The sequence below is a fragment of the Lactuca virosa genome, chromosome 1, assembly GCF_052849685.1.
Source record: "Lactuca virosa cultivar CGN04683 chromosome 1, Lactuca_virosa_CGN04683_v6, whole genome shotgun sequence".
Lineage (NCBI taxonomy): Eukaryota > Viridiplantae > Streptophyta > Magnoliopsida > Asterales > Asteraceae > Lactuca > Lactuca virosa.
The window spans coordinates 287,809,964-287,877,289 of NC_136426.1; the positions used below are offsets into that span (position 1 = coordinate 287,809,964).

General features: G+C 35.6%; 3 protein-coding genes, 1 long non-coding RNA gene and 3 pseudogenes across 10 annotated transcripts in view; 5 read left to right on the forward strand and 2 right to left on the reverse strand.

Moving 5' to 3' along the window:
* LOC145166939 (10-epi-juneol synthase-like) overlaps window positions 1-10,818 on the forward strand; it is a 16,910-nt gene extending 6,092 nt beyond the window's left edge. Inside the window, exons 4-7 of the mRNA XM_079085996.1 lie at window positions 9,265-9,483; window positions 9,587-9,692; window positions 9,788-10,036; window positions 10,279-10,818. Coding sequence (XP_078942122.1) covers window positions 9,265-9,483; window positions 9,587-9,692; window positions 9,788-10,036; window positions 10,279-10,581 — 877 coding nt within the window. The 3' untranslated portion in view covers window positions 10,582-10,818. The remainder of the gene's footprint in view (window positions 1-9,264; window positions 9,484-9,586; window positions 9,693-9,787; window positions 10,037-10,278) is intronic.
* An 18,742-nt stretch (window positions 10,819-29,560) lies between these two features.
* On the forward strand, window positions 29,561-31,030 carry LOC145130339 (10-epi-juneol synthase pseudogene; annotated as a pseudogene).
* Window positions 31,031-34,896: 3,866 nt separating this feature from the next.
* Window positions 34,897-37,933, forward strand: LOC145130348 (mitochondrial-processing peptidase subunit alpha-like; annotated as a pseudogene).
* A 2,819-nt stretch (window positions 37,934-40,752) lies between these two features.
* On the forward strand, window positions 40,753-41,539 carry LOC145166996 (uncharacterized). Its single transcript, XR_013740843.1, has 2 exons — window positions 40,753-40,906; window positions 41,019-41,539. It is a non-coding gene; the product is annotated as an uncharacterized LOC145166996 (long non-coding RNA).
* A 188-nt stretch (window positions 41,540-41,727) lies between these two features.
* Window positions 41,728-45,315, reverse strand: LOC145166969 (uncharacterized). Of its 6 annotated transcripts, none has more exons than XR_013740836.1 (9): window positions 45,000-45,315; window positions 44,545-44,803; window positions 44,138-44,252; window positions 43,915-44,059; window positions 43,641-43,815; window positions 43,338-43,453; window positions 42,906-43,226; window positions 42,404-42,822; window positions 41,728-42,328 (listed from the first exon to the last, which is right to left on the reverse strand). XR_013740836.1 is itself a non-coding variant. In XM_079086039.1 (9 exons), exons 4-8 carry the CDS (start codon window positions 43,673-43,675, stop codon window positions 42,727-42,729), a joined length of 420 nt encoding a protein of 139 aa, XP_078942165.1. In that variant the 5' UTR covers window positions 43,676-44,059; window positions 44,138-44,252; window positions 44,545-44,803; window positions 45,000-45,315; the 3' UTR covers window positions 41,728-42,328; window positions 42,404-42,726. The 6 variants fall into 6 exon arrangements, 2 of the variants coding, with proteins under 2 accessions (XP_078942165.1, XP_078942156.1); XR_013740829.1 differs by having other exon boundaries at window positions 43,641-43,834; XR_013740824.1 differs by having other exon boundaries at window positions 42,906-42,994; window positions 43,070-43,226; window positions 43,641-44,059.
* Window positions 45,316-46,438: 1,123 nt separating this feature from the next.
* LOC145166987 (10-epi-juneol synthase-like) lies at window positions 46,439-55,480 on the forward strand. The gene is made up of 5 exons (XM_079086059.1): window positions 46,439-46,796; window positions 54,030-54,248; window positions 54,455-54,593; window positions 54,695-54,943; window positions 55,182-55,480. Exons 1-5 carry the CDS (start codon window positions 46,492-46,494, stop codon window positions 55,476-55,478), a joined length of 1,209 nt encoding a protein of 402 aa, XP_078942185.1. The 5' UTR covers window positions 46,439-46,491; the 3' UTR covers window positions 55,479-55,480.
* On the reverse strand, window positions 49,460-53,201 carry LOC145166963 (cyclin-D3-2-like; annotated as a pseudogene). The gene is made up of 9 exons (XR_013740814.1): window positions 52,849-53,201; window positions 52,213-52,748; window positions 51,869-52,073; window positions 51,672-51,758; window positions 51,369-51,510; window positions 50,752-51,271; window positions 50,070-50,164; window positions 49,620-49,824; window positions 49,460-49,537 (listed from the first exon to the last, which is right to left on the reverse strand). The product of XR_013740814.1 is annotated as a cyclin-D3-2-like (transcript).
* Window positions 55,481-67,326: the final 11,846 nt, after the last annotated feature.

The window sequence follows — 67,326 nt, forward strand, 5'->3', positions numbered from 1 at the left end:
ATGTATCTTTTATAGATGATTATACTCGATATACATGGGTTTATCTTATGAAACGCAGATCTGATTTCTTTGGTATTTACAGCAATTTTAGAGCTCTTGTTAAAACTCAACATTCGGCTATGATTAAGTGCTTCAGGTGTGACTTAGGGGGTGAATATACCTCTAATGATTTCACTCAGTTACTTTCTTCTGATGGTACCATACACCAATCTTCGTGTACTGACACACCTCAGCAAAACGGTGTGGCAGAACAAAAACATCGTCATATTGTTGAGACTGCCCGCTCATTGCTCCTGTCTGCGCATGTCCCTAGTGCCTTTTGGGGAGAAGCAGTCCTAACTGATGTGTATGTGATTAATCGTATCCCTACTTCATTGAATTCAGGAATATCTCCTTTTGAGAAGTTATATGGTCATCCACCAGACTACTCTTCCTTACGAGTTTTTGGATGTACTTGTTTTGTTCTTCGTCCTCATGTTGAAAGGAACAAGTTGGGGCCGAAATCTGCTATTTGTGTATTTTTGGGTATGGGATTGGTCAGAAAGGATACCGTTGCTATGATCCTGTGAGTCAGAAGTTATATGTTTCTCGACACGTTACTTTTTTGGAACATATTCCTTTCTACTCGATTCCTGCTACAGCCCACAATGTAACAAAGTCTGATCTTCTGCGTATTGATCCTTTTAATGAAGATATAGAGGCTCAAGACTCATCTATGCCACATGATCCCGCAGCACATGACACACCCACTTCTTCAGAGGGTGCCTCGACTCCACCTGTTCCTGAGCCTGATCCTCCGATTATTGAAGTTGAGGATCCTCCTCCACCACCACCCCTCAGGAGATCTTCTCGTCATGTCAAGTCCACCAAGCTACCAGATTTTTCTTACTCTACATATTCAGGACCGTTTGCTTCATTTATAGCAAGCATCCATCATCTGTCTGAACCTGAATCATATAGAGAAGTTGTTTCAAATCCTCTTTGGCAGAATGCTATGGCTGAAGAACTCACTGCTCTTCATCAGACTCATACATGGGATTTGGTTTCTCTTCCTCCTGGGAAACATACGATAGGTTGTCGTTGGGTGTACAAGATAAAAACAAAATATGATGGCTCTGTTGAACAATATAAGGCTAGACTTGTAGCAAAAGGGTATTCCCAACAGTATGGTTTTGACTACGAGGAGACATTTGCCCTAGTTGCAAAGATGACGACAGTTCGTACTATGATTGCAGTTGCATCCGTTCGACAGTGGAAGATCTTTCAAATGGATGTCAAGAATTCCTTTTTGAATGGTGACCTTCATGAAGAGGTTTATATGACCCCTCCTCCAGGAATTCAGCACCGACCGGGCGAGTTTTGTTGGCTTCGCAAAGCTTTGTATGGGCTCAAGCGAGCCCCTCATGCTTGGTTTGAGAAATTCTCCATAGTGATTACCTCTCTTGGATTTGTCCAGAGTAATCACGATTCTACTCTGTTTGTTAGATGCTCGAGTGCATGACGGATTCTTCTGTCCTTATATGTGGATGACATGATTATTACAGGTGATGACCATGGTGGTATTGAGTCTTTGAAGCATGATCTAGCTCGTTGATTTGCTATGAAGGATTTGGGCTTGCTGCGTTATTTCTTGGGTATTGAGGTCGCTCAGTCTAAGAAAGGGTACCTTCTTTCCCAGACTAAATATATATCTGACTTGTTTACACGGGCGGGACTTTCTGACAATCGGACTGTTGATACCCCTCTTGAAACCAATGCTCGATACTCTCCTACTGATGGTGTTCCTTTGTCTGATCCGAATCTTTATCGTACTGTGGTGGGAAGTTTGGTTTATCTCACAGTCACTCGTCCAGATATTGCTCATGTTGTTCATATTGTCAGTCAGTTTGTTACTGCACCTACCTCTGTTCATTGGGGAGCTGTTCTTCGTATTCTGAGATATCTTCGTGGCACTCAGTTTCAGACTCTCTTGTTTCCCTCGACGTCTTCTCTTGAATTACGTGCCTATAGTGATGCTGATTGGGATGGTGATCGTCATGATCGTAAGTCTACCACTGGATTTTGTGTATTTCTTGGAGAGTCTCTTATTTCATGGAAGAGCAAGAAACAGGATGTTGTCTCTAGATCTTCCACGGAGGCTGAATATCGTGCTATGGCTGTAACTACATGCGAGATTATCTGGTTACGGTGGCTGCTTGCGGATATGGGAGTTTACATTTCTTCACCTACTCCCTTGAATTGTGATAATAAAAGTGCGATACAAATTGCGAATAATTCTGTTTTTCATGAGCGGACGAAGCACATTGAGATTGATTGTCATTTTACTCGTCATCATCTGCAGCTTGGGACCATTTCGCTTCCATTTGTTTCATCAACTTTGCAGCTTGCGGATATTTTTACGAAGGCTTTATCGACTTCTCGGTTTCGGTTCTTATGTGATAAACTCTCAATGCTTATTGCTGCGGCATTGTGAGTTTGAGGGGGGATGTTAGTCTATATTATTAGCCCGCTTGTTTATGGGCCCTTTTTGTCTTTAGCCCATTAGGGTTTCTGTCTAGCTAGTATTTATATCCGCTTTATTCCTTGTAGTCTTTATGCTTTTCTCTGAGAACCCTTGTAATTTCTCTTTGATATAATCATATGACAATGTTATCATATACAACCTGGTCACCAAATTTCTCTCACTCTCACTTACCTGTCACTTGAACTCCCAAACCTAAATTTATACCTTAATAGAAAAACTGTCTATGATCATGCCTATACTATAATACTATCTCTCTTATAACACTCATAGTTTATTCTACACATAAAAAAGAACCCTATGATAGCTCCCTAACCCTATACAATATCACCACATGATTATTAAAACCCTCTCACTGTTGTACCCTCATATCTAATACCATATACAACTATTACATTTTTTCTTTTTAGTCTCTCGGTCTTCCTCCATATAATGACGATCCTTTTTGTTTTTTGTCACTCAGTTTTCCTTTGGCTGATAAATAAAGTCTCTCAATCTTCCCACATTCAACCAATAAGTGTTCATTTTAGTCTATTGGTCTTTGCACATATAATGTAACATCCCAAAAACCATGGTTAATTTTTTTTAAAGTAAATAAAACATCTATTTTAACAAAATTACATCCATAGCAACACATTCGTTCACAATCCATTATTCAGAAATTAAAGTTAATAGGAAGACAATACGAAATCTTAAATCACAAATCTGTTGATGTATGTGTATAGGCTCGCATTTGCAGTCTGATAACTACATACAAAATATTTAATCCACAACTGTAAGCACAAAGCTTAGCGAGTTCCCAAAAATACCACGTACAACATATCATAATAATCATCTAAGGTTATCAGCAAACTCTGGAGACTATTAGCGGTCCCAATGGGCTAACAGTACGCTATGTTTATTAATAACATACCTCACGGGTTATCAGCAGCCCTGGGGACTATCAGCAGTCCCATACACTTACAACAGTCCAGAAGTTATCAACAACTCAGTTAACATATAACATAAATCAACAAATAAGACCCAACTGGGCGACATGCATATACTACCACACATGCAACTATATTGAGAAGACTCACGTCGTAGGTAGCGGCTAAAACACAACAGTTCTCACACAGTGAAGATTTGTACTACAAAACACCTAAATAGTAATAAAGAAGTGCCCACTCAGTCTACACCCTAAAACCTCTAAATTGACCAAAAGTCAACCTTGGTCAAAATTTAATGGTTAAAGTCAACAGTCAGCTCTCCCATTGACCGATCCTTACATCGTGACCGGTCCTTGGTCATTTCGTGAGAAAGCGAGTCCATCCCTATCACTAACTCAGTCCCACTTCAACTTGATCATCCTCAAATCAACAGTCATGTCGTGATAGAGCTTCTGTCACGTCGTGAGAATCCTCAAGCAAAACAGTCGGGACGCCCAGCCTACACTCACGTCGTGAATGCCAACCCTTCACATCGTGAGAATTGATCTGGCTTCCTTATTGCATTAAGTCCTTAATCGTTCCAGCCATTGATTCATACTTTACCAGTGGCTTTCCTACTCCAAATACAACCTAAAAATCGGTGCTTTATGGACATGTATGTCCAATTCATGTCCCTTTCACTCTTGGCCATAATCATGGAAGAAATAGACCCAAACTTGCACTAGAGATCCAAAATCATCAAAATGACATAGATCTAGAACATATAACCTAAAAGGGACCCCAAAGGATCCATAAAGTTACCAACTTTATGGAACGTTGTCACTCAAAACTTCACAAACATGGAGAAAAGGGCAAAGGAGCCTAGATCTAGAAACTTATAAGCATAAATGTGGAAACTTGAATCATACCTAAGTTCCAAAAGATATTTGGAAGCTGAGATCTTCTTATGCAGGGCTCCAAAACTCCATCTTGAAAGAGCTTCATTCCAAAATCCACCAAGAACTCCAAAAATGGATGAAAAGGGTGAGGGGGACTCAAAGTGGTGATAGGGAGGCTAGGGTTTCTCTCAAAAAAATATCCCAAAAACATGGAACCACCCTTTAAAAACATAGAAAACCCTAAAATTCGTGGGCTTGGGTTGCCCAATTCTCACCTCGTGATAGCCTACTTGTCACGTTGTGAGAATATGATCCTCACGTAGTGAGAATATGCTTCTCACCTCGTGACAACGAGTTTTCATCCAATTCCATTCCAACTTTAAATAGTCATAACTTCTTTGTTTCAACTCCGTTTTTGGCGATATTTATATGCACAAGAAGGTATTGACGAGCCCACAACCCTATCTAATTGCTTTCGACTTAATACATGTCGAACTAAAACCATAATCCATGTAATTAGTCCGTAAAATTACTTTTCCCTTTTACCCTTTTTCTTCAAAGCACAAATCGAAGGATTTAATCACTTAAATAACATTATCAACATCTGATAGGGTCTAAACTCTATTCTCTTGAAGCCCAACACGTTTGCTTTATCCATTTACGGTTCGCTATTCCGAAATTGATAAACATTTCGAAACCAGGTGTTACATATAACCATCATATTTTTCTTTTAAGTATCTCGGTCTTCCTACATATAACAACTTTTTTTTAGAACGACAAATCTACACTACTTCTAAACTACTCCTAATACCACCTATGTCTCCAATGAGACTTGAACCCTCAACGTGTAGGAGGGAGGACAATACCGGTACCATTGGGCTAGAAGCCCTTTGGTCCTACATATAACAATTATCCTTTTCTTTTTAGTCTCTCGGTCTTCCTTTGGGGAATAATGGAAGTCTCTTTGTCTTCTCGTATGTAACCATGACCAACATATAACCATTACCCTTTTCATTTTTGTCTCTTAGTATTTTAAGTTTCACAGCTTCCCATATATAACTATTAATGTTTAATATTAAGTCTCTTAATCTTCCTGCATATAAATTCTCTCTTTTCATTTTATTCTATTGGTCTTACTACTATAGTTCCCTAACCCTATACAATACAACCATCCCATTATTAAAATCATACCATTATCACCTCTTCATATAATCTTACATACAACCATTATCCTTTTTTTTTAAAGCTTGTCGATCTTCCTATGTATAACTATTATATTTTGTTTGGGAAGAACCATGCCAACAGAGTTGACGATAAATGGGACTGCTATCGTCGACGATTAAAACCTCAAACACCTCACCTCTTGTGAACTTTATATTCATATTTTGTTAAAAAAAATCATTTGCTTATATCCATGACTTTTACCATCTCAAAGTTGATGCATCATCACTTACAAACTTACCAAACATCCTACAAACTATTTTCGATATAATATATAGCCATATTACAATTCCATGTTAAAAAAAGCTCATTGGACCCATTTGTCATTCGGAAAAGTTTGATTAGTTGTAGTTATTTACGAAACACTTAAGTTTGTTTTTGTGATTTAAACCAATTTATTTTTCCAAAAAGTACCTACATTTTTTTTTAAAAAAAATTTACGTTTTTGCCTATTTACTGAAAGTTAACATGCACATCGGATGATAAGAACAATGAAAAAAATTAAAAATTTTATCAGTTTGAATCGGAAAAAAAAAATAATACTTTTGTTTTAAACCGCAAAATATGAATATTTAAGATATATTATTAAATTAATCCTATTTTTAATAAATTAAGTTAATATATCATACTTAATAAATGAAAATAATTTTGCCACATGTCACTCTCTCATTAACTTGGACACATGTCATTTTTTGGTATTTTTAAATAAATGTTTTTTCATTTGTCATTTTCTCATTTTTTTTTATCTTTTTTTAATTAACACATAATATTTACATCTCAATTAATAATTGCTTTAATTGAAAATTACCAATAAATTACAATATTACAACTCATATAGTATTTAATATGTTTCCTTTTAAATTGAGATGTAAATAATTTTGCCACATGTCACTCTCTCATTAACTTGGACACATGTCATTTTTTGGTATTTTTAAATAAATGTTTTTTCCATTTGTCATTTTCTCATTTTTTTTTTATCATTTTTTAATTAACACATAATATTTACATCTCAATTAATAATTGCTTTAATTGAAAATTACCAATAAATTACAATATTACAAGTTATATAGTATTTAATATGTTTCCTTTTAAATTCAAATTTTAAATTTTAAATTTCAAATCTAAAATTTTAAATTTAAATAAATTTTTGTTTAAACCTTCATATTTAATTTTTAGTTTTATCCAACCCGTATAACATACGGGTCTCACAACTAGTTTACATAATAGAGTAAGAAATTATAATTTAAAAAATAAGATGCGGTTAAATACTACTAGGCCAGTGACGACCTAACGAATGTGGCTCGTGCCAAACATACCTTCAGCCTTACAATAATAAAATTCATATACATGCATTTTTTTTCTTCCAAACTAGACTCGGGTAATTTAAACGATAATTTTTATATTCAATCAAAGAGAACATATATTTTTAAATAGGGTTAGAGGTAAAATCATTATAAATAATATTAATATCGATATTATTTAAATAGATCAATAAAATCTTTTTATTTGTTTATAATAAATAAATTTATTTTCGAAAACACTCAACATATTCAAATGATTAGGTCATAACGTTTTTATAAAAAATAAGAAGTGCAATTACAAACTTCTATTTTTAGAAAAATGAAAAGAAAAAACTTAATAAAATATAGAAATTTTTTATTGAACTTAAAGACACGGTTGGATATCTTTTTGGACCTGCGGATAAGCCACATAATCTATTAATCATATTAAATTTTGGGCTGGTTGATAAATTTTTGGAAATTGAAATAGACCTCTTGAGTGATAATGGGCTCTCTTAATAAATTAAAATTTTTGAAATTGAAATATACATCCTATTTTTTAAGGGTAAACGTGCTCGTAGCCCAATCAATTTTCGGATTTTGTTTTAAAAGGTCTCTTACATATTTTTTTGGTACTATAGGTCCTTAAACTTAGAATTGAATTATTAAAAAAGGTATTAAATTTCATTTTTCCCGGTTTCACCGTTAAATTTGGATTAAATGACATTTTTACTTTTTGAGTAATAAAAAAAGGGAATTCAAACTCACATGTCTTTCTCTATAAATATTACATATACTATTTCTTAATCATCGGCTTAAAAACCCTATCTACAAAATCTGTGATCAAATTTTCTTATTCAAGTGATCTATCGTCAGTTTGGCGTGGGTATTTGAAGTAGGCGTCTCCAAGTCGTACATAAAGATGAAACTTTGAAGCGATCATTACTGATTTTGAATCGGAATCTGTCGTCAATTTAGTGTGGGTATTCGTAGTGGGCGTCTCCAATTCATACATAAAGCTGAAACTTTGAAGCGATCATTACCGATTTTGAACATCCGATTCTCAGATTTTTTGGGTTTCTAATTTGACTAAGTTTAATGGATCGATGATGATGAATTCTTGAAGTGAAAAGGTCTCGTAGAATCATGAGAAATAGAAACCGTTGGTGCATCCAATTGAGGTTGAAGTTTATCATATGAGAGAAGAAGCTTCTGTTAATAATGGGGATCCACATGACGATACATTGATAATGAAGGAAAGTACATCGACTGATGCATCGGGTTCCATCAGAGAGTCGTCAGAATGGTTGGAATCCCCGGAATGGAAGGACTCGTTGATCTCGCTTGGGAGTCAGTACCCATTTCATTGAATCAATGTAAAAGGTTAAGAAGTTGAGTTTGATCCCCAAGGACCCCATCTCCATAGCCACCACCGAAATTTGTTTTTCAGAGATCCGATCGGACCCTGAACAATCACCGAACAATCACTTGTAATGGCAGAGTCGATGAGATGGATTGCCGACAAAACCCAAAAAATCAAAACTTATAGCCATATAGAGCACCTGTAGTTTCGATGTAGTCCCGATGAGGTTCCAATCTTAAGTTGTTTAAGGCACAGGGGTGGTTGGATTTTGTGAATGGGGAGCAACAAAAACGCTTTGTGGAAGAAGAAGAAGATGGATGAGTATGTGAGCTGAATTTTAGTTTAATTTCTTTTTTATAGTGAAAAAATCATCGTCATCAAGGAAACCTGAAATTACGATGTTGATGAATGTAGAGGTGGCATAAGCAACCGGTTTTCAACAGTGAAAGGGACCATTTAAACCGGTCAACATACACTTTGTGACCCTAGAAAACAAAAAATTAAGTTTAGGGATTATTTAAATCCAAACTAATAAGTTGGTTGGGCTACAGTGACATTTATCCATTATTTAAAATTTACCAAATTACCTTAAAAAAACATTTTATGAACCATCTAAAACATCCGAAGTTATAGTCAAGATTTCTTAAAAAACTAAAATTTTGGATTTTTTTACAAAAAAAAAAACTAAATACATCTAGATTACGAATTTACCATATTCAACTAACCTTCTCTAAGACTTTCAGAAACATACTTCTCTTGTTCCCATTTACGCTATGTTTGGCGTACTAGCATGTTGTACAACTCTTTTAACCTTGTTATAATAAATGGATAAAATTGTTGGTTGAAATCATTTATCTAGATTTAAGCGTGTTACAATAATAATAAAAGGGAAATTCTTGATGAAATATGTGCATTACTCATTTTTTATTCGAGCATAACTTACACGTAAATGGACTCCACAAAAGTTAATACTATTGTAAAATCCAAATTGAAATAATTATTAGAATTTAAAAGCATATTAGTCTTCAGGCTCCTGACATAAGATAGATTGTACGGTATTCTTTTCTTTCAGGTGGATCAAGGACATGGAGTTCAAAACTATAACTCCTTATGCAAGAGATAGAACTCCAGAGCTTTACTTATGGGCAATCGCTATATTTTCGGAGCCTCATTATTCTCATTCTAGAATCATACTAGCAAAAATGGCACAACTAATTTTGGTGTTAGATGACATATATGATGCATATGGTACTATTGAGGAGCTTCGACTTCTAACTGGTGCCATAAACAGGTATCGTTGTTGAATATGCTTAAATGGTGGTTTATTCCATATCTTTAGTAGCATAAATTATTCATTAATGATTATTTGATTATAAATATGATTTCATTTTTAGTTGGGAAATTAATGTTATGGAACAACTTCCGGAATATATTAAACCACTTTACAACATTCTCTTGAACGAGAGAAGAGAAAACAGGGTTTATGCTACAAAACAAGCAGTATGGTACCATTTCCCCTTGTGTTATGTAGATTCCAATTATTTGTGTCTATTTATATATTTTACTCTTTTGTTATTTATGTCATGATAAGCTAGTTTCAAAAGCTAGCTCGAGGTTACCTACAAGAGGCTGAGTGGAGATATCATAGACAAGTGTCCTCATTCCAAGAGTATTTGAAGAATGGATTAATTACTTCTACATATGATGTTTTTACAAAATCTTCTTTAATGGTTATGGGAGATATCGTCTGCGAAGAGGTTTTGGCTTGGTATGAAAGCCGTCCAAATATTGGTGAATCTACAAAGTTACTTGGAAGACTTTATAATGATGTTACAACTTTCCAGGTTTGTGATTCATAATTCTATATTTAATTATAGAAACAAGTAATTTTATAAAATAAAAAATATATTCCTTCCTAGCCACGTAAAGATGTTTATAATAGCCATTATTATTGGTATTTTTTCCTAAAATTTGAAGTAAATAAATCAAATCTATAGCTATCCAACAACAACCAACAAACTAAACTTAGAGTTTGTCTTAAAATAAAAAATTAATTTGTTTGACGAGGTGAAATATTTATATGAAGTTTGAGGGAGAAAGAGCACAACAAGTCGAATCAGTACATACATATATGAAGACTTTCGGGGTGCCAGAAAATGTAGCTGTTCATGAACTTAAGAAAATGATTGAAAACGAGTGGAAAGATATCAATGAGGGATGTCTTAAGCCAACCGAAGTTTCAATGGAGCTTCTTGCACCAATTCTTAATCTTGCTAGAATGACAGATATGGTATATAGGTACAACGACAAGTTCACTTTTCCTGAAAAGACGACTATGGAGTACGTTAATTTATTATTCATAGATTCTGTTCCTAATCCAAACTATTAATGATCTAGTCATTGTCGTTTCTTTAATTTAGTCCTTGCAACATTGTTCTTAATGATAGATAATAATATCTTATATCTACTTCAAGTAGATGTGGATTGGGTTCATGTTATTTAGTTCCCGTAATTGTTATTATGATGAATGATAAATTTTTTTAATGTAAGAGCATCCACTAGCGTAATTTGAGAGTTGAATGAGGTGACATGTCTAAACGACCTTTAATGGATTAAAATCTATCATTATGTGATTTCATATTGGCATTCAATGGATATAATTTTTGATGCTACGTGATTTCCCGGATAGCCTATTGAATAGAAGTACGATTTCTCCAAATAAAAAGATGTGGCAACCGAGAGGATTCCGTCACTGACCACCACTAGAAAAGAGTAGGAAAATAGATATAATATCTTAATATTGTAATATTTAATTTATGAGATAATAAAAATCAAATATGTCATTACATTTATTGTTAAATCAACTGCTAGACTCGAAAATAAGCGTCCAAAATGTTGTACCGTCTTCAAAGCTGGTTAATGTATTTGGAAAATACTCGTTAATGTGATCCCAAGGATATAAGATTCGTAGAAATCCGACTCCGTATGACAGAGTTATAGATTTTATAAAATTAAAAATAAACCACATAATTAAAGTTAATCATTTCAAAACTGTACTTAAAGATTGGTTGAGTTTTGACTAAAAGTTCAAAAAGCAAATTTGTCGTACTCCTTGAGATATAAACTTTAGGACAAAGAATGCCGAAAACGGGATCCATATGAGAGATATATGCTTTTTGTAAAATCATTTATTTTTACCCCCGTTAAGCACAAAAATGAAAGTCAAAACTAGCTAAAACAACCTAAAGGAGAGTTGTAGTACTCCTTGAGATCATTACATAGATATAAAGAGGTCTTAGATCGGAGCTCACATGAAAGAGTTGTGATTTTTACAAAATCATTTCGTGCGTGCGAGGTGCGCGCATATGCCTGTCACACACCTGACATCAGATTTGAGTAGATTGTGAGTAACGTGGCGAATTGGGTGTTGGGTGACAACAAAACAAGTTAAGCACTTCAGACAAATATCAAAATAAACTTCGGTGAACTTGCATAAATAAAACTTCTGAAAATGTAAATCAAGTTAACATAATATTTAACGTGGTTCGGTCAATGTGACTTACATCCACAGACGAACGAGAGAGAGAGAGAGAGAGAGAGAGGATTTTATTAACTTCCACGAACAATTACAATCACACAAAGGTTACACCTCGCTTGAGCTCTCAAAACAAGAGAATCTCTCTTGCTTACTAACTGCTCCAAAGGAGTGCGCTCAACCTCACAATGATTACTCTCTTGAAATTTCTGCACACTCATAATGATGGAGATATGAGTCTATTTATACTTGAGGGATCAAGATTGAAACCCTAAGGGGCCAAGCCGATTGACCCATAGGCCCATGAATGGTAACAACCAATCATATCCCGCCATGCAACATCTTCTGGAACATTCATCCATGTCATACAACCCATGAGCATCAGCATCACACATGATGGACCACCTTGACCATAATGGAGTATCATGATGCACAAGTGGCCCATCATGAACACTAATGGCCCAACATCCATTATGGTGGCACAGCATGGTGTAATCCTTGATCAATACCAACTTCTGAGGATCCTTGAACGGTCTTGAGCATCATAGAGGACGTCATAGCATACTTGGCTCATCAGGGATACAATGGCTTATCAAGGAACCAAAATGGCCCATCTTGCACATGATGGCACAACATGTCCAAGGATGGCGCAACAGGCTTCATGAAACATCCCAAAATAAGGTCCCAAAAATTTCATTTTTAAAATAGATAAAATAGTATTTTCAAATATCATCCATACATCTCAACAAAACCAATGTATCAAATGTCATAAAAATCAGAGTAATATCATATACGGAATTCCAATGGTGTGTGCGATGTAGTCAACCCGAGCTCTTCCCATTGGAACTAGAAGTACCCGAAACATAAACTTAAAACCATAAGCACAAAACTTAGTGAGTTTCATAGAGGACCACATACCAATGGTGTGTGCGATGTAGCCCCTCCCGACATCGGACCCCGTCTGGCATCGGTCCCCGCCCGGCATCGAGCCCCGCTCGGTAATAGTTCGGGCCCTGCCCAGCATACATATATCATATAATAAGTAATCACACACATGTAATAATCACAAAGATACATGACATACAGATGGTCATTGGGCCCCGCCCGACAAGCATATAAACACATAACACATGCAACAGTCACGAAGACAACTAGCATACTAACATAATATAACATAGGCCGGAATTGGTGCCTTCGACCCGCCAAACACAATGAGGAAGACTCACCTCGAATGCTGAATGATATATGAATAGGTCCCGACTCCGAATATCAGCTCTACTTATCCCCTAAAATGAAACAATTCCTTAGACACAACTCAAAATGCCCCAATACCCCTTATAGGTTAAACTTGGTCAAAGACAAAAGTCAAAAGTCAAGGTCAACGACCCAAGTTAACCCAACACGTTGTTTCGTCCTTCAACACATTGTGTTTCTCCGTCAGCTGCAAAGTCGGGAAAAACCAAGGCAACACGTCGTGTCTACCAATAAACACGCCGTGTTCGCATGAAATCCAACAACTTAATACATTAAGTTGTCTTCATCGAGTCTAAGAGCTCCAAAGCTCAGATCTCAACCAAAATGATATCTAGAAGGGTAAAGTTTCCAACTTTACCCATAGGAACCACCAAAATGGGTCAAAAACCCAAACCCTAGGCTCATTAGAGTGAGGGCTTAATCCATTAAGCACTTAATCTTCAAAGACATAGCCCTAAAATGCAGATCTTACACCCAAGACTTAGAAAACCATGTAAAATTGCCAACTTTACGTTCATGCATGCCAAAAAGAAGCTCTAAAGCTCAAGAAGGGCATAATAAAGGACTTAATGCATGAATGAGACCTAGAACCTTATAAATCTTGCAAATTTAAGCCAAATGAGTCCACAAACTGGCCAGATCTAATAGGACAATGCTTGAAACACCTAACTCCTAAGACAATCCATCAATGAGCCCAAAAATCATAAAAAACCCCATAAGAGAAGATCTAAACAACAACAAAGCAAGATATGAACTTGATACCTCAAAGAGACTGCAACAAGTGGTGAGATTCTGGATCTATGGCCTTCCCTCCAAGCTAGGCACCTTCAAACTCCAAAGCTCCTTCAAATGAGCACAAAATCCACTCAAAACTTCAAGTTCACCACCAAGGAAAGCTGAAAACTCGATTTAGGGTTTTAGATAACAAATGAGGCTGGTAAGGAGGCCGGTCAAGGGGACTTATGGCCTTTAAATAGGGTGCAACACCCTAAAAATTAGGGATTCCTTCCCAGCTGCCAACACACCGTGTTGGTTCATTAAACTTCGTGGCCAAGGACATCTCGACACGCCATGTTGAGGTTCCAACACTCCGTGTCCCAAATAGAAAACATAAAAACTTGGAAATAAAATCATACCGGGAAACCAGATGTTACAAATCTCACCCACTTGAATCAGACTTCGTCCTCGAAGTCCACCGACTCAAACAAATCCGGGTAGTGCTCCCTCATCTCATCCTCCGACTCCCAAGTCCACTATGACCCCTTGCGGTGCAGCCACTGCACCTTTACTAGCTCCACAACCTTTTTCCTCAAGGTTTTTGTCTTCATATCTAAAATTGCCACTGGTCTCTCAACATAATTCAAGCGTTCATCCACTTGAATATCCTCCAAAGGTACAACTGCGGAGTCATATGCTAAACACTTCCGCAGCTGAGAGACATGAAATGTGCTATGAATCTGACTGAGCTAGGCTGGAAGATCAAGACGATAAGCTACTTATCCCACCCAAGCCAAAAACCTAAAAGGACCAATATACCTGGGACCCAACTTGCCCCGTTTTTGGAACCTGATGACACCTTTCCAAGGTGACACCTTCAGGAGAACCATATTTCCCACCTGGAACTCCAAATATGATCGAAACTTATCAACATAACTCTTCTGCCAACTCTGAGTTGTCTGGAGCCTGCTCCGAACCTGCTGAATCAACTCAATGATCTTGAGTACCACCTCGGTACTCCCCCTGACTCGCTGACCGACCTCACCCCAACAAATCGGGCTCCTGCACTTCCTCCCGCAGAGCATCTCAAAAGAAGGTCGATCAATGCTAGCGTGATAACTGTTTTTATACAAAAATTCCGCTAACAGAAGATACATATCCCAACTCCCACCAAAATCCAACACGCATTCACGCATCATATCCTCAAGAGTCTGGATAGTCTGCTCACTCTAACCATCGGTATGCGGATGAAAAGCTATACTGAAATGGAGACGAGTGCCCATCTCGTCATGGAACTGCTTCCAAAATCTGGAAGTGAAATGAACATCCCCGTCTGAAACCATTGATACCTACATCCTTTGGCGTGCCACCACCTCACGGACATAAATCTCGGCCAATTTCTCTGCAGAAATACTCTCCTGGATCGGAATGAAATACGCGCTCTCGGTCAATCGATCCACGATGACCCAGATAGAATCCACTCTGTGCGTAGTCTTGGGAAGCATCGTGATAAAATCCATACTGATGTTTTCCCATTTCCATATGGGAATCTCCAACGGTTTCATCTTGTCGTGAGGTCACTGATGCTCGGCCTTGACTTTCCAGCAAGTTAAGCACTGCTCCACGTACAATGCTACATCCCGCTTCATGCAGGGCCACCAATAATCAGGACAAATATCCCTACACATCTTCGTCGCCCTGGGATGAATGGGGAATCTCGACTTGTGAGCCTCCTCCATCAGAACTTGGCGCACACCGCCCCAATACGGAACCAAGACTCTCCGATGCAGAGGCAACAAACCGTGGCTATCATAATCGAAGGAAGCCACTTGACCCATAATACGCTCGCTCTTCTGGTGCTCTTCCTTCATAACCTCAATCTGTGGCTCACGAATCCGATCCAACAATGGAGTAATAATGGTCATCCTCAAACATAGGTATCTGATCAGAGCTTCGACCACCTTGTGGCTGAGAGCATCGGCCGCCACATTGGCCTTCCCAAGTGGTACATGATCTCACAATCATAATCCTTAACCATATCCAACCATCGACACTACCTCATATTCAGATTTGGCTGATCCATCAAGTACCTCATGCTCTTGTGATCAGTGTAGATGGTATATCGGACCCCATAGAGGTAATGCCGCCAAATCTTGAGAGTGAAAACCATAGCCCCCAACTCCAAATCATGTGTCAGATAATTCGCCTCATGAGGCTTCAGCTGCCTTGAAGCATAAGCGATCACGCAACCCTGCTGCATCAACATTGCCCTGAAACCTGTGATCAATGCATCACAGTAAACCATAAAGTCATCAACACCCTCCGACAGGGTTAAAATCGGCGCCTCACACAACCGCTGCCTGCTGCTCAGCCCCCAGGAAAAGTCACCGACTTCTTGGTCAGTTGGGTCAAGGGAACAACGATCTTGGAGAAATCCTGAATGAATCTCCGATAATACCCAGCCAAACCAAAAAAGTTTCAAATCTCCGATGGAGACCTCGGAACCTCCCACTGCATCATGGCCTCGACCTTGGCTGGATCGACCATAATACCCTTTTGGTTGACAAGGTGCCCCAGAAACTGCACCCCGCGTAACCAGAACTCGCACTTGGAGAACTTTGCGAAAAGTCTCTCCCTCCTCAAGGTCTCCAGCACCTCCCTCAAGTGCTCCTCATGTTGTTCCTGACTCTTGGAATAAACCAAGATTTCATCAATGAATACTATCACATACCGATCCAACATCGTGTTGGATTAGGTGTCTAAGACCATAATTATAATTGGTATGTACTTGACCTGAGAGTAGCATGGTCCATTTGGGTTGCCTTCACCAGAGCAATTTGATAGGATGGACTTTTGAGAAAAGGTTATTTATGATTTATTAATATATTATAAGTTCTAATATATTAATATGAAATCATGTTATTTAATTAGTATTGATCAAGAATTAATTTGGAATTAATTTAGTGATCAAAAGAGACTAATTAAATTAACGGGGACTGATTATGTAAATCAATGATACATATAGTGTTTGGGCTATTGATCCATGTTGGGCTAAGTTTTATGTAAGTATCCATGAAGAGTTAGCCCACATGAGATATGGATCATAACCCAAGTGTATGGATTAGGGTTTACCCATGAATCTTGGATTCCTACACTATATATATGACACCCATTTGGCCTAAAATAGGTTGAACATGTATTCTTGGAGAAGCATAGCCGAATTTTAGTGCTCCATATTCTCTCTCAAAATTCCTCCATTTGTTCATGGTGTTTGTGAACCATTTGAGGCATCATATTTGAGGTACTAAGTTCTTAAAGGCCAAAACTACAAGCTACAACAAAGAGGTAATTCTATAACTCAATTCTATGTTGTTTATGTCAATTGTATGCTAATTGTAGGCTTCATGCTTTGGAAACAATATTGCATGTATAATTAGAGAAAACATAGATCCAAAACAATTAAGGTTGTATGTACACCATAGGATGTTGTAGTATACAAAACCCAACAGTGGTATCAGAGCCTAGGATTGTTTCTGTTATACTTGATGCTTGTTAATTTTTAAAGTTGAAAAAATCGATTTTCTGGCTTCTGACTAATGAACTCGCCGAGTCCACTCAGTAAAAGGCCAACTCGACGAGTCGGGTTCATGCACTCGTCAAGTTGGTGCTTCTGGTTGCAGAATTTCAAGTTTTTGGCCAGAATTGAACTAGGATCATTACCACAAACTGTTTTGTAATCATAAAAATTGTATTTTATGATTTGGTAATGATGATCCTCATCCAATTAAAAGGACAATTGTCAAATTTTAAGATAATAAGATAATTATTTGTATTATTTGATATGAATTGCCTTGCTATATGAGTTAATTGAAATCATAAAAAACTATATGATAATTTTGCTTGGTAAAATTGATCTTAAATGTTTTTTAAAGTCCTCCATAACTTGTTCTCAAGTTATGGAACATGAAAAGATTTTCCATAAAAACCACATTAACTCATAAGTTATGGAAAACCAAAAGGTTTTAAAGAGTTACAAAACTTGTCCTCAAGTTTTGGTATTTGAAAAGTCTTAAATTATGAAAATATTAAGTCTTGTAATTGAAAGGTTGCAAAAGATGCAACTCTAGGGTTCATAACTTAAAAATTAATTAAATAGTTTTAATTTTGAATTTTTTTAATAACCTAGATGTTTTGAATAGTTCAATTACACCTTATGGACTTTATTAAATTAATTAAAGTGTTTAATTAAAAGAGAAGTTTAATAAATCCATTATAACATGGTTTAAGATTAATTAAATTAAGAGTATAATTGATTAATATATTAAACCACCTAGTATTTTAAAAGTGTAAAATACACCCTTATACTATATAAAATTATAAGTTTAATAATTATATATATATATATATATATATATATATATATATATATGTATGTATGTATAAGACAAGTCAGTCTTACCGTTAGTAGGCCTCATTCACGAAGCCGGTCTATAAGGGGGGTATAAGGTTACTTCCTATAAAATGGTGGTTTAATGGGTGTGCACTCTCACCCACCGCTTCCTTGACTGGTGGAGGGTCGTTAGCCGAACAGGTAGGATAGGACACTAAACCCTCATTAAAAGTATAATGAATTATAAAGTAACTAAATATTTTATGAATTCTCAATCTTAGCTACTTTAGGAAAAATGTGAATTTGATGCTAACCCATGAAATTGCACTTTGCACCTTGCCAAGTCGTTAATGGAGTCTGTGTGGTTAACCACCACACTAACTTGGACTAGTAAGGGTGGCAAAGGGTAGCTCGACGTTTGTCATAGATCAATGGAGTGTGTGTGGTTAACTGACACATTGATTAGGTGATAAATGATTTCGAGAGTACTAAGCTAATTTGCATGGTTATTCATACCTTGTTTGTGATCCTCAGTATCCCAGTCACAAACTTGAAGGGCATAATCGAGATTAAACATGCCATTGAAAGTTCAATGAATCTCAAAAGAATCTAGGAATTTCAATTCTTTTAAAACTTAATAATTAATTTCGTTTTTCATGGTGGAAATTGGTAAATCGTCATTTACCTACCTTCAAATATTTTGCAATTGAAATCTCGCAATCCCTCTCCCGAATTGTAGAATACTGTGTTGGGTCCTAGCCTTAATATTTCATTTGGGTGTTATATTAAGGACATAAATCAACTAAACTTGAATTTCTCAGTTTGTACACATTTCGAAATATGGGGCAATTTTCGACAGCTTGGAAGAAATAAGGCAGAATTTTCGAAATTAATACTTGCACTTTCGAAAGTTTGACAATTTTTACCGACATTCGAAATTTGGAGTAATTTCGACAGTTTGGAAAAATGGAAACAAAATTTTTGAAATGAGTCCCTGGAGTTTCGAAAAGTTGGCAGCAAATACCCAACTTCGAAATTGGGCTAATTTTCTGAGAAATTGAAGAATGTTCATTTCTGGTCCCTGCACTTTGTGCGAATTTACGCTTTATGCCCAGTTTCGCAAATGGGATAGAGTTTCACATATTTGGCTATTTTAGGCGCAACGGGTCCCTACATAATCTGTTATTGATGGTTTTTACCCGGATTTTGGAAAACCTTGCAACTTTCACCCAAAAAGTCAAAAATTTTCATAAATTGGAAATTTTTTGAGGCTTTTTCGTGATTGTTTTTCCGTGCAAGTTTTTCGGGAGTTTCATTTGTGGTACACATCAAGGGGGAGTATTGTATCGTTCATTCCTCGGGCGCTTCTCACCCTTAATGGGTTTTATAATCATTTTTTGATTATAAAAAGGGGGAGAATGATGGGTATTCGAAGCGGGTTTTTCGGGTATTCATTGCGAATTTTGAAGACCAGTGATAATCCGAGGGGGAGTTTGGTCTTGATCACGCGAGCTCGTTGGATATTGAAGCTGGGCATCCAATCCTAACTTTGGGGGGGAGAATGTTAGGGTGCAAAGTCACGCTTGGATGTTTTTGTGCTTTACCCTTATTGATGTGTAAATGAGTTGTCTTTATTATAAATAGGAAGTGAGTGACACTCATATTTAGAATGATCATTTTGGAGTGTTAGACTAGAGAGAGAAAATTTGTACAAACCCATTTGTATATCCTTGCTAGATCTAATATGAGCTTACACAGATTTATTTACTCCTTATGTTCTTGAGTTTACGTGATGATTCACAAGATCTTTTCTAATTCCACACATGCCATCATAATCAACACCACTACAGTTAGCCCCAAGCATTTTTATGATATATATTCCGGATTACGATCCGATGTCGGGCAAGGCTCGAGGAATGTTAGTATGCTAGAGGTCTTTGTGATTCTTGCATGTGTCGGTAGTTATAGGTTCCGGACCAATGTCCGATGTCGGGGCAAGCCCGAGGTATGGTTATATGTTAGTATGTTTCCAGACTAAGGTCCGATGCCGGGGAAAGCTGAGGAATGTTTGCATGTTAGATTACACTCGTTGTCTTTGTGATACTTGTATGTGCCTGGTATGGAGGTGAGTGTGGGCGAGGTCCCATATCTCATCACTAGTTGAGTATGGACGGGGTTCCATATCTCATTATTTAGCAGAGTAGGGGCGAGGCCCGTGATAGGAGAAAAGTGAGTGTGGGCGGGGGCCCGTATCTCACTATCAGCAGGAGTGTGGACGGGGTTCCACGACTCATCAGCAGTAGACCAGGAGCGGGGCCCAAGTTAGGCGAGGCCTTAGAACAGGAATACAGTTAGAGTATGTTTTATTTATGTACTAGTATGTTTATGTAGTTGTATGTGTATAGCGGGGGAGGCATAGAGACAGGCGGGGCCTAAGAGAAACACATATGTATATCGAGCGGGGCTCGATGCCAGGCGGGGCCTGATGCCCGACAGGGACCGATGCCGGGCAAGTCCCGATGTAGCGGGCGGGGGCCCAATATATGTGCTTATGTGTATGGTATGAGGTAGTTCGGGGAACTCACTAAGCTTCGTGCTTATGGTTTTCAATTTTGATTTCAGGTACTTCCGGTAGCGGAGGGAAGAGCTCGGAATGACTGCATCGCACACACCAAGAAGTTTTAGTCTGGGATGCTTCACTCTGATAAAATAAGCATGTTTTGAAATGATACTATGATTTGATATAACGACTTATGTTTATGAAAGAAATGATTTGATAGTTATGTTTTAATTAATGATTTAAAATGAAATTTTTGCACCGGATTTTTGGGATGTTTCAAGTTGGTATCAGAGCCTTGGTTTGAGGGATTCGGGCGCACTCTCGGGTGTGTCTGGACTCAAACTAAGGACTTGGTATGAAATATCAAAAGAAATCATTTTTATAAAAAGAATTTTGAAAAAGAACTTTGAAAAGAAATAAAGGTGTGGTGCATGCAATCAGCCGAGCTCAAGTAAGTTCTCCCCAAATTACCCATACAAGTTTATGTTATGATATGATTGTGTGATCAGCATGCTAGATTAGGGCTAATGATCTAGGATGGATGCCTTATATGTCTGCTATATGCTTATTGAGCTGCATGCTAGTATTGATTAGACAGTGGTAGGATGAGCTGTTTAGGTTATGCCTGGTTGTATGAGCTTAGAATCGCATGCTAGTACAAATCCTGATATGTGTATATGTTCTGGTTAGATTTTGCATTCGTTTGAATGCTGCTTGCTTTGTGTTTTGTGGGAATCTGAGTGATGGGAGTTAGCTACTAGGTGAATACATCAAGTCACATGTGATCGGGGTTGAATAGTCTTAGAGTGCTGGACTTGACCCTATTGCGCATCTCTTGTCTGAGTCCTAACCATTGTAGGGATGACTCCTTTACTCGAAGGATTATCCGAGCCTCGTTACATGTGATGGTATTCATGTAGTGGCTAATTGGCATTAGGAGGAGTCTTTCAGCAGCTGAGGACTGGGTTGGGTCAGAGATTACCCTAGGGCAAGCCTAGGACGAGTGTAGTGCTGGGAGAAATAGAAGTAGTGAAAGGGACTTGGTGGAGTCGAGGCAATTCTTGAGGAAAGTACGGATAGATGTGGAAGGTAGTATGGGCCCGTACTACTGAAAGTAGAGGACCCATACTCGAATCAAGGAGGGCTGAGATAAAGCCGGGGAACTTGTAGTGTGTGTGTGATCCCTTGATAGTGATGAGTATTCTGATGGTTGTTATGATATGCTGCAGAATGGTGATGCTACGAGAGAGGCCAGTTGGCAGTTCTGGTGCTGGAGAGGGATCATGCTCGGGTTCAGGAGCCAGGCAGCTCGAGGAGCATATGAGAGAGTTTATATCAGCTAAGATTACACGCAGTATTCTGGACCCGACTCCTTTGATCTTCGGTTCGGTCAAGGAGGGAATATTGGAGAGCTTGGATGAGAGAATGGGAGCCTTCCGTACCGAGATGGTGGCCATGATGGGGGCGCGTACACTGACATTCCAAGAGCTCAGAGCTTGCGGAGCTCCAGATTACCATGGGGCTAAGGACCCCATCGCTAGCAGCAGGTGGTTGGCGGATGTTGCCAACGCCTTCCATATGAGCTGATGTCCCGAGGGGGACAAGGTCCGACTTGCCTCTTGTCTTCTGAAGGACAGAGAACGGGATTGATGGGAGGAGGTTGGACATACTATTGGGGATGATGCCGTGTTGGACGCGATGTCATGGAGTGATTTCTCAGCCAGGTTCAAGGCCGAGTTTTCACCAGTGATTGAGTTGCAACAGTTAGCACGCGAGTTCCAGGACCTCCGGCAGACTACAGACACCGTGGCGGAGATCACCGCCAAGTTCAGGGAGAGGGCTCTTCTTGTTCCGCAATATGTGGCGACGAGGAGATGAAGAAGGCCCGATATCACGAGATGCTGAGGAGCGACATTAGACAGTTTGTGAGTCGGTCCAGCTAACTTGGACTAGTAAGGGTGGCAAAGGGTAGCTCGACGTTTGTCATAGATCAATGGAGTGTGTGTGGTTAACTGACACATTGATTAGGTGATAAATGATTTCGAGAGTACTAAGCTAATTTGCATGGTTATTCACACCTTGTTTGTGATCCTCAGTATCCCAGTCACAAACTTGAAGGGCATAATCGAGATTAAACATGCCATTGAAAGTTCAATGAATCTCAAAAGAATCTAGGAATTTCAATTCTTTTAAAACTTAATAATTAATTTCGTTTTTCATGGTGGAAATTGGCAAATCGTCATTTACCTACCTTCAAATATTTTGCAATTGAAATCTCGCAATCCCTCTCCCAAATTATAGAATACTGTGTTGGGTCCTAGCCTTAATATTTCATTTGGGTGTTATATTAAGGACATAAATCAACTAAACTTGAATTTCTCCATTGTAGATGTCTAGTTCTGACAACTACGGTCTTCTCGAATCCTTTCTTTATAAAGATGATATTCCACAAGACGATCAAGGTGAAAGATTAATCCCTTCTTCGTGCTGTGGTGGTACTTCACTTCCCCCACCTCCTCCAATAGTTCTCCCTGACCCACAAGTTCAAAGACTTGAAAAGTTCAAGGTCACTCAAGCCCTATTGGCTAGCAAACACCAAGATGGAAGGTCTGTTGACCGGATTATTATTTCACCCGAAAACGACTAAGTCAAACCTTAATTAATCATACCCTTAAGTGATTAAGTCCTAAATGGGTTAAGTGTTCCTACTTAACCATAATAGTCATTTAATGTGAAACCCTAATCGTCATTTCATGTGAGGTGGTCACTGTTGCAAGTGACTATGACCTATGATCGGGTATTGACTCAAGTATCTTCCTATAGGTGTTTGGAGGTGAGTTGAAGCTGGTAGAGCCCTTCATTGCTACAATGGTTTATGCGCACACATCGAGGTGAGTTTCGCCTCACTGTACCCGTGGGTCGAAGGCACCAATGTCAGCCCACTAGTATTGATTATCTGCTAGTAGAGGGATGTCCTAGGGACTGTATATAGTCATGTAGGATAGACTGAGGACTCTTGATCTAAGCTCTGTTACCTGTTCATTGTTTGGTTGTGTTTTTAGAGTAAGATCACCTATCCGGGTGACTATCTCACCTCTGAGTATATACGGTTATGCATTCCTTGGATTGTTGATATTTAGTATGCTATTATGCTGTAGTGATCCATTAGTACTGTGTTCTGGTATTGAGTATGTCGTTATGCTGTAGTGATCTACTAGATCTATGTTCTGGTATTGAGTATGCTGATTTGATGTAGTTAGATATGTATCCTGGTATTAAGTATATTACTTTATGGTAATAACTTGTAGAACTGTATATTATCTGTGCTTGTTGGTTATCATCTATGGAGTGCCCTTAAGGACTGTCGGTGGTTATGTAGGATATCCTGAGAACTCTTGGTCTAGGCTCTCTTGCCTGTTCCTTGTTTGGTTGTGGCTCTAGAGTAGGACTATCTGTTCGGGTGGCTATCTCACCTCTGGTTACTTATGGTTATGCATTCTATGGGGGTTAGCTGGTAGCAGGACTGTATGTTGCGAGCGGATTAGTAGGCAGTAGTGAGATGTATGATTTTTTTTGCCTGTATTATGTGCCTACTTGATCATGATGGTTTATATGTCGACATATTGTGTTGTTTGGGTTGAGGCGGTCCTGCTTTGTGCGGTAGGCCAAGATACCCGGTGCGGACCGGATGTAAGCCGTAGGCACGGATGCTCGGGAGGAGCGGTAGGGTTGAGGCGGTAGGCCAATAAACCTTAGGTATTCCAACCTGATGGTTGATTGGACCCGACATATTGGTATTCCAGCCCGAGGCTGATTGGGCCAATATGCTTATGATACGAGGGTATTCCATCCCGAGTATGACTGGACCCATTGTGGACATGCCTGGTATTCCATCCCGAGGTTGATTGGGCCAGGCGTGAGTGTTTGAGTTTATGTTTTGTTTTGTGTGGTGGTACTCTGTAGGAAACTCACTAAGTTTTATGCTTACAGTTTTGTTTATGGTTTTAGGTGTTTCAGATTATCGGAGTGGCAAGGTGAAGGTGTGACCGTACACATCCTTGATTTTACAACAGATTGGATCTTGGGAAACTCTGATTTTCAAATAATGGTTGAGAACACTATTTTTGTAAACATTTTATTACTAAAAGGATCGTTTTTAAAAGTTTAAATTCTGTTGAAATTTTTGGGACGTTACAACAGAGAAGAGGAGGCCGCGCTGGGCTACTAAAAGTGACTGGAATGGAGGGTGGCTGTCTTCCTCTCCTCATTTGTCATTTCGGTGAATCAAGTGAGAACAGAGGGAGAGATCAGAGAGGTCGAGTGTGAAATCGATTTTTTTTTTTTTTGGATCTCATCTGATCTCCCCATATTTGAATTGATCTTTTATGATTTTGTTTATACAATAAAAATCTTAGAAGATATCATATCTTGCTTTGCACGGTATACATACACTCATATTTGGAGTTGAATTTTGGTAATTTAAAAGGTATTAAGAGGATACACAAATACATGCAACTTACTTTCAATATTTAGGTGAGGAAACCGTCACCCGTTTTATAGATTCTTATGTTAATAGGTCTTGACATGTAAAAAAATCATTTTATATGTGCTTACTAAGTGTGAGACCCATGTATTACATGAGTTTATTAAAAAAAATTAAATACAAAATTTCTAAACATTTGAAAAATATGAATTTATAAGAAAAGTGAGAAAATATTGTATTATAAAAATTAAAGTGTTTTTTTTTAATTTAAACAAATAATTTAGATAAATAAATAAAGAAAAGTAATGAATCTTTAATTTGGTAATTTTGAAATTAGAAGGAAAGTTCATTAATGAAATAGATAGACATTTATTATTGAATGTAAATATTATCTACAATTTAATAAAATGAAAAAATCATAAAATGACATGTGAAATAAAAATTAATTTAAAATAACCACAAAATTACATGTGGCAAAATAAATGAGAATGTGACATGTGACAAAAAGATCTTTATTTATTAGGGAGAATTTATTGTTTCGGTCGTGAAAATTCCAGAAACATATATGGAATTCAATTCCGATATACCAAAATCCGTGAATTAATGTTTAAAGTTTCGCGATTAATAGGATCAAATTTGAGAGATTTTACGAATCTGATTTTAGTCGAGGTTAAAAATATTATAAAAATATAATAAAATAATTCCGATATACCGTAGTGCGAATTCAAAAACGTGCTCAAAAGTGATTTTCGAGGTTCGTAGCTATTCCAAACGAAGCAGTGCACAGTTTATTTCAAGAAAATCAGATAAATACTGATTTTGTAACTTTAAAGAGGCGTAACTTTCACATACGAAATCCATTTTGGGCGTTCTTTATATCTATGAAATCAGGAGAACCTAATCTATTCATTTTTCTTATTCATAACTTTCAAATATAATTAATGCAAAATTTTATTTTTAACGTCACAAATAGAATTTAAAATTTTAGTGATTTTCGATTCAATCTTCAACGATAGACAGTTTGAGCAGTTTAGGATGTTCTGAAAATAATTATGAATAAAATATCTTTAACAAACATTATAAACATAGAATTACACACAATTGGTCCTTAACACATAGCGGTTCGCGGTCGTTTGACCGCCGAACTCTGATCAATTTTTACCAATTGTTGCATAAACTTACTTGAGTATGGTCTTTCTTCCAATGTGAGACTCATTCCCACACCCACCTCTCTTGCTAACTTCTATTCTCAAATACCTATCTTTGAGTATCGATATATCATTCACACATACTCCATTTTGGACATATGATATATTATTTCGAAGCTCTCACGGAGAAGAACACAAACCCACTTAGAGTTAATTATATATACAACATATATATTTTATCCCCATATTAGATTAACATATATATATATATATATATATATATATATATATATATATATATATATATCACGGAGAAAAACACAAACCACTTACAGTTAATTATATATGTCAAAAGTTAGTAAAAATATAAATATTTATACAAAAAAAATCTAACAATACTTCCTACCTATATTTTATCCCCATATTAGATTAACGTTTTTCTAGTAGTATGGAGGGTTAAGTAACATTGACAACTTGAAACTACCGATTACAACTAGTGTATTTTGTAGGAACTGTTGTCTACGATTCAAGAAATTTTGATTATGTCTATTTCAAGAATTTTAGTCAAGTTTATAAGGTTAATCAACTGCAGGTTAATCATTCATCTATAGGTATAAGGCAAGAAATGGACGCGGTGATGAAGGTTAATCAACTGCAGGTTAATCGTTCATCTATAGGTATAAGGCAAGAAATGGACGCGGTGATGAAGGTTTCCGATGAAAAGGGAGATGAAGGAGGAAAAATGGATGAGTGGTGGCGGTGGGAGATGAGAGCGGTCGAGGAACATGTTGTCTTTGGGTATATGAGAAGAACAAGAATAAGGGGATTTCCATCTTATTATTTTTTAATAAATTAATAAATATAAAAAATAATAATAAAGGAAAATTATCTTTTTACATTGGTTAGGTACTAAAATCGAAACAATAAGGACGATCCGAGTTATAATAAAAAAGAGTTAAGAAGTGAATACAAAGATTACTATGGTTGTGACCGATTCCTAATTGCGTATAAGAAGATGATAAAGTCTTGGAAGGTTGGACCCCCTCAAGTCTTTTAGGTACACAGTAAGTCATGTTTTTCCTATCGAGGTCACACTTTACCTTGTTTTACATGAAAATCTCAGCCACTTGCACAAAAAATGACAAATTGATGAGTTTAGTATCGTGTTGATTCAACAACTTCTTCTTGGCAGTGAAAACATCATTTGCATTCCTTGTTTTCATTAGTATTGAAAAATAACCCAGAGTGAGACAATAAAGTTGAAAGAAATGCTTTGATTGGAAATCCAATCATGTGAGCTTAAGAGTTACTTGAATCATAGCAATCTCATTCTGTTCTAATTCAAACAATTGAGGTAACTCCAAATTGCGAAAAGAAAAGTAAGTCGAAAAATTAAGGCTTATATACTTGGTTGAGGTGTTCCATCGCCGTCGAAGGTGATGAAGCCCTATCCATCGCTGCAAATCCCGTTCGAAGGTATGTAATGGAAAGAGGGCAGCAGGTAAAAAAATTTCAGATAGAAAACTAATACAGATAGTGAAGTCTAAAATCAGGGCTTAGATTGGTCATGATTTTCGCCAAAAATTAGGACTCGGATTTGGTTATGGTTAGGAATTCAAAGAAAGCGAAGAAGATAGAAAAAAGCCAAGCAGCGACGTCGCAAAAGGAGACGTTATCAGTCTGTTCGACCAAGATCAAAGCAAAGCATATTCGCTCTGTTGGTTTTCCACAAAGGCAACCGCCGCCACCGATATTACTTCTCCGTCCTTCAGCGACTCGAACGTGGTGTCTGGTTGGATTCTTCTCCACTAATGAGTCACAAATAGTAAATTCTTTGTTGATGCTTGAAGAAAGCAGACGAATAACGTAGAATGAGAATCAATTCACAATCTGAAGCAAGAGGCAGGGGAAATACAAACGAAGAAGAAAATAGAGAAGGGGTATCGACTGATATCCCTTCTCTATGGTTGGATGCAGAAGAAACAGAGCTTTAGAAGGAGAATGGATTTAATCATGGGAGAAAGATAAGGAATGGTGGTGGTAACTGATTGGATGCGAGAGGCGGTGGCGGTAGCAACACATTATTGGATGGGAGAGGCGGTGGGTGAGTGACGAAGCCTCAATCTTTGAAAGAATATGTTAAGGAACGTAAGTGTAAAGGTCCAAAATTAGTGTGACAATCGTCTTAAACCGATATAAATTTGTGGAAGCCGATGAGAAAAGAAATGGGTGATTTGTTGTAAAGAATGAAGAAGGAGATGTAATGTGGAGCATGCAAGTGTTACGTATGTGGATAAAAGCCATTGGAGGTCAGAGGCGGTGGAAGATACGTGTATATGAGACGCATAAACCGATACACCCACTTCCAAATAACCAAAATCGGCAACATTGAAATTGGAGAACCAAAACACGTGGAAAGCAAACGATTATGAAAGAAAAAAAAAATTCAACCAATAAGAATCAACAACAGTTCATAAGGGGGCATTTCTTTATATATATATATATATATATATATATATATATATATATATATATATATATATATATATATATATATATATTAAATTAGTGTATCAAATCAGTCACATAGGCGTGATATTTATACTACCCAATGTAACTGATGTAATTAAAACGAAATCGTAACTGTCACAATTAAATAAGACAATTAATCAAGAAATTAAAACCGAAATCTATGATGAATAGCTCTTAATTCGTTTGTGTAACTGTTAACCAAAAGGAAATAATTGCAAAAAGGCTCTTGAACTTTTCTGGTCGACCGATAGTGCATTCGTGCCTACAGGACGTGCGCTCGAACACAAGTTCAATGGCCCAAAACCAAATTTTGCTCGCATTTGCACCCCCCTGCGTGCGCGTGCAAGATAGAGCCTTGGTTCTAATAAGCCTTACAAAGGTAGCTAGTCTTTGTACTTATAAACTAATTTCCTTTTCATTCTCCCACCAATGTGGGATGAGTTAAAAACGCACTTAACTCCTTTATTTTCTCTTCCAATTGCCCTTCTTTGACAAGTAATTTCTTATTCATTTTTAATCCGTTTTGGACGTGTGATATATCGAAATGAAGATATCACGGAGGAGAACAAGAATATATAATCAATAGTTCGTTTTGATTATATTTAGAGTCCATATTTATGCTCAAAAATGGAGAAAATTCATTTTTGAAAATTAATAAAATTAATTTTCCAGCAATAAATACCCATAGGATTATTATTACAGTCATCATCCATACAACTTCAACCAAACTACATCAACACCTTCAAGAAATGGCCTCAAATGAATCTAACACTATTCTGAAAGAAAACAGCAAAACTAGCACATATCCGGTGTGTCCTGTTGCCAACTTCCCTCCTCCTATGTGGGATGATCGTTTATTGTCATTAACTATTGACTATTCGGTAAGAATACTTCCCATTAATTACGGACTCAAACCAAGCATGCCCTCATGTAAGAAGGGATGTTATTCTATCTTTTCACAATGTTTTAAAAATAGGTTTGAACTGTCCGGTCGAACCGGTTGGATCGGGATTCAGAGAAAGGAGCGGTTCATATATCATCCGTTTTATGCTAATTTCTTAACCGGAACGAACGACTGATTTTTATAAAAATCCGGTTGAACCGGTTAAAATAAACCTGTTAAACTAATTAAATTGAATAAAAAAAATGAAAAAAAAAACATTTTGCATATTAAACTTTGGTAGTATTTTCACATCTACTTAGATTTCTCTAAATAAAAACGTATGATTTTTTTGATGCGTTTGTATTCATCTAAAACTATATTTTGTTTTTGTATTAATTATATTTTATTTTCTTTTTTATGTATATGAATTGATATAAAAATTATGGTTATTCGTTATTTTAATGTATTTGGATTGATCTAACTTGTTTTTATATGTATTTTTAATGTTTGAACTTGTGGACGTCAAATTTTTTATTTATATATGTATATATGTATTATACTGGTTCAACTAAAAAACACGGTTTTAAAACATTGTCTTTTCGTTAAAATCGATTACGTTGACGTTTCCTTTTCTAGGAGTTCGAAGCATATGCAAAAGCCATTGACGAGCCAAATGAAGAGCTGAGAAGATTGATAATTAGTCTAAACATGGATTCAAATGCGAAATTATGTTTGATCAATTATGTGTACCCTCTTGGCCTTAGATATATGTTTCGGGAAGTGATTGAATGTCAACTTGACAAACTTTTCAAGGAGCTGAACATGGAAGATTATGATCAAGCTTTTACACAACTTCGATCAACATCTAAGTTTTCTGACAAGATGGTTATAAATTGTCTTGTGGTATACCACTTCTAGTGACGTGTTCAGCATGATTTAAAACAAAGTTTGATGTCTTCTTGTTAAAATTGTTTGCTATATGTTATTGCACTGATGTGTTTAACAAGTTCAAAGATAGCTCAGGTAAATTCAAGGAATATATTACAGCTGATCTGAGGGGCATGTTAAGTTTTTCTGAATCTACACAACTGAGAATAAGAGGAGAATCTATTTTAGATGAAGCCTTCATCTTCATAGAAACTCAGCTTGTAGATGTAGTAGACACTCTAGAAAGTAATCTTGCACGGCAGGTGAGACATGCGTTGAGCAGTCCTTCTCATTGAGGTATGCATATGGTAGAAACAAGGTTATATTCTCCAACTATGAAGAAGAATATTCTACATATGACTCATTATTAAAGCTTGCAAGTGCTCACTTCAACTACCTTACCAATTAACTGCACAAGGAAGAACCGTGCATTTTCACAAAGTACGTTTATTGATTTATCTTTTTCAAATAATAAACTAAAAAATCACTAATGCTTTAAAAAAGGTCTATAATTAAACATGTGCTTGGAATACATAAACTCATCGTCACACTCCATTAACAAATTAATATATAGGTTTATATCACTAATGCTTTAAAAAAGGTCTATAATTAAACATGTGTTTGGAATACATAAACTCATCGTCACACTCCATTAACAAATTAATATATAGGTTTATATATGAGTGTCAATTTATTTATTTTCACACTTCATTAACAAATATAAAAGTTTATACATGAGTGCCACTTTACGTATGTACATACCTAACTTATATATTATTTTATATTAATTAATAAGACAAAAAAATATCTTGTTATATTTGGATAAGCATTAAAATACATAAAATATAATAATGCTATTTTTTTTTATCATTTTAAAAATAGTAGTCAAACTTTTTGTGTATTATTTGTAAAAAATACCAATATTTTTAAGGGCTTATTTCACTAAAGATTCAAAACTTTCATGTTTTTTAAGTTTAATCCAAAAAAAATTTCAATTACAAGCTCCTTTTGATTTATTATTTTTTTTGTTAAATTCGCTCGATTATTCGTTTTGCAAGTTAACTTTTATTAAATATAATAAAATATATATACTTTTTTTGAAAGTTGTAGGTTTTATTTTGTAGCAAAAAAGGTTTTGGATTAAAGGGGAAAATCGTCAAACTTATCGATATTTTATAGAACCTTATAATTTTTTCAACTTTCTCGAATGACCAATCGATGGGTTCAAAAAACATTTTTTTAGCATGGTATCGTTACATAGTTATATATAACATAGAAAAAAAGTTTGTAGAATAGTTTGGTATGTGATGATGTTTCATTTTGAGATAGTAAAGGTCATGGATATATGGTTGTGTGAGAAGGTCTGGAGTTTAGTTAGAGGGATCAAACTCACAATAAATTACAATGCATGTATTTTTTTCACATAATGAAGTCAAAAAATGGACTGAAATTGTAATTTTTAGAATGTTACATTCACTTTTTTTTATTTGCTCTAAATTTTTTTTAGTTCATAATAACCAATTGTTACATATATTTCCTTTTGGAATGCAATTTCTAACTCAAAATGGCTCGTTTATAATAGATATATACACATGATTCTTTGGAGTTTTTTTGCAAAACTAGTGCTGTTTATGAAAAGCTTTGTAGTAATTGGGTGTTTTTAAATTGGTTCGTAAGAATAGGGTTTTTAAAGATTTAGGTCCCACAAAATACAAAGCTGATTTTGAAATTTTTATATATAACCTTGAACTTTTGATTTCTTCTATTAAACTATATATATGTTTTTTTATTTATATTTCTTTTTTCCAAAAAACAAACGGCCATTTACATATACTACCATTTTAAGCATTTAAGTTTTAATCACATGATTGCATTACTTATACACTTTTTTGTTTAAAATACTGTTCATCGTGATTTATTATAGATAAATTGAACAAAATAAAGGTAAAAAATGTAATTTCACTACTAGAAAAAAGGATTTTCTTGACAGACGAATTACGACATACAGAACGTTTATGACAGGCATAAAAGTCTGTCATAAAATTTATGTCATATATCGTAAAATATCAATGAATTACGACAGACAAAAATGTATGTCGTAATTTGATGTCGTATTTTAAAGAGTAAATTAAAATGATTTTTATCCGTTAATACTATAAGAAAAAGCTAGTAATCGTAAACAATAATACAATAATGCTATGTCGACAAGTACATGAGCACTATATAGTATGAAAAAAAATTAAAGCAGGTTTAAAGGATGTGAGTTAAATATTAAAACCAATAAAACACTAAATTAGTGCAAAAAAAAACTAATTACAAAGTAGGTGGAAAAAACCCGAACAATCGAACTAATTTGAAAAAGCTCCACTTTGGTGTGAGGAAAAAAAAAAAGAAGAGTGTTTGGTAAAAAAAATTATATTTTGGTGAAAACCCTAAAAAAACCAGAAGAATGACCTTTCTAATCGGAAGGTTAGCATTATTTTTGTTTGCTAACCTACAAATAATATATTTTCTAATCGGTAGATTATGTTAGCAATGATGGAATTACTAGCAGAAGCTTGAGCTAGAACTAGTAATACACGTGAAGTTGCTTATTGTTACTGTGATATTTGTTGGTATACTATATGTTAAATCGGAAAGATGAGTGTATATTGTTATATCATTTTTTATCAAAATAATGTACTTTTGGTATAAAGAATGGTTAATCTCCAACTTATTACATCATTTTAACACCAAATTTTCTACATATCAAACATCATATAAATTGTTTTGGTGTATATAAAGTCATATAACGATACCATGCCAAGAAAAATGATTTTGAATCATTTTGGTTTTTGGGGAAAAGTTGGGAAAATATAGGGTCTTTATTAAAAAAAAAAACTTCCATATTACCTGAAGGTGACTTGGGTGCTGTTTGTTTTTTTGAAGCAAAAATTCGTGAAGTCTGCGGACCACCTCTGCAATCCTCTGTAGCAGAAGATGTGGAACAAACGTCTGCAGCTCATAATAAGAAACATGTTTGTTTTTTAATATCTGCAGACTGCTGCAGTAAACTGAAGTTTAAATAAACTAATTTTATAAACTGAAAATAGTTTTCAACACCGAAATTTAAATAATTCTAGTCTTAAAACATTGAAAAAAATACTAAAAATAACATGTAAAAAAAGAAAAAATACAAAACTTTAAAAAAAAAACTTACAAAAATATAAAAGAAGCTAACAACTTTATTCTAGAAAAAAACTAATTTTAAAAAACATAAAAAATAAAAAAAAAATTAAGAAAGAATTACAGACGATGTCTACAAAGTTCGTAAAAAATTACACACGTTAAAAAAGATGAAATTGAAAGTGAAAATATTATTAACAGAAACGGTAAAAAAATTTAAAAAAATTAAAGGTTTTTTTTTTTAAAAATCAAGTTAAAAAAAATTTGTAGAAACTATAATAAGAAATTGTATCAAATCCGTAAATAAAAGTTTAAAAAATCTAAGTTTTAAAAAAAAATAAAAGTTCAAAAAATTTATACCAAAATTCTAAAATAAATACTTCAAAAAAATAAAGTTGAAGAGGTTTGAAGAGGCAAGTCAAGTGCTGCGCCACGCAGCACACGCGCAGAGGTTTTGGAGTCTGAAGTCTTCCAAATAACAAACTGCTGCGAGAGGGAAAGTGTTGCGCGTGTGCTGCGCCGCGCAGCAGAAAGTGGTTTGAAGAGGGTTTTTTGAAAAAACAAACAACACCTTGGAAACCTGCAAATTGGGGGAATAGAAAACTTAGGGAAAATGTTGGGTTAAATTGGCAAAACAAATAAATTTTTGGTTTAAATAGAAATTCTATGAAAGTTTTAGGTCTTTTATGAAAATAACCCTTCTTTCTATCGGTCGTTCCCTTCTTCCGATTCTTCACCGACTCCATCCACCTCCTCCCTAACTCCATCGACCACTCCCTCCGCCTTCGCCTCCAACGCCCACCACTTTCATTGATCCTCCCTCAATCGAACACCTCTACCTCCGTCAACGATCAACAACGACTACCAATCAATAATTCTTAATCCGCTTATGATGCATATGCTAGAAAGATCAAGCTCGAGAACTCTAAGATCGTTAGGGTTTTCGCTGATCTTTCACGCAGCTATACAAATCTCATCTCGAAACCTTCTTATAAAGCTTTGTTCAACTCGAATGCAGAATCAACAGACGAAGTGATGCCCCGTTAGTTCAAGAAAGAGGTGAAAGAGCGGATTAATGTAAATCGTTCCGTTAGTCAGCAAAGCCGGACGATGGCGTCATTGCCGCCTCCATCAGATGGCTCCGTCAGATGGCTTTATGTGCTATTTGGTTCATACATTTACGATAATGGATAATAGAACATGATAGGTGCTCAAAATCTCATATAATTGTTCATCAATGGCAGCCATGTAAATTCCTCGAGGAACTCGGAGACTTCATGGAATCGTTCATCAATGGCAGCCATCGCTCGATTCCATATCCTCCAACAGTCGTCTTCAGTTTTGAAACCTACTGTAATCTCGTCGAAATTCCCTCATCAATCTTCTTTGCCACCGTTCTATTGTAACCCTAGTTTCTTTCGAAACAACACTCGTATACGCAAGCTTCATCTCACTCCATCAGGGGTGTTTGGGATAACTTTTTAGACCAAAAAGTCCTTTTTAGAAAAGAACTTTTTGATTCATATCTTTTTTCAAAAGATAGTTTTAAAATGTGTTTGTTTAAACTTTTGAGGGGGGAAAGGGAAAAAAGGAAAAAGTTGTCAAAAGTCACAGATTCGTGACTTTTTAAAAGCCTCATTTTTCTTCTTCTCAAAAAGCTAATTTAAAAGATCTTTTCCAATTACCAAACAACTTTTTAAACTTTTGACTTTTTGGAAAAGCCAAAAGTCCAAAAGTCATTTTAAAAGCAAAGCCAAACACCCTCTCACTCTGCGCCAATTCGAGCTCGACTCCCGAGGTCTGCTCTCTAGAATCATAACCTTACATTTACATTTCTATATGATGATGGATATGTCTGTCCCTGAAAGACCTGTACTTTGACCTTCGATTCGAAATAAGTTGCTTTTTAATTTCAAGACCACTGTGGTTTTTAACTGACTTAATATGGTTTAGAAACTCCAAAACGTACAAATTCACGTTTTTTTCTTTCAAGTTGAATAGCTGAAAGTCAATAGTGCAATTTTTATTATTTTGTTGTTCATTCTAATGTAGGAGTGGTCATCTTCTGGATTATCTCAACGAGTCTTGGACTCAGTTTCATGCCACAGGTATGCAAATATAAAGTTGTTGCTTTACATTGTGTCGCATACATAGTTTTACTTGGAACTGTATCTGAAAAGGATTGCCACGAACTTAACAGTGATTCCAGGTTAATTTTTTTCGAAAAAGGTTTTATTATATCATCATCTTATTATCTCCATCTGAATCTATACTCTATAGCTGAAGCAAAACGCCAATTAGTTGCTTTTGCTGGATTTCATCTGAATCTATAATCTATACTCTTATGATGCTTTGAGGAGTTATGTTCCTCAAATGGTGGAGCTACTTGATGACTCTATAAGAAATCAAGCTTTTTTGGATTGGGAGGTCAAAGCACAGGTGCTTGTTTAGTTGTTTCCTTTTCACTTTATTTCTTGTCATATATATTTTTGAAAGTTGTCTTTTGCATATTTGATAATTAAAAACATTACATTACCTTTTTTTTTTGTTTGTTTGCAGATTGAGAAAGTGAAAGCTGAGATTGGTGAGTATGGCAACAATCCTGAGGCGTTGTTGTTCGAAGCTATTCATTCAGCTGGATATGCTGGTGGACTTGGGAATCCTCTTCTTGCTTCAGAAGGCTTAATCAATAGAATAAACACTACAGTTTGGAGGATTTTGTAGCTGTGAGTCACACCTTATATTTTTTTTTTGTTATTTTATGCATTTAGCAACTAGAGTATCTGGTATTACTATTACTCTCATTCTTTCTATTTATTCCATGTGGATTCTGTTCCTGAAAATAAAAATGTTGCTTGAAAATTTTTAGGCAAACTATACTGCTCCTCGAATGGTACTTGCTGCATCAGGAGTTGAACATGAGGAACTGTTGAAATATGCAGAGCCTCTTCTCTCTGATTTGCCAGGTGGCGCTCAGGTTCAGGAGCCGAAATCAGTATATGTTGGTGGTGATCACCGTGTTATGGCTGATACAGGGGTGGGTGTGTCCTTTAAATTAAATTGTGTATCCTTTTTATTGACTAAATTACCCTTTGTCATCCTGATGAATTATAGTCTAAATTACCCTTTTGTTAATTGTCATCAGAGAACTAGTTTTGCTCTTGCATTTGAACTTCCTGGTGGCTAGCTTAAGGAGAAGGAAGCCATGACCTTGTCAGTTCTTCAGGTATCCTTTTTTTTTTTTTTTTTTTTAAATATATTTATTAACCAATTTTCTTATTCCTTTTATTTATTTACCAATAAGTATTGGGAATTAATATTTTCTGATTTTATCTACTCACAGATGCTAATGGGAGGAGGTGGATCTTTTTCAGCTGGTGGTCCTAGAAAAGGAATGTACTCTCGTCTCTGTGAGTTGTTTTTTCATATTATTTTTATTAAGTTTAAAATTAGTTATCATAATTCACATACTAATTTTAATTTTTAATTTATTTTTTTGGATTATTATCGTGAGCAGATCTTAGAGTTTTGAATGAGTACCCTGAGATTCAATCGTTTTCAACATTCAACTCTATCTATAATCACACTGCCTTATTTGGAATCCAAGCTACCACTGTAAGAAGACATCAATAAACTTTCACTTATTTTATTTAAGTGATTCTTTAATCCTTTTTAAAAAAAAAAAAAAAATCCATGCAGAGTTCTGATTTTGTATCCAAAGCTGTTGATATAGCCGTGAAAGAACTCATTGCAGTTGCCACCAACGGAGAAGGTAAGCTATAATATGCCACAGTTGAATTACTTTTTAAGAAATAGCAACCTACTTTCAGTGATTTGTTTATTATATCATACTTTCATTTCTTCCTACTACTACAGCGTTGAAAACAAACAAAAAAAAAAAAATCATATTTTCATTGTTTTAATTGGATATATTTTTCAAAAGTTGTTCTATAATAAACAAATAAGAGAAAGTCTGTTGCTATTTCTTGCATTTAGTCAAAGTTACTAACATGTAATCTTTCAGTCAACCAAGTACAGCTGGAGCGTGCGAAGCAGTCAACCAAGTCTGCCATTCTGATGACCTTGAATCAAGAGTATGTAATTTAGGTTTGACTAGTCAACCGATTAGTTTTTAATAATATATTTAATGTGATTTATGATTGATCTTGACATTCACATGCAGATGGTTGCTTCAGAAGATATTGACAGACAAGTATTGACATATAGGGAAAGGTACTGGTATTTTACTGATCAATTTATTATATAATTGTAGAGTGTCCCTTTCAGCGTGAATGCGAGTATTATGTTCTTAACTTCATGAAAGCGGTTGTTGATGAAGGACTTGAAGTGTAGAGTAACAATGTAAGTAAATCTATTAGTTACATGATGGACTTGAATTGTTGTAGAATATTTACATATATAATTATTTAATAGTTTTTTGCTAATATATTAGTTTTTGTCTCAATTTTGGGGGAAGAATGAATATACAGACGTCGAGCTTAATAGGGTGCGTGAAGAATGGGCTACTTATGTCATAAATTTTATTTACCGGTGATATGAATTTGACAATTACTTTTTGATGAATTTGGACCGTATTTTTGAATTTGACACTATAGTTCTTGTAAGCCTTTTTGTATATGTATAATATTTTATTTTGTGCTATTAGACATTAAATATGTAATTTAGTTTGATTTAAGATTTGGTAGAAATTTAGAATATATATATATATATATATATATATATATATATATATATATATATATATATATATATATATATATATATATATATATATATATATATATATAACCATGACATACAAAGCATGTCGTAAAAATATGTCAAAAACCATATTGTACAAAACATATGTTGTAATTTGAAGTCGTAAATGTCTGTCATAAATACAAAAATGTTATAAATTATGACAAACAAAGTCAGTCGTAAATGTACGTCGAAAACATATGTCGTGTATGTATGTAGTAATTGTTGGTCATAAAAGTTTGTCGTAAATTTTATGACAGACCTAATTTTATGACATGGCTTTCAATGACAGATATTTGTCTGTCATATATAGGCATTATGACAGACATTGTCTGTCAAGGAAAACCTTTTTTCTTGTAGTGTTTTCTGGGATCATTTTAAAATCTGCTACTACTTTATGTAATTATAAATTTATTTTAACCCAAGATGATATTGTCACTCGCAAAGGTTATCATTTTATATTATAATGTTCATTGGATTACTTAGATTTTCAAAACTTTAATCCAAAATCTAAAAAAGATTTTAAGCCTAACAAATTTGAGATTTAAACAATAAATTTAAGAATATTTAAACAATGATTTGAGCATAAAAAATTAAAGAGAATCCACTTTGCAGAGGTATTTAAAATATGTATATAATTTACCAAAATGATTGTGTTCCATCACAAAAATAGCATTATCATGCCATGATTTAATTTTTTTTAGACATACATAAAGTCATTTTAAAGTTGAATAATTATTTGAGCTTATGAAATTACATGAATTTGTCTTTTTTTTTTAACGACAACTTAACTTGTTCGATGTTAGTGTTAATACTCCAATTCTTGCTAGTATCAAAGAACGAACCCTGACATCCTCATTCTCTCAAACTAAGAGGCTATGCCTCTACCAATTGGGTTGTTTTCAATTGGCAAATTACATGAATTTGTAACCTAATATTATAATATGGCTAGGTTGAAAATGTTAAATAAAGAAACTAAAATTGGGTATTTGGGTATATCCAAAAAAAATTTATGTTTACCTTATATTCAACTTAATTAATTAGCGGGTTACCCAATTACCCAAATCTTCAAACACGATATACCCAACTCAATCTACTTAAATTGAAAACAGGCCTTTCTGGTTTCTTTTTTTTCTTATTTTTTTTAGGACGGCGAGTTGGTATACGCTTAGGTCTAACCAAAGACCTCCTCCTTGTTAGAAACAACATGTTTTCAATGGGTCAGTCTGGTTAATTAATCGGGTGTCAAATATTTTCGATGGGCGTAACACAAGGCGCACATATTCGCCTAATATATAATTAAATCTATAGACCACAGATATGATATTACTCAAATTACTTAATTTTGCATTAATGTTTTGTATAAACACAATTCAAAAATTACGATAACTTTTATGTTGTTGTATATAACAAATTTGATGCGAGTATATTTGTTTAATTATATAAAATATAAGTATATAACTAAAACTGATACATTTAATGTAATATTAGTTTGTAACTGATTTAATGGAATATTAATTACGACTATTTTGTGATAAATTAAACTATTTAAAAAAATAATTAGTTCATATAAATCCTTCATTTTAATGTCAGGTTTAAAAGTTAATAAAATGTAATTTATATAATATTTTTTCTATTACATTTTCCTTTAAAGAATTATCACCGTTTTAATGATACGACATATAGAAAGTCAATTAATTGTACAGACGTGATTCAATGAATAAGTTAAACATAATATTATTAGATGATAAATTGTTAGATATAGAAAATTAAAGGGCTACATTTGTAAAATTGAAAATCAGTTTTGTGGTAAATGGGGCCCAATTTCTCAAACAACCCTATTCTTACAAACCAATTTCAAACAACCCTCTTTTTACATTAAAGCTTTATTTAAACAGTCCTAGTTTTGCAAAAAACTCTGATTCTTTAAGGGTTTTATCCTTGACAAAATGCTAATGACGTGGAAAAAACAAGAAACATGATAACTTTAAATTATAAAAGATAAAGTGAATATGATCAAAACTAGGTATCTATCGAACATAGGAAAAGGCCCACCACACATAACTTTTTGTGGTACCAAATTGAAAAGTCATAAACACAATCTCTGTTTGTTTTTGGTTATTCAGATATTCAACCAATCCAATGGCGTTATAGTCTATAAATACCCATAGGATTACAGTCATGATTCATACAAGTTCAACCATAACTATATCAACACCTTCATGAAATGACTCCAAACGAATCTAATACTACCCTAAAGGAAAACAGGAAAACTAACACAGATCCAGTGCGTCCTGTTGCCAACTTCCCTCCTCCTATCTGGGATGATCGTTTATTGTCATTAACTGTTGACTATTTGGTAAGAGTATTTCCCATTAATTTCGGACTCAAACCATGCATGCCCTCATGTAAGAAGGGGTTTTTATTGTATCTTTTCATTAAAATTGACTGCGTTTGGTTTCCTTTTCTAGGAGTTGGAAGCATACGCTAAAGCCATTGACGAACCAAAAGAAGAGCTGAGAAGATTGATAATTAATGTAAACATGGATTCAAATGCGAAATTATGTTTGATCAATTCTGTCTACCGTCTTGGCTTGAGATATATGTTTCGGGAAGAGATTGAATGTCAACTTGACAAACTTTTCAAGGAGCTGAACATGGAAGATCACTACTAGAAAAAAGGCTTTCCTTGACAGACATTGTCTGTCGTAAATGCCTATACATGACAGACAAATGTCTGTCATTGACAGCCATGTCATAAAGGATAATGACAGGCATTTGGCCTGTCATAAATTTTACGACAGACATTTATGACCCACAATTACGACATACATACACGACACACATTTTCGACATACATTTACGATTGGCTTTGTATGTCGTAATTTGTAACATTCTTGCAATTATGACAAATTTTGGCCTGTCATAAATTTTACGACAGACATTTATGACCCACAATTACGACATACATACACGACACACGTTTTCGACATACATTTACGATTGGCTTTGTATGTCGTAATTTGTAACATTCTTGCAATTATGACAAACATTTATGACATTCTATACGACATGATTTTTGACATAGTTTTACAACATTTTGTATGTCATGGCGCTATATATATATATATATATATATATATATATATATATATATATATTCTTAATTTGTACCAGATATTAAACAAACTAAATTACACATTTAATGTCTAATAATGCAAAATAAGATATCATACATATACAAAAATACATTCCATTACACTAACCATAATGTCAAAAGGTTCTCTTGCAATTTTGGTTTTCATTTGAATTTTGTAAGGTTTTGGTTCCGTCGGAATCACTGATTCCAATTCTGTCGTAATCGCTGATTCTAGTTCCACCTTCAGATATAATTAAATTCCGTTGATTTGGCAGTGGAATGGAATCATAGATTCTGATTCCAACATAATCACAGATTCCGATTCCATCAGAATCACTGATTCTGGTTCCACCTTCAGATAGAATTAAACTCCGTTTATTTGGCATTGGAATGGAATCACATATTCCAATTCCGTCGGAATCACATATTCCAGTTCCACCCTCATACCTTTCGTATTCTTGTAGATTGTGATAAGTATGGTTTAGCAACGCGTGACCACTTTCCACAAGATCCCTCCTGATATGCACCAGATTGATAGCTTTGGCTAAGTCCTCCAAAACACAGGCTTCTGAACCCCGCAACTTCAAACAGAATTCCATAGCTTCCAACACCATGCTAAGCCGACATCTGAACCTTCCAACCCTAAAATTAACCAAGGGTATTTTAGTAATTTCACATCACTCTAACACACACAAACACACACACACACACACACACCCCTGCAGGATATTGAAGGGCAGCAGAAACACGACAAATAGAAGGAATAGCAGAGGGGTCTCGGGCACCAGCTCGGGCAGTCAAAAGGGCAACATTCTTTTTGCAGCAATGACAGCATCAGGTCCAGTAGAGCCACCCATTTCCTCCACCATTGCTTGTGGGGTTGATGGAAGCATGTAAAGGGTATTATCAGGATTTCGATAAAAAGCCGAAACTTCTTAATAAATCAAATCTTTTGCAGCATTTGATATGTCAATCACAACTTTACAAGCTGGAATAATTGTACTCGATGCATAGTCTCCTGCAGCTAATGGTTGTTGACTTTATCCATTTTTCCACACATGCAGATTCTTGTCACCAAATACATATGTAATTATGGTGTTTGTATCATCCAACATAAACATATGATTCACAGGACCCTAAAGAAAAGTCAAAAAAAAAAAAAATCATCAGAACTGCAGTAATCACTTTAAAAATGTGCATACAAAAGGTAGGAACATACAGCATCTGTGGAAAACTTAAGTAGTTCTTCTCCATCATCTAAGGTGAGAACTCTGATCTTGGTATTTGATGCAGCTAATATTTTATCATCTATCATTACAAGAAAACAAACGTTAGAAGAAAAAGGTTAAGACAATTTAAGGACCATGTGTTGGGAAGACTCGCCAGAAAAATATATACAGATGAAGAGATAAGTTTATTTGAGATTTTCATTTGTTTTAACATTTCACCAGTTTCAGAGTTCATTTCGCATGTTGTTCCATCTGTACTTATAGCACAAAGTTTACACCCTTTGTTTGCAAAAGAAAGAGCAGCAATTCTACTGCACATGGAAAAGTTCTAAGCTTCAGGTATTACTCCAAATTTGGTTATTTTAACCATCAATAATCAGAAAATTTATGATCATATCATCTTATTATTTTTCCTAGAATACCTATGATGATGTCCATAAGATTTCCATTTTAACTCTGCAGAAGTGGCATTAATGGTGAAGACTTCACCATCATCTGTTCCCAGTGCCACCAAACAAGTACTATTTTCTTTTCTGCGCTGAGAATTAAGAGGGAGAAGAAGAAATAAGGGATTATGGAGCCGGATATGAAACTATTAAGGCAAAAATGGAGTGTGAGAATTGAGATTTCCAATGCACTATAGAATATTCAAACATAACTCGATGGTTTTGGATCCCAAATTATATTCAATCCAATCTTTTTTTTAAATATATTAATAAAACTACCTGCAATTCTTGAAAGATAACTGAGATTGATTCATCTGTAGCAATGGAAGAAAGGATCTCAAGTTTTAGACATTTGACTTGATATGCATATGGAAGTGTTTATAAAGAGGTCTTCAAAATTTGGAGCAAAAAGAGAAGGCATCACTTTTGTAAAGACTTGAATATTGCAGAGGACCTGTGTCAGTTGCAAAAACCTACTTCTTCAAATAGTATAATAAATATGATTAAAACAGTTTACACTAATTTTAATATTGGTTTTAATGTTGCAGAGGACCTGTGTCAGTTGCAGAGGACCAGAGTTTTTTGAATCTTAGAGAAGGATGAATGCTTAAAAGTGGGACAGATACACCCGAAAGATCAATCTCTCATTGAGAGATTCATTCATGATTGTTGTTGCCAACATCTTCATCCCACCTCACCTGTTGAAATGGGTTTGAAATTTAAAGAATGAAAGTATAAAATAATAAAACTAGTTATGAGGTTGACATGTGAAGTACCATTATGCATCTCCATTTTGATTTAGACCATTTGTAAGGAACTAAGGATCCATGTCACTTACTCCAGTCACATGGATTATCTTCACCTTTGAATTGACTACTCCAAATCCATAATCTGTAAGAAATGTCAAATATCAGGTTGCATTAAATCAGGAAAGCTAATAAGTAAAAACACTAATTGCATATTCCAAAACGAAGTATGTGTTAGTAGTAACTAATATCCATATTAACGAAATTAAGGAGTATCTCCAATCTAGCTCTGTTATTACTCATATCAACATGAGTTTTCTGAGTAATCAGAGATGAAAAATTATCCATTGCTTCATCACAGGCCGAGATACTACTGGAAATGTAAGGATGGTTGAAAAGAAGTAGAGTGAAACTGTAGAAGGTGATTGATTGTGTACCTGTTGATGACAGCATCTACGATGATTTGAATGGGATTAACATCGGTTAACAGATAGATGATTTTCATTGCTTGTTTGAATATGCGAACAACCACGAGCTTTTTATCATTGTTTCTTCCACGCATCATGAGAGAGTTGGTTAATCGCTCCACAATTGGGCATTGAGCCTTCCTGAACCTCCTTGCTTGGTACCTTCCAGTTGTGTGAGGCATGTAGATTGGGTGCTTTGATGCAGTAGCAGTACAGAAAGATCAGGAACCTGTTTACAGAATTCGCATATTATTCTAAATCAACCAGATCAAGATTGATGTTCATGAGCTAGAATCACAATACATTGAGCTTAATTTCACACAACCATTGAAGAAATTAACAGGAAGCACGGATACTGAAACACTTTACACAAACAAACATCTACTGATACCGGTGAATTTGGATTAATCGGTTAAGAAGATAACCTGAACGTCATCGTAGGTCCAGCGGTTAAAAAGCAAGATATCGCTGCGAGCCTTCCCGTCATCAACAATAGGTACGACGACCTCCATTGCTTACGATTCTTACTCAAACTGTAAAGCAAAAGCCTTTGTGATTCACGAATCGGTGGAAGGAATGACAATGGCGTGACCGGTGGGGTAGTGGAAAGTCGGCGAGTGGTGAACGAGGATGGAAATAGAAAGGCAACGAGTTGATTTCTTGAGCGGGGCAACCCTAATCGATCGATGCTTTCTTTGATTTGATGGAAATGGTGAGGTGATTTTGATGGAAATGGTGAGGGCATCACCGTGTCTGAGCCTTCCAGTGAATTGTTACAATAAGAAGCCCCACCAATCTTACAATGTACGATACTACCCTTTTATTTCTCTTTTATTCCCTTTTCAGTCCCTTGAGATATGATATATTCTTCAAAGGAAGATATATGGAAATATGAGTTGCAAACGTGAATTTCATCGTGACCCAAGTTTAGTCCTTTATTTTATAAGTCATATCTTTTTTTTGGAACATTTCTTTGTGCATTGTTAAAAGAGTTAAGTAATGGATCAATATAGGTTCGACGTAAAAAATTGTAACTTTTTATTTAGTTGACTGTGTTGGATATATATTAAAGGATTTCAATATAATTTAGACAACTTATGGACCATCCTCCATTTTGATAGTACCTTTTTTCGTTTTACATATTTTAAATAGAGTCATTTTATCCATAGGATGGCACTCGTAGCATTCTCCTTACATAGTCAAGATAGTCACCGACAACTATAATTAAAATGTACAACTTTTTTTTCTTCCTTGCATCTTTTAACAAATAACGGCTATATAGCTTCTATCAAACCTTATCAAAAATACCCTGTATTAAAATTATATATCCATCTAAGATAATATCTATATAATAAATTATTCTATATTATCTTAAAAATTTTAATTATTTCTAGATTTCTTTGGATTGAATTTTAATTTTCAAAAACATTTTTCTATTAAGTTACATTATGTATCCTTTTAATTTTAACTTTTTCTTGTAATATTAAAGGATAAATAGCAATTTAATTTACTCTTTAAAATACGACATAAATAATGACAAACATTTCTGTCTGTCGTGAATCATTGAAATTTTACAATATATGACATAAAGTTTATGACAGACTTTTATGCCTGTCATAGAACTGCTGTATGTCGTAGTTCGTCTGTCAAGAAAAGCCTTTTTCTAGTAGTGGATTATGATCAAGCTGATCTTTATACAATTTTGACCAACTTTGAAGTTTTCAGACAACATGGTTATAAATTGTCTTGTGGTATATGCTACTTCTAGTGATATGTTCAACACGATTTTAAACAATATTGTTTGATTTGTTCTTGTTAAAACTGTTTGCTATATATGATTGCACAGATGTGTTTAACAAGTTCAAAGACCATAGCTCACGTAAATTCAAGGAATATATTAGAGCTGATGTGAGGGGCATGTTAAGTTTTTATGAATCTACACAATTGAGAATAAGAGGAGAATCTATTTTAGATGAAGCATTCGTCTTCACAGAAGCTCAGCTTGTAGATGTTGTAGACACTCTTGAAGGTAATCTTGCACGAGAGGTGAGACATGCGTTGAGGAGTTATTTTCATCGAGGGATGCATATTGTAGAAGCAAGGTTATATTTCTCCAACTATGAAAAAGAATGGTCCACATATGATTCACTATCAAAGCTTGCAAATACTCACGTCAACTACCTTCATCAACTACACAAGGAAGAACTGTGCATCTTCACAGAGTAAGTTACGAATTAACCAAACATAAAGAAAAATTTCTAGTTATTGATTTATGTTTTTCTAAAAAACAAAAAAATCACTAATGCTTTTAGAAATTCCATAAACATGTAATGTTAGGAATACATAAACTCGGTTTCCTAGATCGGTTTTTAAGTTTCAACAACTGGGTTGATGGGTTTCAGTTTTTTAGTTTCAATACATGGGTTTTAGTTTTTTTGTTTCAACTCAGTAAGTTGCTATAAATAATTATTTATAATATACTCCCTCCGTCCTAAAATTATAGTCCATCTTTCCTTTTTGGTTTGTCCCAAAATAATTGTCCACTTCTAAAAATAAATAACATTTTTACCAAAATACCCCCTCATTATTACTTAACCAACTAAACATTTAATGGAACATTAAATGCAAAGTAAGGACAAAACTGTCATTTTATTAAATAAAGTTAGTGGTAATTAATGTTTTTCTTAATATGTGTGTTTTTTGTCTGTGGACAATAATATTGGGACGGAGGGAGTATTAAATATACAAACTCACGCCTTAAGCACTAACTATATGCTTCTAATTCTAACTAAATAATACAATACTTATTAATAATATAGTATATGTATTAAATAAATTATATAATGTATAGGAAGGTTTCAGTTCCTTGAGTCGGTTAACGATTCGGTTCTACATATTTGGTCGGTTTTTGTTTTGTGGATCATTTACAGAAGTCCAAACTGAACCCAAACCGGATTTTTCGATTTTAAATAACAAAACCCGAAATCAACGGTTTAATTTTGGTTTTTCAATATCTATTTGGTTTGATTTTGGTTTTTTATTTCAATTTTATCTGTTTTTGAAATTTTGATTTTGATTTTGCTCATCCTTTACTTTTATAGACGAGTGTCACTTTACTTATCTACATATCTAACCTATATATTATTTTATATTAATCAAATAAAACAAAAACTAGCAATAAACTTTAAAATACATTAAATATCGTAATACTAACTTTTTTTTGTAACATATATAAAAGTATTAACAAAATTCTTGGTGTATTATTTGAATAAAAACAATAACAATATTTATAATGGTTGATTTTATAATAGATCTAAATATATTATATTTTTACAGTTTTAACCAAAAGGTTAATTTTCTTTTTCCAATTACAACCTAAAACCTTTTCGATACTTTTTTATTTTGCTTGGGTATTCGGTTTACAGATTAACTTCTGTTAAGCATACCAAATAGAAATTTTGGGAAAGTTGTAGGTTTTTAAAGTAATTTTTTTTGTTTAAAGGTTACCCTATCTAAAATGATAAAAACCTATAACTTTTCCAACTTTCCATAATGACTGTTGAGTAAAAAAAACATTAGTGTGATATCGTTATATGCTTATATACAACACCGAAAACGGTTTGTAGGATATTTGGCATTTGATGATGTTTCTATTTTGAGATGGTAAAAGTCATTGATGTATATATGGTTATACTAGCCGTTTACCCGTGCCAAGCGACGGGTACAAATAATTTTTCAGAAATTGGTTTCTAAAGGCGATTAGGTCTTTTATGCAAATAGGTTACTACATCTAAACAATTATCTATAAGAATCATGCTAGCATATACGAAATCAAAAAGAATAAAAAATATGAGTTAGGGTTGTTTAAAAATGTGTACGAACACATGATTGATTATACATTAGTAATCGTAAAACACTTTTTTATACACCACATTTGATGTATAGACTTCACTTCTTTTGAATTGTTCGTCAGGATTCACTAATACTTTTGTATTGGCACGTGATATCCTTCGGGATAATGCCACATAACGCTTTAGAAAGTCCCAATATTTTGATCAAATTAAAAAAAAAAAAAGACAGGATACCGAATAAATCTGCGAAACTGGAGAAAAAGAATTTTTCCGAAGTTTTAATCAGTAATTTGTCATTTTTTATAAAGTAATAATAATAATAATTTTGTATTAAACTATGAACTGACCCAAAATATTGAGACTTTATTGGAGATTTTCCATTAATTTATCCAAAATTACAAAATATAGTGATTTTACTATATAGAAAAAATAACATAATAATGTTTTTGAACATTGAGGATAAATATGTTTGTTTTTTACATTGAGGATAAATATGTTTCTTCTAGAAAAAAACCATACTTTCCTGTTTTTATTCCTTCCCGGCCCACAATTTAAAAAGCTTTCTTTAAGATTACAACTGAACCCCAATCTTTCCTCCATCACTACATTAAATCCCGCCTATTGAACAGTCGCGAATAAGGATTACATAATCTGGTATTATTAAAGCTCCCTAATTCTATCATTTTCATCAATCACAAACATTATTTGATACGTTCTTAGCTACATTTCCTAGTTCCTCATTAGATTGAACAACTTTTAAGTATTTAGAATACCATTATAAGGTTTGAGATCGAACAACTATATGGTCTTCATATTTAACTGCATTCTACATTCCATTCCATCATCTTACCATTACCATTTGACTATGAGGTAAAAAATAACTTTTAGCTTCATAATTTATATAAATTGTTATGAATTTTCCTATTAAATTAATAGCAATCTAATGTCAAATTATATAGTAACACATAGAAATGGTCGGTAATTCGTTATAACAAAATAAAAATGAATAAATTTCGTATACCGAAAGCCAAGAGTTTGACTTGAAAAAAACTTTTCTCTACTATATACAATTAAAAGTTGCAGCCGTATTACAATGACAATGACCACCTAGTCTGCATAAATGGATAATGATCTCATAAAAACACAATTGAAACAATTCGCAATACAGTAAACACAAACAAAAATAAAACTTACCAAATGGTACAGTAATTTGGTGTGGCAACACTTACAACTTGATTAATTGGTTGAGTGACAGGCTAAAGCTCACAAAACGAATTTGATCTCCATCCTCCACTTCATAGTTGTAGCATTAGTCACCCATGCAATTTACATTCAACTCTAGTGCAAAATGGAACAATAACTCTGGTGCCATGCTTTAAGCCTCTAATTAGCTTCACAACTGAAATATTGTATGCAAAAAAAAAAAAAAAAAAATTAAACACCTAAACAAAGATGATCTTCATTACTTATTCGTTGTAAGAAAAAACACATGAACATTAAAAGCAACGTCATTCAAATCCACAAGCTTCTCCAATAAAGACAAAGAAAATTGCAACAGAGCCTAAAAAGTTTCTTTACCTGGAAACATTTAGTCGAAATAAAACACTAAAAAATAGTAAATATACTTTTAGGTAATATATATACATTTCCAACGGTTCAACTTCATGTTTTTGTCATGTGGGTTATTATAGAGGGCATAAGAAGGTGGCATTCTTCCTTTTCTCGTCCTATTGATCTACCTGCACACACACACCAACTCAACTATCAATCAATGGAAATTAATTTAGAGTTTGATAAAAGTATATAAATACCAAACATACCCTTTAAAAAGTTGTATAGATTTTACAAAGAACAAAATTAGCAAATTTGGAAACAATATTTAACTATAAAAATTTGAATGTTATGAATTTCACAGGTTGGACATAAATATTTGTAACCATTCAATTAAGATGTTAAAAATATGAATGAAATTATAAGATAATTAACCAAAATTATACATGCAACCAGCAAGCTGTTCAGTAAGCGTTTTCTCCGAGAGGTTCCCAATTGACAATAGCCAAAAAAAAAAGACAATAATGCCATTTGTTCTTATTTTCGCACCACACATTCAAAGCACCACACCAACTTGACAGTTGACAATGATCAGAGAAAGACCATATTGCCCTTTTATCTTATTTTCGTAAATGTCATCAATATCAATAAAACAATCAAAATAATGTATTATAAATTTATAATTTTATTGCACTATTCCTTACAAATATCAAACCATTCCTTTCTTTTCTTGTACCAACCATACTCACAGTTCTTGTTGCTAATGTACACAAACCTGATAGTTCGACATATCCCATAAAAAAGACCACTTTGACCTTTATGCTTACTTTTGTAGCAGATCATCCATCCTCTATGGTTCTTCAACAGAAAAGGACTAAACCATATCAAATTGCAACCAATTATATAATTTCAATAATTAGAGGACAAAAGATGAAGACTCACATGCCAAGTTCGTGGTTAATTGATGAAAACTTAAGAGCACGTGCATGAATCATGCCATAAAGGGAATGATAGTTAGATCATCTTTTATTTTGAAAACCTATTTATAGTTTAATAAAATAGCTTTAGAGGCTGCATATACAGATATGGAAGGAAGACCCATGACACCAACAATATAAGAGATGAAAACGATGGTAGCATTATATATGAAAGATAAAGGTAAAAAAAGAACATACCCCAGGAGCTTTTTCTATTATTTTGACTTTAGAAAGTATACAACCTAATAAGTTGTCATTCATTAAAGTGGAGGAGAATAAATGCTTCTTATCTAGAATAGCAGCAACTTTTTTCATAACCTGAGTGATAATAAGTTGGAAGGAAAAAGGAAAAGAAAAAAGAGTTGAATATCAAATTCTAATAAATACACAAATAGAAAAGGTTGCAGAAACTAACCGTATCTTCAGCTCTGAAAAACCACTGCACTCTAAAGTAATTTTTATCATCCGTTGTTTTGAAAAACTCCACAATCCTGCCAACATGTTTTTGCTTTCCCTCACCCTAAAAAATTTTACTCACATAAATGACCTTCTTACCCCTGCAGTGAAGAATAGAAATGGTAATACTAATACATAATGATCTAAACAACTGGTCATACAATTGACCTTGTTATCAAGGAGCTTGTTCACAATTAGTCAAACTAACCTCTGCCTTTTTAAATAAAATAAAAAAAGGAATATAATAATGAAAAGAACAAACCTCGTTAATTTCAAGAAAACCTTTGACTCGTTCTTGATAATCCAGTGAGTTATCAGGATCAATCACTTTAAACCAGAGACCTTGAATCTGCATTTCATGTTTATATCAAATACTTGATTTGAATTAAATCAAAATCAAAACAATTCTTTGATTCATGACAATATGACTGAGTTTATGAAGGGTTTTTAGAAGGTTACCATTGACGACAGCAAGAGCAATTCTTTCGCATCTGTTCATGAACTCTGAATGAAGACGATGAGTAATTAAACCAAGCCTCCTCATTGTGTAATCGAATATTGCAAGTGGGGTTACTGGTTTCATCTTCCATTGAAGACACGAAAGCACTAAAAGCTCCATTTTCATTGTAGTCTTGGATTCGAATACGTATTTTGATCCTTCGACCTAAATGAAAACAACCCACAAAAGAAAGAGATGTGTTAATAACAAAATAATAACATTGGCATTTTCACAAACAGTTGGAATGCATTCGTATATATTAAATGTGATGGATATGGACATGGATATGGATACGGATACGTACTTGCAGGTCCAAGAGAAGATGGGTATGGATTTCTTCAACTTTATAAGCTAAAGAAAGGCAAGCGACTGCAGCTAACTGATTCATCCACAACTTATCTTTCTGGAAAGAATCGCTCAATAGGAATCTATCGAAGTAATTAACAGCCAAAATGGTTGTCATAGCAACAAATCCGTAATGGGTACTAACCCTAATCATCCAATCGACAGATTCTTTCCTTAAACCTATTAAAACCCAATCACTGAACAAATCCCCTTCTTCTGAAACAATATTTTTCTCTTTAGACAAAAGGGAAGGAAGCTCGTCTTCTTCCCACAACAGATCATGTTCAAAATGGGTAAAAAGATGATCTTTTTGTTTCACGATTTGAATTTCTTGTTAAAATAAACCAAACCCAAACCCACATCTAAAATCCAAATCGTTTTCTTGCTCATCACATAAAAGACCATCATCGAAAGAAAATGCAGGGTTTTTAGAACACACATTCTCGTTTTTCATCTTCTTGTGGTAAGTAGATGTAAGAAGCTCCAATTCATTATCTTAAAGAAAACAAATAGGAGAATGCGAGATAAATCAGAAAAGATTGGTCGAGATGATGTGAGAATTAGGTCAAAAAGAAAAAAGATTGGAAAAACTTACCAGGTAAATGTCGATAACGACCGAGGTGTTGCCGAACCTGTACAGCGTCATTCTAGAAGGTTTCATGGCGGTCTCATCAAGCCCTACAGTTTTCTGTAACGGAAGGATTCGCTTATGGAGCGTAGTTACGTTCGATCTGATGACAGTGGATGCGATTTTGAAAAGGTCTTCAGTAATGGTGACGCCTCTTATCCCGACTTCATTTTCTTCCAGAAAGATGCAGTTGTACGAAAGGTCGGAACTTGATATGTTGGTGTGTACGGTGTGGAGGAGTTTGTATTTGCAATTGTGATGATCGGAGGGACGGTTTGAGAGGAGGATCGCCGCGCCACCAACGTGGAAGACGGCGTAACATGAAGTTTCTAGATGAAGGCGACTAATTTAGGGCTTTTGTGAGTAATTGTAATATTGCAATAATAAGTTGCACCTGACGTAGTAGGTATTGTACATCTTAAATTTCAAGAAATGTGGAATATGTTTAATAATATAGCTAAAAAAGATGTAGGAACACCCAAAGACTGAAACAGAGGGGTTAATGGTTGTATTTAGGAAATCCGAATTTGAAATTTTAGACTCGGTTTTATGACTCTATTTTAGACCCGACTTTAAGATAGTTAGTGTCAGTTTTCAAACATGAAGTTATTGCATGTAACTATCAATTTGGTAGTCTTTAGACAGGATACTCGTGTTATTTGGTCATTCTCGTTTTTACTTGTACACACACAAGAAAGTCATATCTTAAACATTCTTTGTTCTGGAACTTTGCTGAGTTTTATCCAATTGAGATTTCGAAAGTACCATCGAAATACTTTAATTTGATTGTGCTTTCACGACTCTCGGTATTCCAAGTAATCTAAACACCCCGTTTTCCTAACACTAAATAAACTTATGCCCTAGTAAATGAATGTATTTACTTTAATGTGTTTCTCAACATTTGTTGAAATATCATTATATTATAGATTTAAGCTTTGAGCGTGTTACAATAATGATAAAAGGGAAATTCTTCATGCAATGAATACAATTACTCATTTTTTAATCCAACATAACATGTACGTAAATGCACTCCGCACAAGTTAATACTAGTGTATAAATACCAATTGGCATAATTATTAGAATTTAAAAGCATATTAGTCTTCATGCTCCTGACATAAGAGAGCTTGTATGATATTCTTGTCATTTAGGTGGATCAAGGACATGGATTTCAAGACTATAACTCCTTATGCAAGAGATAGAACACCAGAAGTTTACTTATGGGCAATCGCTATATTTCCGGACCCTGATTACTCTCAATCTAGAATCGTAATAGCGAAAATGGTTCAACTAATTTTGGTGTTAGATGACATATATGATGCATATGGTACTATTGAAGAGCTTCGACTTTTAACTAGTGCCATAAACAGGTATAGTTATTGAATACAATAGAGCTTCGCCTTCTAGCTAGTGCCATAAACAAGTATAGTTATTGAATGTGCTCCTAACCTTTAACATTATGTTCAATAACAAAAAATTATGTGATGATAAAATTAAATGGTGGCTTATCCCATATATTTAGTAGCATAAATTATTCAACAAGGATTATTTGATGAAAACTTGATTTCGTTTTTAGTTGGGGAATTAATGTTATGGAACAACTCCCGGAATATATTAAACCACTCTACAACATTCTCTTGAGCGAGCTTACTGAAGTTGAAAAACAACTATCTAGAGAGGGAAGAGCAGACAGGGTGTATGCTTCAAAACAAGCAGTATGATACCATTTCACCTTGTGTATTGTAGATTCCATTTATTTGTGTCTACTTATATATTTTACTTTTTTTTTTCTTTCATATATGTCATGATAAACTAGTTTCAAGAACTAGCTGGAGGTTACCTACAAGAGGCTGAGTGGAGATATCGTAGACACGTGCCATCATTCGAAGAGTATTTGAGGAATGGATTAATTACTTCAACGTATGATGTTTTTATAAAATCTTCTTTAATGGTTATGGGAGATATTGTTTGTGACAAGGCTTTGGCTTGGTATGAAAGTCCTCCAAATATTGAGGAAGCTACAAAGTTACTAGGAAGAATTTATAATGATATTACAACTTACCAGGTTTGTAATTCGTAATTATACATTTCGTTATAGAAACAACTATTTTTAGAAAATAAAAAGTATATTCCTTCAATATCCAAATGCATGTTTACAATAACCATTATTGTTATTTTCTCCTGATATTAGAAGTATATAAATCAAATCTATTGCTATCTAACAACAAACAACATACTAAATTTAGAGTTTATCTTAAAATTTTAAAATTAAGTCTTTAACATGGTGAAATGTCTATATGAAGTTTGAGGGTGAAAGAGCACAACAAGTCGAATCAGTGCATACGTATATGAAGACTTTCGAGGTGCCAGAAAATGTAGTTGTTCATGAACTCAAGAAAACAATTGAAAATAAGTGGAAAGATATCAATGAGGGGTGTCTTAAGCCAACTGAAGTTTCAATGGAACTTCTTGCACCAATTCTTAATCTTGCTAGAATGACTGATACGATATATAGGTACAATGACACGTTCACTTTTCCAGAAAAGACAATTGTGGAGTACGTTACTCTGTTATTCATAGATTTTGTTCCAAAGTATTAATGATCCAGTCATTGTCATTTCTTCAAATAGTCATTGGAAACAATTTGCTTAATGATTAATAATAATATGTTAAATGTACATCAAGCAGATGTGGGTTGGGTTAATGTTATATAGTTTCCACCACTGTTATTATGAATGAGAACTTTCTTTGATGTACTGAGCAAGTATAGTTTTACATTAGAGATATTTAGAAAGGGAAGAAGCAGGAAGCACACAAACGATAGATGATATATTGTTAAAAAAATCTACATAAATGGTGTATGGTATATGCGGTCGGCCGGTTAGCATAGCACGGTATGCATATGAAACATTGTGTTTTATGGAGAATATATAGTGGAGGTCCCTGCTTGAAGTAGCATACAACGCAGGTTTCAACTCAGGGGTGAGTAGGAGGTCAAACATTGTCTACGTATTGATTGGATTAATAACTTTACCAATGTTGAGCCCTTTCCACATAACCTCGAAAACTGGTGATGTCGTTGTAGTTGGTACATCAAACCCATTTTAAGTTGTACGGCTCAACCGATGGTTGAAAATCTTTATAAATAGCAAGAATTGGTCACTTCATAAAGGTGTGTAGCTGGCGTAATAGTTAGTAGGTTCAACATTTGATGCACTAATATAAAAAATATTTTTAATGATATACAAATTACAACATGTATCAATTTTATGACACACAACAAAAATTTTCATAAAAATTATTTCATCTTTTGTATAATAGTGATTGATTTACTAAAGACAAAACTGACCTTTGTAAGATAATGCCATCTTTTTATGAATATTCACAACGTACAACAATTCACGTATTTTAATGTCTAAAATAAAATAAAAGAAAATACATGTGCGACTTTTCTAATTATTTACGTGACTTGTTATATTTTACGCCCCACATCATTATCCGTTACCTGGTTCATAAAGAACAATTTAGGGTTCTATCTATCTCTTTTGTTTTCTATATGGTCATTATAATCGAACCAACTTGGTTCGGGTACCAATTTGTTGGAGTTAATAAGAAATTCCAATATTTCCTCCTCAAGTTTTTGTAACACCAAATCCATGGAGGGTCATTCTTTCTGATTATCATGCAATCATTTCTTGGATTTAATCTGATATAAACAGAACTTGTAGAAGCATTCGCATCGGAAAAAATGTAAAGGAGAGTTTCTTTACCAAACAAATTAACATATATTGTTTATTAACTCCACAAATAAAATTACAAAATCTTAACAAACATATACACGCTCATATGAACCGATAAAACCCTTCACAACCATTGCAACCTTTCAAATTTCGGGTGAATGTAACTGAATTTAACTTCCAGAATTAACTAATTTCAGGTAACTAACTAATAACCGACTTTGAGAATTACCAAACTACCCCTAACACTACTAAAAGAAAGAGCATTACCAACAGTAATCCGTCGCTAATGGACTTTACCAACGGAAGCAACGGATCCAAATACATCAGTATTTTCTAGTTGGTAACGGATTTACCCACAGAACGGAAAATTTTAGTGTAACACCCAGAATCTAGAATACCAAGAAAGGAAAGGAAAACCTCAGAATAAGAAGGCAACTCGTCTGGGGAATGACTCGACGAGTAGGAGCGAATTTTGGGCCGCGGGTTAAGTGATGGAAACCCTAAATTCGGGTCTTGGTGCCCTATTTAAGCATCTTATTCTCTACCCCTTGGCCTCATTTATAGCCTCCATTGTGCAAACCCTCATCCATGAAACCTATAGCATTTTGGGAGTGTATGAGCCATCCTTTAGTGATTTGTGTGTTCTTGAAGACTAGAAGAAGAAGACGAAGCTTGAAGGTTCAAGGAGAAGGTTGCAGATCCAGGGATTTCGTTGCATTCTCATCACTTTCTAGTAATCAAGCTTCTAACTTGCATTGTAGTTTCTTAGATCTCCTTGTGGTAACCTTTATGGGGTTTTTGTCCAAGGAGCTTGATTTATGGATCATGGATGTCCCAAGTTGATTATACTTTCAGATCTGAAGTCTTTGAGGGTTGTGAAGGTATAAAGGTGCAAACTTTATGCCATTGGAGTTCCATGCAAACCCTAAGGATGTTGTTATGGCCTTTTAAGCCCCAAAGGGCCATGCATGGGAGTAAAGTTTGAGACTTTACGTGCTTATTGAGTGACTAGAGCCTAGATCTTGGTTCTCCTGCTTTGGATTGGAGTAATAAGGATTTTGGACAAAGATTTATGTCTTAAGGAGCTAGGGTTTGAGCTAAACCCATTAAGAAGGATTAGGAGTGGGTAAAGTTAGAAACTTTACCCTTAAAAGGTCAATTTCAGCATATGGACGAAGTTTGGGGTTTAGATCTGAACTGTAGGGGCTTAATCTGTTAAGATGGTCCAAACAGACTGAGGGACTCGGCGAGTCCAGGGAGGGACTCGACGAGTTGAAGTGAGTTGTCCCGATTTTTGTTCGCGGCTGGGAACTTGGCGAGTCAAGGGTTGACTCGACGAGTTGGATCGCGATTTCAGAATTCTGAGATTTAGAAATCGACGAGTTGATGGAGCAACTCGGCGAGTTGAGTCAACTCGGAGTGTTGACTTTGAATGTTGACTTTGACTTTGACCAAGGTTGACCTAGTTTTACCTTAAGGACATTTTGGGACTAAGTATCATTTTGTTACTGGTAGCTCGGGGAGCCGAAGGAGCAAAAGTTTGGGGAATTGCCAGTTAGCAGCCAGAGGATTGTCAGTAGGACTTCAACGGTGCAAGGTGAGTCTCCTCACTGTGTGCATGGGTCTACGGCCATAATGCCGGCCCATTATGTTTGTGTATAGTAGGAAGACCCGGGGGTTAGTGTTAGGGTGCAAAGTCACGCTTGGATGTTTCTGTGCTTTACCCTTATTGATGTGTAAATGAGTTGTCTTCCTATAAATAGGAAGTGAGTGACACTCATATTTCGAATGATCATTTTGGAGTGTTAGACTAGAGAGAGAAAATTTATACAAACCCATTTGTATATCCTTTCTAGATCTAATATGAGCTTACACAGATTTATTTACTCATTGTGTTGTTGAGTTTATGTGATGATTCACTAGATCTTTTCTAATTCCGCACATGCCATCATAATCAACACCACTACAATTGGTATCAGAGCGGGTGTTCTTGATTGGATCAAGAATTGATCCTTGATGGCTTTCTTGATTTGGTGATTCATTTTTTGATCTTTGATCTTCATGATTTAGAGAATTTTTGGATTCTAGAAATCGAATTCATCTTTGATTTTATTCATAATTCGATTTTCTTCACTAGAATTCAAGTGATTTTTACTTTCTCTCTCTAGAAAACCCATTCAAAATCACTTTCTCTCTCTAGAAATCTTCAAGTTTTTGTGATCATGGTACGTTTGGAGTATGATTCTTGGGTTGTAATCATTGAAGGTGTGAAATATAAGGTCAACGCATTTCAATTCTATGGATTCGTGTTAAGTGGGCTGATTTCACAAGAAACTTTGATTTCTTATGGAGGTTTGAAGGATGATCATGGAAGATTGATATTTCAACCACTTTTGAAGATTGAATGTTTGTATGATCTTTTGATATTAAAGTTAGTTGCAAGTGATAATCGAAAAGAAGGAGAAGAGAGAGATTTGTATCATAAGAGATATATTTCTCTTGTTGAAAACCCAAGTGATCTTCATGCTCTTAAGTTTGTTGAAGATGTTCTTGTTGATGATCATCGTTTTCTTGATGTTCTTGGTGTTCTTGATGTTCAAGAAAAAGGAATTCAAGTTGATTCTTATGATGAAAAAGTTTTTTGCTCGATTGGAGTTCAAACCGATGATATTTTGTGTTCTTGTGATTCGTTTGAAGGAGTGATTCATTATCGGAAGCCGGTGATCAAAGAAATTCACAAGTATCAAACTCCAAAAGATTTGATTCAAATTCACAAAGTTAAAGTTGTGGAAAGTGGGTTTGTTCATGAAATCAAGTCTTCAAGATGCAAAAATATGAGAAATAAAAAGAAGAAGAAGATCAAACGCAAAAAAAAAGCGGGTTTACTCACAAAAATCGTCAAATGTTGTGTAGCCGAAATCCGTGAAGCAAATTTGGGTTCCAAAGCAACAATCTCCAAAGATTGAATTGAATTTGAAGTCAAAACCCAAAAGTGTTGGTGGTTCTTTTGAAGATGTTTTTGGATCGTTGAAGAACACGAAGAACACGAAGAACGAGTTGTACATCTCGCATAGTGGGTGGTACAATGTTCAAATTGGAGATTTTCTCGTTCCAACAAAAGAACCAAGATCTTCTAAATTCGATTCGTTCGTTGAAAATGGATCTCGATTCCTCAAAAAGGTATCTCAAATTCTCAAATGGATTCCAAAATGTCCATGATTTCGATTCGTATTTTTCATTTTTTATTTTTGATCGATTTGCCTCATTGGATATAATCCGTTTCAAACCCATAGTTGATCCAATTATTTTTGTTTAGATCAAAATTCCAAAAATCAAAATCATATTTCCAATTTTTATTTCTTTTCGAAATTACTGTTCATCCAAAGTGTTCATGATACTTGATTCAGCCCAAAAGTCATTTTGAGATCCATATTTCGAATTATACTATACATAGAGCCCAATTGTGTGACAAAACATGATCAGTTAGTGTTCATGTAATTTCGAAGCCCATATGTTTCACTTGAATCCGATAATATGGAGTCCACATATTTTTTTTCGTGATCTGATTTCTTTAAGATTGGAGCCCAAGATGGATTAAATCAGTTTGATACTTTCACTGTGTCCGTTCTTCATCTTGCGCATAACCGAGTTGTACACTCTCATCGTGGTCATCAATCTTGAGTTTGATTCGATTATTTTTGTTCGTCAAAATGTTCTTGTTTCCAGTTTGAGTTCAGATGATATTCGAATCGACTGGTGTTGTTCGATTTTGTTTTGATTCACAATTGATTTTGCTTGCTGATTGATTGAAGTTGAAAGTCAAAATCGGAATTTGAAAATCAAATGTGTTTTACTTGGGGTCGATGTTCATTCTATTTTGACTCTGGAATCAATTTTCGATTTGTTTGGACTCAACGATCTGAAATTTGGGTTTGATTGTTTGTTATCAACGATCGTTGAAAGCAAGGGACGAACATATTTTGGCTGTTGATTGGTTAATGTCGAAATTGGTTCAGTTAGTGATTTGAAGATGATGTTGGAATAGTGTGATTGGTTTCGCTTTTGGTTACTTGATGTTTCGAAGACTCGAAAAGAGGCAGATTTTGAAAGGTTGTATGTTGATGAAAAAGCGAATGGATTTATCTCACAGTTCGGAGTCGAGTATTTGCTTTTGGTCATATGAGTATTTCTAATGGTTGGAGTTGATTATTGTTGGTCGATGGATGGAAGTTCGTTTTTGGAAGTCGAGCGTATGCTGCAATTGAAGTCAAAAGTGAAAGCATGTGGTTAGTAATCGAAATTAGATGTTCGTTCGGTGGCTTTTTGATGTTGAAGAATCGAATTGGGTTTATTCATATTGACAATTTCTATTCGATTTTAATGGATGATTTCGCTTTGGGGTTGAGTTTATTATGTAATGGATGTTAACGAAGCAGTATAGTTGTTTTGATGAGTTAATGCTGATTCAACTTTGGTGATAGTTTGAATCAAGTTTGGATATAGCTTGAGTAACTGATAACGAAGGGGTCGTGATAACGAAATGGGTTTTGAGGTTCATTCACGAGGCATTGATTGAAGAACGAAGCCATGGATTTTACAGTTAAAGATTTTGAGTCGATGGCCTCAATTAACGAATTCTTTGAGACTGGCTTTTCTTTGGATTTGAAAAAGCGAAGAGTTACTGTTCACGATTAAGCCTTTGACATGCTTCGTTTTCGTTATTCCGTTGATAAGCAAAAGTTTCGTTAAAATGGTGCTGTGGATTTCATGATTGAAACTAAAGAACGGGATGTAAGAAAAATTTCGTTGTCTCTGTAACGAATTGAAGTAGATATAAAAGTTTCGTTAAAATGGTGCTGCTGATTTCGTGACTGATATAACGAAACAAAAGTGAAGAAGAAGATACAAAAGTTTCAAATTTAGTCCTTAAAAGTTCGATAGTTTGACAGTTTGTACACATTTCGAAATATGGGGCAATTTTCGACAGCTTGGAAGAAATAAGGCAAAATTTTCGAAATTAATACTTGCACTTTCGAAAGTTTGACAATTTTTACCGACATTCGAAATTTGGAGTAATTTCGACAGTTTGGAAAAATGGAAACAAAATTTTCGAAATGAGTCCCTGGAGTTTCGAAAAGTTGGCAGCAAATACCCAACTTTGAAATTGGGCTAATTTTCTGAGAAATTGAAGAATGTTCATTTCTGGTCCCTGCACTTTGTGCGAATTTACGCTTTATGCCCAGTTTCGCAAATGGGATAGAGTTTCACATATTTGGCTATTTTAGGCGCAACGGGTACCTACATAATTCTGTTATTGACGGTTTTTACCCGGATTTTGGAAAACCTTGCAACTTTCACCTAAAAAGTCAAAAATTTTCATAAATTGGAAATTTTTTGAGGCTTTTTCATGATTGTTTTTCCGTGCAAGTTTTTCGGGAGTTTCATTTGTGGTACACATCAAGGGGGAGTATTGTATCGTTCATTCCTCGGGCGCTTCTCACCCTTAATGAGTTTTATAATCATTTTTTGATTATAAAAAGGGGGAGAATGATGGGTATTCAAAGCGGGTTTTTCGGGTATTCATTGCGGATTTTGAAGACCAGTGATAATCCGAGGGGGAGTTTGGTCTTGATCACGCGAGCTCGTTGGATATTGAAGCTGGGCATCCAATCCTAACTTTGGGGGGGGAGAATGTTCGGGTGCAAAGTCACGCTTGGATGTTTTTGTGCTTTACCCTTATTGATGTGTAAATGAGTTGTCTTTCTTATAAATAGGAAGTGAGTGACACTCATATTTAGAATGATCATTTTGGAGTGTTAGACTAGAGAGAGAAAATTTGTACAAACCCATTTGTATATCCTTTCTAGATCTAATATGAGTTTACACAGATTTATTTACTCCTTATGTTCTTGAGTTTACGTGATGATTCATAAGATCTTTTCTAATTCCACACATGCCATCATAATCAACACCACTACAGTTAGCCCCAGGCATTTTTATGATATATATTCCGGATTACGATCCGATGTCGGGCAAGGCTCGAGGAATGTTAGTATGCTAGAGGTCTTTGTGATTCTTGCATGTGTCGGTAGTTATAGGTTCCGGACCAATGTCCGATGTCGGGGCAAGCCCGAGGTATGGTTATATGTTAGTATGTTTCCAGACTAAGGTCCGATGCCGGGGCAAGCTGAGGAATGTTTGCATGTTAGATTACACTCGTTGTCTTTGTGATACTTGTATGTGCCTGGTATGGAGGTGAGTGTGGGCGAGGTCCCATATCTCATCACTAGTTGAGTATGGACGGGGTTCCATATCTCATTATTTAGCAGAGTAGGGGCGAGACCCGTGATAGGAGAAAAGTGAGTGTGGGCGGGGGCCCGTATCTCACTATCAGCAGGAGTGTGGACGGGGTTCCACGACTCATCAGTAGTAGACCAGGAGCGGGGCCCAAGTTAGGCGAGGCCTTAGAACAGGAATACAGTTATAGTATGTTTTATTTATGTACTAGTATGTTTATGTAGTTGTATGTGTATAGCGGGCGAGGCATAGAGACAGGCGGGGCCTAAGAGAAACATATATGTATATCGAGCGGGGCTCGATGCCAGGCGGGGCCTGATGCCCGGCAGGGACCGATGCCGGGCAAGTCCCGATGCAGCGGGCGAGGGCCCAATATATGTGCTTATGTGTATGGTATGAGGTAGTTCGGGGAACTCACTAAGCTTCGTGCTTATGGTTTTCAATTTTGATTTAAGGTACTTCCGGTAGCGGAGGGAAGAGCTCGGAATGACTGCATCGCACACACCAAGAAGTTTTAGTCTGGGATGCTTCACTCTGATAAAATAAGCATGTTTTGAAATGATACTATGATTTGATATAACGACTTATGTTTATGAAAGAAATGATTTGATAGTTATGTTTTAATTAATGATTTAAAATGAAAATTTTGCACCGGATTTTTGGGATGTTTCAAGTTGGTATCAGAGCCTTGGTTTGAGGGATTCGGGCGCACTCTCGGGTATGTCTGGACTCAAACTAAGGACTTGGTATGAAATATCAAAAGAAAATCATTTTTATAAAAAGAATTTTGAAAAAGAACTTTGAAAAGAAATAAAGGTGTGGTGCATGCAATCAGCCGAGCTCAAGTAAGTTCTCCCCAAATTACCCATACAAGTTTATGTTATGATATGATTGTGTGATCAGCATGCTAGATTAGGGCTAAGGATCTAGGATGGATGCCTTATATGCCTGCTATATGCTTATTGAGCTGCATGCTAGTATTGATTAGACAGTGGTAGGATGACCTGTTTAGGTTATGCCTGGTTGTATGAGCTTAGAATCGCATGCTAGTACAAATCCTGATATGTGTAGTGCTGGGAGAAATAGAAGTAGTGCTGGGAGAAATAGAAGTAGAAGTAGTGAAAGGGACTTGGTGGAGTGTAGTGCTGGGAGTGTAGTGCTGAGGACTGGGTTGGGTCAGAGATTACCCTAGGGCAAGCCTAGGACGAGTGTAGTGCTGGGAGAAATAGAAGTAGTGAAAGGGACTTGGTGGAGTCGAGGCAATTCTTGAGGAAAGTACGGATAGATGTGGAAGGTAGTATGGGCCCGTACTACTGAAAGTAGAGGACCCATACTCGAATCAAGGAGGGCTGAGATAAAGCCGGGGAACTTGTAGTGTGTGTGTGATCCCTTGATAGTGATGAGTATTCTGATGGTTGTTATGATATGCTGCAGAATGGTGATGCTACGAGAGAGGCCAGTTGGCAGTTCTGGTGCTGGAGAGGGATCAGGCTCGGGTTCAGGAGCCAGGCAGCTCGAGGAGCATATGAGAGAGTTTATATCAGCTAAGATTACACGCAGTATTCTGGACCAGACTCCTTTGATCTTCGGTTCGGTCAAGGAGGGAATATTGGAGAGCTTGGATGAGAGAATGGGAGCCTTCCGTACCGAGATGGTGGCCATGATGGGGGCGCGTACACTGACATTCCAAGAGCTCAGAGCTTGCGGAGCTCCAGATTACCATGGGGCTAGGGACCCCATCGCTAGCAGCAGGTGGTTGGCGGATGTTGCCAACGCCTTCCATATGAGCCGATGTCCCGAGGGGGACAAGGTCCGACTTGCCTCTTGTCTTCTGAAGGACAGAGAACGGGATTGATGGGAGGAGGTTGGACATGCTATTGGGGATGATGCCGTGTTGGACGCGATGTCATGGAGTGATTTCTCAGCCAGGTTCAAGGCTGAGTTTTCACCAGTGATTGAGGTGCAACAGTTAGCACGCGAGTTCCAGGACCTCCGGCAGACTACAGACACCGTGGCGGAGATCACCGCCAAGTTCAGGGAGAGGGCTCTTCTTGTTCCGCAATATGTGGCGACGAGGAGATGAAGAAGGCCCGATATCACGAGATGCTGAGGAGCGACATTAGACAGTTTGTGAGCCGGTCCAGCTGCAAGACGCTGGAGGATATGATCGCTCGAGCCTGAGAGAGAGAGATTGACCTGGAGTCAGAAAGGAAAAGGAAACCGGATGAGGCTTAGTTGTCCACAGGTGCGGGTAAGAGACCCAAGGGTCGGATTTGAGATCGAGAGACTTTCAAAGCCGCAACCGCTGTGGCAAGTGCGGCAGGACACACAAGTGTGTCTGTAGGAGTGGCAGGAGTGGTGGTTCTGGTTGCTTCAAGTGCGGCCGGACTGATCATTTTAGCAGGGATTGTATTGCTACCACCACCCAGGGATCAGACCTGATCTGCTTTCATTGCAGTCAGCGGGGCTACAAGAAGGCCCAATGCCCGAGTTTGGTTACAGCGGGACAGGTGATGGCACCCGCCCCTGCGATTTTGAGGATCACCGACGGCCGTCAGGGCCGGGCAGAGGCGCCTGTAGCAAGGAGTAGTGTTTTCTAGCTGACTACCGAGGAGGCACGAGCAGCTTCCGACATGGCAGGTGTGTATCTTTTCCTTCTATCAGTTTTTACTTATGATTTATTTGTTATGGTTCTGCATCTATATTAGTAAATGTACTTTAGAATTATGTTTCTTGCTTACGATTGAGTCATATGCCATCTGCATACCATGGATTATCGAGTAGTAGTTCGAAGACGCCTCCTTTTAAGAGCAGGTTCTCAGGATGCAGTAATTGTAGCAAGTGTGATTGGGACGCAGGGAGTGTCCCGTTAGCCTTCAAGAGTTGTGTTATTTTAGTATTGGGTTAGTTTTGGAACATTGGCGGTTAAGCATTTGTTGCCAGCAGGTGGATCATTGGATGGTAAGAGGATTGGGGATCCTTTCCAAGTTGTGAGATGTAAGGAGCTATTCGAATCGAAGTAAGGGAGAACCATCCAAGTATTCAGGAGTAGAAGTAAGTGCGAAATTGGGTTAAGTTGGCATCCTTGTTGAGTAGGGAAGCAGTCCGTTTGTCTATTTAGATAGAGGAGTGCATGAGTTGGGAGTTTGGGAAACTTCCCAACGTTGAGATCGTGTACTCACAACAAATGGTAACTGGTTTGGGAAACCATGTCGGAGAGTTCCCGGCTTGGCGCAGGCTTAGCCAGGATGTAAGACTACAGGATAGTCGTAGCATTCATCAGCATCCTAGTTAGCGGTGTGTGGGCGAGGTCCCGTATCTTCAATGTTAGAACAAAGTTCTATTAGGATCGTTAGATTCTGAGCAAGCAAACAATTAAGAATGTAAATACGAACACAAGAATGACTTTGAATGTGTCGAATGATTAAAACTTTAACACCTCAGAAGAGCTCGATTAAGAACTGCTACTATAGAGGTGTTTAGGGTTACAAAAGTTATGAACGTAATAATCAACAACGTATAATACATACATGCATGCATATATATAGTATAACCCTACTAGCTAATCTAGATAATCACGGATGGACAGGCCCAATCCGGATGCAAAACGTAAGGCCCATGACGCAACACAAATGGACTCAACAATCTCCCCCTTTGCGTCTTTGGAGCCGAAACCTCAATTCTGTTGAACAACAGAAGTCTTCTTCACAGTCTTAAACACCTTCGGTATGATGGCCAAAAGATGATAGCGAAATGTAATGTACCACCGAAGCATGTCTGTAAAATTCTTCTTGTCAGCCTCTGAGTTCTGCTTGCACCGATGTATTATGTTGATGATGTGCTCCAAGCAGTCAGTAGAAAATAAGTGCTTATCAACCAGAGCAAACAAAAATCTGTGAGCTTCACCTTTAGTAAACATCACAGTGAGATGTGTTGAATCTATTTGGCCCATCTTCATCTTGTTCACATCCCCTGGCTTTGGTGTAGGCTTGACTGTTGGCTTCTTGTTCATAACTCTTGCTATCTCCTGATCCATAGCTGCAACTTCATGGATATAGGAGGCCAACATTCTCTTCAAGTGTTCTAGAATGGGCTCATATTCCTTCGGATTAGTGAGCAGAATGTTGTATATCAAAATCCAATCATGGGGATTGATATTAGGTAGGTCTGCTAGAGAGATAGTCGACACTGTGTTTGCTGTACCACGAGTGATCTTGAAATTGACATTGATAAATCTCCCAGCAGGTGAAGGTTTGAGTACCTTGACTGTAATGATCTTCTGTGCACTCCAAGTCAAGTACTGCGGTTGCCCATACTTCAAATAGAAGTCAATCAGCTCTCGGTCAACCTTAGGATGAGGAAAAGGAACCTCAGCAGTTGAATCAAAACAATGGAATGTGAACGCCTTCCT

Coding starts and splice junctions, on each gene's coding strand:
- LOC145166987 (XM_079086059.1), top strand. CDS start 46,492: ATGTTAAGTTTTTATGAATCTACACAATTGAGAATAAGAGGAGAATCT. Junction 54,249..54,454: donor TTAACTAGTGCCATAAACAG/GTATAGTTATTG, acceptor TTTCGTTTTTAG/TTGGGGAATTAATGTTATGG. Junction 54,944..55,181: donor ATGATATTACAACTTACCAG/GTTTGTAATTCG, acceptor GTCTATATGAAG/TTTGAGGGTGAAAGAGCACA.
- LOC145166969 (XM_079086030.1), bottom strand. CDS start 43,675: ATGAATCAATCTCAGTTATCTTTCAAGAATTGCAG. Junction 43,227..43,337: donor TCTTATGGACATCATCATAG/GTATTCTAGGAA, acceptor TTCCATGTGCAG/TAGAATTGCTGCTCTTTCTT. Junction 42,995..43,134: donor CGAAATGAACTCTGAAACTG/GTGAAATGTTAA, acceptor TTGTAATGATAG/ATGATAAAATATTAGCTGCA.